Genomic DNA, 60948 nt, shown 5'->3' on the forward strand with positions numbered 1-60948 from the left:
TTATTCATAATCCTCCTCCAGCTCCAACACAGGAAAACATGTAAATTCAAAACCTACGAGAATTGAAAATTTCACAAGTGCAGCTGACCCTTCCTCACCAGCGCAGGATGTGAGAGAAATAAAGGAATTCTAATGAGGAGTCTTGCCTTTGGGTACTGGGGGCTAGAGAACATGTCTGCTAACGGAGACCTGTCTCCTGTCTTCGAGGGGAAGGGGGAAGCAGAGGAGGGGAGAAGAGGCCAAGGGGACAGAGGGGGAAGTAGTCGGGTGGAACGAGCGCTATTCTTGGGAGTCAGAAGGCCCAGGTCCTAATCTCGGCTCCACTGCTTGCCTGACTGCGTGCCTTTGGACAAGTCTCTTTACTCCTCTGTGCCTCAGTTTCCTCATCTATAAAACTGGGAGTAAATAGCTTTACTTCTCTGTGCCTCAGTTAGCTCATCTGTAAAAAGGAGATTTAGACTGTCAACCCCATTAGGGTGAGGGACTGTGTCCAACCTGATTTTCTTGTATTCACACCAGCGCTTAGTACAGAGCCTTGCACATAGTAAACACTAAATGAATACCATTATTACTACTAATATTATTATTATTATCTATTCTCCCACCAACTTAGACCGTGTCTGATCTGATTATGTTGTAACTACCCCAGTACTTAGCTTGAAACAAGTGCTTAACAAATGCCACTGATATTATTAGTGGACCACAAAAGGGAGGAAGGAAGGGGGAAGAGGGACGGGATAGGTGGAAACCAGAGAAGTTGAGAATTGAAAAGGATTTATGAGACGACCTGGACCAGACCCCCAGGTGGGCCTTAACCATTCAGACCCTTGCCTGCCTGCCCCACTGCCTCACCAGTGTTAGCCTGAGGGTGCAGATGTAGGTGCAGTTGGAACTGTGGGGGTCTGAACGAACAGAGGTAGATGGGAACCTGGCTGGAGTGAAGACAACTATTGAACAAAGTCTGCAGGAGGTTGTCAGCTGGAGAGAATTCAGAGCCACAGGGGTGGGGGTGGATGAGATGGGGGTGGAGTGGAGAGGTCTCAGGCAAGGCTGAACAAAAACTGGAACTGAGAGATCAAGGCTGAGAGGGACATGGGATGAAAGCAGAGGAGGAAAGAGTCGGTCCAGTTGCTCAGTAGTGGGAGTGGGGGAGGGCAGGGGAGTGGTCTCTCTTTGAGGTGTGGAGGACAACCAGTCCCTTGGGCTTGGGTCAGGTGGCAAGGAGACGGAAGGCCCATAAGACCCAGGGAAGCAGCATGGCTTAATGCGTAGAGCACGGGGCTGGGAGTCAGAGGGACCTGGGCTTTAATCCCAGCTCTGCCACTTGTCTGCTGTGAGACCTTGGGCAGGTCTCTTCACTTCTCTGTGCCTCAGTTCCCTCATCTGTAAAATGGGGATTAAGACTGTGAGCCCCATGTGGGACAGGGAGTGTGTCCAACCTGAATACCTGGTATCTACCCCAGCAACTAGAGCAGTTCCTGGCATATAGTAATTGCTTTAAAAATACCATTAAAAAAAGAGCTCCTGGCAATTAATCTTACATTCATGAGCTACAGGAAGGCTGATATCCCATGCACACTGGGTCAGCTTGTCTTCCCTAAGTTCATTTTTGAGGAGATGCCTCCATTTCCACCCAGATCAAAGTCAGCCCAGAGCCAGTAAGAATAAACCTGCCCACCATTTGAGGACCCTGATTATCCTGCCACCAAGCTGCTGTAGGAATCCAGATGCCAGGGCCTTTGGTTTGACTGGTAGGCTGTCTCAGACTGTCCTTCCCCAGCCCTGATTCTCAGTGCCCCACCCTTGCTGTTGCTCTGAGCAGTCCTCCTGAGAAAAATCACCAAAATAGCAATCGACTAGAGGCCGTATGGAGAGAGGACCATGGCAGAACCCCAGCCACTGGCTGTCAGTCATGCAGACTCTCAGGATCCCTCAGGAAGGGGCACCACGGACCAGCTGCCTTGTCTTCTTCACAAGCCGTCTCAAGGTGACCCAGCTCGATGGCACCAAAAAGGAGGAATCCCAGCCCATGCATGTTGGCTTGAAGATAGAGCTGGCCAAAGCAGAAGGGCTATAAGCCAAGTCTAATCTGTTTGGAAGTTTTCCCAAGCAGCAGCATGGCCTTAGATTGTGAGCCCGTGGTTGGGCAGGCATTATCTCTATCTGTTTCTGAATTGTACATTCCGAACGCTTAGTACAGTGCACTGCACATAGTAAGCGCTCAATAAATACGATTGACTGAATAATAATAATAATGTTGTCATTTGTAAAGTGCTTACTATGTGCAGGGCACTGTTCTAAGCGCTGGGGTAGATACAGGGTAATCAGATTGTCCCACGTGAGGCTCACAGTCTTAATCCCCATTTTACAGATGAGGTAACTGAGGCACAGAGAAGTGAAGTGACTTGCCCACAGTCACACAGCTGACAAGGGGCAGAGCTGGGATTCCAACCCATGACCTCTAACTATCAAGCCCGGGCTCTTTTAATCCCAGTTCCACCACTTGTCTGCTTTGTGACCTTGGGTGAGTCACTTAAATTCTCTGTGCCTCAGTTCCTTCATCTGTAAAATGGGGATGAAGATTGTGAAGCTCATGAGGGACAAGATTGGCTTGTATCTCCCCCAGAATTTAGAGCAGTTCTTGACACATAGTAAGCACTGAATGAATATCATCATTATTATTATTACTTGCTTTGCTGCTCTCCTGCTGTAGACTGACCCAACAGGAAGGTTCTCTGCCTTTCTTTCCACCCTCCCTCACCTGCCCAGGGACCAGCAACTTTGGCTGACCATGAAGGCCAGGAAGAGGCAAATGACCTGGGTGATGGACCAGGGGCTTTTGGCTGGCCCTCCAGGAGGCAGCCCAGAATTCACACCACCCCCTCCTTCTGGGGTGGCCTGGTTTGGGGGTTTAAAGAAGCAGCCCTCTTGGCTAAGAACCATCCTGTGAAGGTCAAGCAGGAGAGTACGGCCCCAGAGCAGCACTGCCAGTTGACACAGACCATGCCTCGCTCCAGGGTCCCACAGCCTCTGCCAGACCCAGCCCAGAGCGATCTTGGGGGTTGAAGGCGAAGTCCAGACTGGTCTTCCCTGCTCTGGGCTGGGTGTCCGCTGCTTCCCAGCCAACCTGAGCATACAGGGAAGGGTTGGGACCGTGGAGCGTGGACCAGTCTAGTCCTCCTCTAGACTGTAAGCTCTTGTGGGTAGGGAGCATGTCTGTTCATTATTATATTGCATTCTCCCAAGTGCCTAGTACAGTGCTCTACACACAGTAAGCACTCAATAAATATGATTGACTGACTGACTGGAAGAGGCTGCTCCATTGGCAGGGAGGGAGGAAGGGAAGCGGTGCCTTTGGCTGAGAAGTCATTGACAGAGCGAGACAGAGAAGAGGGAGACAGATTTTATTGTCCTGGGAAAGGTGCAGACCAGGAACTTGGCGAAGGGGAAGGGGGAGACCTTGGCTCCTCCCCCAGGGCCCCCGGAGCTGCAGTGCTCTCTAAACACCCACAACAAGCCACCACCGCTGACCGTTCTTGGCCACTGCTTAACTGAAGTTTGACGCCCTTTAGCTGGACCGGGGCTGGGATAGAGGAAGCAGCCAGGGGAGTGTCTTTCACAGCCACAGGGAGAGCCTGGTCCTGGTTTCCAACTTCCATAGGAAGGAAGAGCAGTGTGGGTACATAGTAATATAATATATAGAGATGGGTGGGGAGCGGGGAGGGGAGAGAGAGAGAGGTGTAGAAAACTAAAGCACAATGATTTAAGGGGTGAGTTGAGCCAGAATTATTGCAGTCGGGAAAATTGGCTTGAACCCCACCCCCCACCCTGTCCCCTGCCCGCCCCCTGTTACCCGATGCTGGTGAGACGTTGTGGACCCTCTGCTGGATGGAGGAGAGAGTCTGTCCACCACCCTGACCTCAGCCAGCCCAGTCCCCAGCTAACCTCCAGGCTGAGGGATGGGGTGCAGGGACAGGGCGCCTGATTACAGAAGAGCTGGGACCCCCACACAGACATCCCCCACCCCAACATACACACCTGCTAAATGTGCCCTTGGAAAGTTTTCCTCCCTTGGGGACATTTCTGTGCTTTGAAGACCATTTTTGCATTGTCTAAAGTCAGGAATCCGTAAAATACTCTCAAACGGGGTAGAAAAGACCCAGCAGGAACCAGGCTGGGAAGGGCCGAGTTTGGAGACAGGGGCCAGCTCTGCCCCCATCCTGCCTGCTGTGTCACCCCGGGCTGGGGCTGGGGTTGCACCGGGCCCCTCCCAGAGCCCTGGCGATGACAGAAAGAACCCACCTTGGCTCTGCTTTCATCCGGCCCTGTTTGGGAGCGGCCTCTGAGGCCTAGCGGCACAGCTGCTTCAACGGCAGAGCCCGGCTCCTGCGGAACCGGTCCGCCTTCAGGGCCCGGCTCCCGGGAGAGTGAAGGCCAAATTCGGGGCTGGTGCATAAGAAGGGGTGCCCATCCGGACCCCAGCCAGAGGGAGAGGGTGCCGGCCGAGGGAGCCCCACTATTACCCCGATGCCATTTCTGTCCAAGAGCTACGGCGAGGAAGAAGATGAGGATGTCCAGAACGTTGATGCTAATTACCCTGTTGGCCCGTTCAAGTCTTATGATGGAGTCCTGGGAGTGGAAGGCATGGCAGGCAGCTGGGCTGGGTGAAGGCGCCTTGGCCCCAGATCCCTGGGCCCACCCGGCCCTGCCCGGGAAGTGGGGGGCAGGAGCGCTGTTGCCCGTCTCCTCTTCCTCCTCCTCCCCCACTTCTCTCTTCCTTTTGGCCTGGCCCACTGCAGTGAGCTAACCTGAGGTTGGGGCTCCCTGGACCCCTGGCAGCAACCCAGGGCAGGGATCAGAGGGGGTTGGTGCTGGTGAATTTCGGAAATGCAACCCCTACTTTGACTGGCTCCTCAGCTCTGCGGTGGAGGGGGCAGCAGCAGCGGTTCTCCTCACAGTCAAACCCTGTGGGACAACACCCAGGCCCGCGCACATGCACACACACACACACACACACACACACACACACAGAGCCCCACATTCAAGCAGATGTACATGGCCAGGTCAATGGCACACATGTTCATGCATGTAAACATACATGGCAGACACCTGCTCAGACTAAGGGCCATCTTCTCCCAAGTACAAGGGCACACATGCGCGTAAATGCACACACATGCATATTCACTCACTCGAGTGCACAGGAGTGTGCATGTGCACAATTCACACTTACAGCCCCCTCTAGCACACATGCACACAATTCACACAACAGCCCCCTCTAGCACACATACGTCTGAATGCCATATGCAGGTACACGCACACGCGCGCACACACACACACATACATATACACATGGGTGGCCATAGGCTGGTCATCTGTGCAGACTGTGAGCCGTTCCTGAGGAAGCCCCAGATCCTGCGCCGCTGCACTCTCACCCCAGCCACGGGGAGGGGCTGGAGGGGGTGGCAGTGAGTGAGTGAGATGAGCCGGATCCAGGGCCACCCAGCGGTCTCCGGTGATAGCCCGGGCTTCCCCAGCAAATGCCTAGGCCAGGGCCTCACTTGGTCCATGACACCGGCCAGGATGGCTCTGAGGGCCGGCACCGCTTTGGTCCAAGGCTGGAGGACCCCCCCAGGTTGTTCCCCCTTGGGGGATGACCCTGACCCTCCCCGGCCCTGCTGTGGGCAACTGCCCCAGAGGGACCCAGGAGAGGCAGCTCTGGGGTCCGGCTCCGTTTCAGGTTCGGCCCGGTCCGGAGTAGCAGATGGGGCTTGGTGGGGGTCGGGGGCCGCTGGCTAGAGATGTCTGCGTGGGCCGTTAGTGCTGGGCAGCTGAGTTCTCAGGGTCTGGACGCTGCTCAGGATCTTCTTCTGGTGTCCCAGGAGGGTGATCCCCAGGCCACGGACATCCCTGAGGGACCGAGGAGATGTGTGAATGGCCCTGGCCCAGCCCCTCCTCCGAGCCTGTCGCCAGGCTGGGGGGATAGGCACGAGTCTCCCAGGGAGGGCCTCGGGTGATCGGGGGAGCCTCTGCCAGACAGAGCTCTCCAGAGTAGGAGATCTGGCCCACTGACTCCTTTGGTCACAATCTTTCCGGTTGGGAAATTCTTCCGAAAATCTAACAAGCATTTCTTCCCAGGGACTCTCCCTTCTGGTCCTCGGTGGAGCTGGGGAATAGCAGCCAACCCACAATGGTCCCTAAACAATTCCCAACATTCTTGAGTAATTAAATGAGCTCTGATCCCACTCTTCTCTAATCTAACTGAATCGAATTCTCGCTCCCTAAAAGAGCCCTCGTGCTTGGTCCTCCGAACGGGTAGTCTAGCACTTCGGTTAGGGATCCCAAACTGGGCACATTCCACCCTCACTGCTGCTGGGCCCATCTGGGTCCTTCTGGGACCCGGCGGATATGAACAGGTAATAGGATGGGGGCGTCTGCTGGCTGGTGATGGGTTTGACCCTCTCTTCATTCTTGGGCAGTCGTGCATAGGTGAATTTCCTCCTGGTTCCCAGCTGGGGCACATATCAGTACTGGGGTGAGGGAGGGGCAACTCCCGAGCTCGTGGTCCCAGGAATCACCCCGCTGCCCTCAGGACACGCTCCCCTTGGAGCAGCTAGGAGGCAGCCTCCCCTCTGCTCCTCTCCTGCCCTCAAATGCCCCCCTCTGCTGGGCTGTGGCCTGAGTGGGGCGGGCTGGGTGGCATGTTCTAGGTGGGGATAGGCTGGGTGGAGGCGGGCTGGGTAGTGTGGCCTGAATGGGGGTGGGCTGAGTGCTGTGGGCTGGGTGGTTCCATGGGGTGGGGGCGGGGCTGGGTGGTGCGGGCTGGGTACGAGACGCAGCATGGTCTAGTGGCAAGAGCACAGGCGTGGGTGTCAGAGGACGTGGGTTCTAATCCTGGCTCCTCCACTTGTCTGCCGTGTGCCCTTGGGGAAGTCACTTAACTTCTCTGTGCCTCAGTTACCTCATCTGTCAAATGGGGATTAAGACTGTGAGCCCCACGTGGGACAACCTGATTACCTTATATCTACCCCAGTGCTTAGAACAGTGCTTGGCACATAAGTGCTTAATAAATACCATAATTATTATTATTACTGTAGGCTGGGTGGGGGCGGGTTGAGTTGTGTGGGCTGGCTGGGGCGAGCTGGGTGGGGTGGACTCCAGAGCTCAAGCCTGTGATCAGTACTTGGTCCCCCGGACCAGGAGGATGTCGAGGGAGGGGACGGCTGGCCACTCACGCTATGTGTCCGGAAACGGGACAGCATGGGCTGAGCTGTGCAGGAGTGGGAAGGAGGTGGTGGGGGCCAGATCTGGGAGGACGAGACTCACTCGGCGGTCATCTGTAGGACCATGGCCAGGGAAGAGTATCCGGCCACCGCGAAGTGCTCTCGGTAGCGGCCCATGCGGATGGAGTCCAGCCAATCGTCCACCGTCACGCCGCTGCGCAGGTCAAAGCAGCTGCGGGCAAGGGCCGGCGGGGGGCACCTGGGAAGCAGGCGGGGCCGAGGGAAAATGGGCAGGACGCGGACGGGGTCAAAGGCAGGATATGGACAGGGCCCACAGCAGAGCGATCAGGGTCCGGGCAGGATGTAGGTAAGGCCAAGGGCGAGATACAATAAAGGCCAAAGACAGAACCCGGGTCAGCAGAAGCATAGCTGGCAAGAGCCCAAGTCCTTGTGTCCCCACAGCTCTTCCACCTCCTTCCCGCCCCCTCCAACATCCGTTGGCCCAGGCATGGTCCTGGGGCAGGGGGCATCTCGGGGAAGTCGGGACAAGTGTTAGGCCGCTTCCCTGGGGGCAGGAGCCAGGGCATCCCTGACAGAGCCCTCTGGCTGCCCCGGCCTGGCCTTCAGACCCCTGAACCCCACCCCCCAGACCCAGAGGAAGGGTCTCTTCCAGACTGGAAGGAAGCCTGGGATGCCAGCTCAATCTGGGATGCCAGAGGGAACCCGGGGCTGGAGTGGGACAGGGGTGAGAGTTGGGGTTGGGCGGGTGCAGAAGCCAGGGAGTGGGAGGAATTGGAGGCTCGGGCAGAGGGAGGACTGGGATGGAGCTGGAGCCGAGGAGGAACCGTGGGCTCGGGGCTCGGGGCGGGGTGGGGGTGGAGGGAGGTACCGGTTGACCGTGGCGGTGACCCTGAGGTTCTCGGGGCTGCGGATGAGTTGGTCGAGGACACCGATGATGTGCTGGAAGCGGGGGCGCTGGCTCCGGTCCTTGTGCCAGCAGTCCAGCATCAGCTGGTGCAGTGCCTTGGGGCAGCCCATGGGGGCTGGCAGCCGGTACCCCTCCTCCACCGAGTTGATGACCTGGGAGACGGGGTTGTGAGGGGCGCGGGGAGAGACCTATCTTCCCACCTCCTTCCACAGCTTCCCTGATTGCTCCCCTGGTCTGTCTCCCCCTCCTCTCCCAGCCTCCTCACCCGTTGGCCTGGTCCTTCCTCTTCCGGCTCCCTGATCGCTCCCCTGGTCCCTCCACTCCCCGGCCCCCAGATCACCTAACCCTTCGTCTCCCATCCTCCCCACTCATTCCCCTGGTCCCTCGCCGCAGGCCATGGAGCGGAGAAGACGCTGCCCCGTGGGAAGGGGGCTCCGCTTACATCCCTGTTGTTCATGTTCCAATAGGGCCGCTCGCCGTAGGCCAGCACCTCCCACATGACCACGCCGAAGCTCCAGACGTCGCTGGCCGAGGAGAATTTGCGGAAGGCGATGGCCTCGGGGGCCGTCCAGCGGATGGGGATCTTCCCGCCCTGGCACGGGATAAGCAGACACAAGCACGGCCTCCTGTGAGATGAACCAGCCCCGCTGCGCCCACATCCCTAGAAGGCACCCTGTGGGGGTGTGTCCACCAGGAGTGGCAGTGGGGGCTTGCCCACCGTGGGGTTTTTTTTTGGTTTTGTTTTTAGTAGCATTTGTTAAGCACTTACTATGTGCCAGGCACTGTACTGAGCACTGGGGTAGACATAAGCTGATCAGAATGGACAGTCCACTTCCACATGGGGCTCACGGCCTTAATCCCCATTTTCCAGATGAGGTTACTGAGGCAGAGAGGTGAAGTGAGAGAAGCGGCATGGCATAGTGGATAGAGCGTGGGCCTGGGCATCAGGAGGTCGTGGGTTCTAATCCTGACTCTGCCACTTGTGTGCTGCGTGGCCTTGGGCATGTCACTTCACTTCTCTGGGCCTCATTTCCTCATCTGTAAAGTGGTGATTGAGACTGTGAGCCCCAGCGGGACAGGGACTGTGTCCAACCCGATTTGCTCGTATCCACTCTGGGTCTTAGTATAATGCCTGGCACACATTTATTTGCCCAAGGTCACACAGCAGATAATGGCAGCAGGAGCGTGGCTACTGTGCACGGAAGCAGCGTGGCTCAGTGGAAAGAGCACGGGCTTTGGAGTCAGGGCTCATGAGTTCGAATCCCAGCTCTGCCACTTGTCAGCTGTGTGACTGTGGGTGAGTCACTTAACTTCTCTGTGCCTCAGTTCCCTCATCTGTAAAATGGGGATTAAGACTGTGAGCCCCACGTGGGACAACCTGACTCCCCTGTGTCCACCCCAGCGCTTAGAACGGTGCTCTGCACATAGTAAGCGCTTAACAAATACCAACATTATTATTATTACTGTGTGTCACAAGGAGGAGTGGCAGCAGAGGCCACGGTGTGTAGCAGAGGGAGTGTGGCATCGGGGGTGTCGGCGAGAGGTATGGCAAAGCAGGCATGGCCCTGGAAAGAGGCGTGGCATGACATGGCGCTGAAGGGTTTGACAGCACAGGTGTGTCAGCCAAGAGCGTGGCAGCAGCGAGCTTGTTAAATGCAGGGAATGTGTCTGTTATTCTATCGTACTCCCTCAAGTGCTTAGTACAGTGCTCTGCACAGTAAGCGCTCAATAAACACGATTGAACGAATGACTAAACCTGGCCCGAGAGTTGGCGGGGCAAAGATGTCCTCAAAATCAGAGTCACCTAAGCCCAAGGCAGAACTGAGGATAAGACCTGGGAGTCCAGTCTCCTCCTTGCCGGTCACTTCGGCCTAACCACTTATCCTCTGTGCACCCCAGCGGCCCCTGGAGAAGTGAGGGGGCGGCGGAGAGCGACGTACCGAGGTGGTGTAGGCGGCGTCGGGGTCGTCCTCCAGGACCCGCGCGAGGCCGAAGTCGGACACTTTGCAGACCAGGTTGCCATTGACCAGGACGTTGCGGGCGGCCAGATCCCGGTGCACGTAGCCCAGGTCGGAGAGGTAGCGCATGCCGGCAGCCACGCCCCTCAGCATGCACGCCAGCTGCACCACGGTGAACTGTCCATCACGGGTCTGTGGGATGAAGCGACCCAGCCTGAGCGGGCTCCCCGGAACCTCGGGAGCCAGCAGTCTGGGAACCCCGGGGGGCAGAGGGGGTGGGAATGGGCCTAGACCCCAGGCCCGGGAGCCAGGGATTCTGGAATCCCGGCAGGACAACGGGCTCCCGGGAAAAGAAAGGGGGGGCTCCCCCCGCCCTCACCAGCCCCGGAAGATGCTCCGCTCCGGCCCAGCCCCCACGTCTGGACTGCTGACCAGGCAGCGGACCGAGCTGCCCATTGGCCAACCCCACCGATGGGGGGCATTCAATGACTTCTGAGCTTCAGCAGGCAGCCAGTCCAGTGCCAGGGCCAGGAGATGGGGTGGCACAACCATCTACCTTGTCAACATGTAAAATGTGCAGAGGGCAGGGGCTGGGCCCAGTTGGCCAGTTGGCAGAGGGAGTGGGTCCCCTGGGGGTTGGGTCTCTTGGTGGGAGAGGTTTATCCTGTCACCTGAGCCACCCCCCTAACCCTTGTTTGTGCTGGGACCACTCACGCGCAGGAAGGCATCCAAGGAGCCATTTTCCATGTACTCGGTCACAATCATGGCCAGGCGGCCTGGAGAGCCAGAGATAGACGCCTTGCTGGGGAGGCCACAGGAGAAATCCCCCAAAACTTCCCACCCTAGGGAACAAAATCTTTCCTCCCTTCCCCTCACACAAGCCAGTCTCCTTGCAGACAGAGTCCCATGCAACCATCAGCCCCCGTGCAACTTTCAGCCCCCTGGGTACCTGGAAGCACCCATTCAACCAGGTGCCCCTATGCGGCTGACCAAGATGGGCTTCCACCCACCACAGCCATTACTGGGACTAGCGGAAGCTGGCCCGACGATTTTGGAATTCTGGGGATGCCCAAAGAGGCGTAGGTGAAATTGGGGCAGAAGAAGCTCTGAAAGTCAGAGAGGGTCACTACCAGGCATGTTGGGAGGCTGAAAATATGAGAAGCACTGTGGTCTAGTGGATAGAGCAAGGGCCTGGGAGTCAGGAGAATCCAGTTCCAATCCCTTGTTCCAGCATTTTTCTTTTATGTGACTTCGGGCAAGTCACTTAACTTCTCTGTGGCTCAATTACCTCATTTGTAAAAGGGGAATTAAGACTGTGAGCCACACGTGGGACGTGAACTGCGTCCGATCTGACTCTCTTGTATTTACCCCACACCCAGGCAGTGTTCCAGCTCTGAGAGCAAATGGTTTCCCCTCCCCACCCCGCTGTCCCTCTCCCAAGAGCATGCAGGCCCCCGCTCAGCCCGGCCACCTACTGCGGGTGACAACGCCCTCCAGCCGTATGATGTTGGGGTGGTCGAAGCGGCCCATGATGGAGGCTTCGCTCAGGAAGTCTCGGCGCTGCCGTTCAGAGTAGCCGGCCTTCAGGGCCTTGATGGCCACGGGCACCTCCCGCCTGCCGGGCAGCTGGAGCCAGCCGTAGCAGACCTCTCCAGACTCTCCTGCAGGGGAGATCAGGCTCGACCCACCCCAGACCACCTCCCGCTGTACCCCTTTGGACTGGTCTGCCCAAGCCCACCTGGCTTTCCCTGCCCAAGGACCTGACAGATACTTTCATGCATCTGAAATGACTCCCTTTCAAAGGAAAGATTTGTTATTAAAATCCTGAATATCTTTGGCTGGCAGCTCCACTGTCATGGTCCCCCTGGGCCCGCCTCTGCCTCCTTCTCCTTCTCCTCCTCCTTCCACTCCCATCAACTCCTCTGCCCATTGAGCCCTGCGGCCTCCTGCCTCTGCTTCAAATGCTCACCGGGCTTTGAGGCTTTCTGCCCCAACCACCCACCAGGGCTTGCAGCTTCCCTCCCCCCACCCCCACCACCCACTAGACCCTGCAGCCTCTAGCGTCCCACCCCCATCTCCCACCAAGACCTGAGGCTTCCCACCCCCCTACCCCACCACACCTACCGCATCACCCACCAGGCTCTAAGGCTTCCCTCCTCCCACCTCCCCACCCTCTTGCCCTCTTGCCCACCTCCAACCACCCACCGGACCCTGCAACCTCCCGTACCACCTGCCCCTAACACCCACTGGATCCCTCAGCCTCCCAGCCCCTACACGCTCCACTGCCCACCGGGTCCCGCAGGCCCCCGGCCCCCACCCCCACCATGCTCCCTGGGGCCTGGGGCCTTCGGCTTACGCACCCACCCCACCATTCCGTGGGGCCTCCCGTAGCCCCGCTCTCCACAGACCAGTCCTGGTGCCGCTCACCGGAGCCAATGATTCTCTCGATCCGGATCATGGAGGCCTCGATCTCCCGGGTGACACCACAGCGAGTTCGGCTTGGGTCCTCGTAGGTGTGGGGGTCCGTGTAGAACTGGGGCTCCGAGCACTTCCCTGGGGGGGCGTGCAGAGGGAGGAGGGCCGGGGGAGGGCCTGGGGGTGGACATGGGCCATCACTAGGGCTCAGGGTGGGGGCGCCTACCAGAAACCCCCACTCTGAAGTCCAACAGGGTAGAATTGGGTGACCGTGTGGGTGTGTGTTGGGGGGAAGAGATGGGGCTCCCTCAGGGCTCTCTGGGAGCTGAGGGGACACCCGTCTCGCTGGGCTCAGCTGCCTCTCCCCTACAGTGTGCTTCACTGGCCTGCTTTTGCCCCCTCCCCTCGGGGTACATCCCGGAACCCGTCCCTTCCTCCTCCCTCCTTCCCCCCCTCTCTCTTCTCCCTGAGTTTTCCACTCACCCTGGCCGTTCTGCTGATAGTGCATCTTCTCCTCATCAGGGTCCTGGAAGGCTTTGCTGTAGCCACAGTGCCTACAGGGTAATGAATGAAGCAATCAATCAATCAATGAGTCAATCAGTGGTATTTATTGGGAGACATGGGGCATGGCACGGGGCTGGTAGCTCTCACTCTGTCAGTCAGGCCCATCCAGGGGCTTCAGGAGGACTGACTATCCTCCCTCCCTCCATTCCCCCTCCCTTCCTTCTCCCTCCACATCAGCCCCCAGAAACTCAAACCCAGTTCCAGGGACTCCAATCCATGAACATTCCCACTGCCTCCTGGCTTCTCCTGTGGACACTCTGGCCTTTTCCCGGGCAGGAATCCACACCAGCAAGAGAGAAGGAATATGAAGGAGGGGCCCCCACCACCCTGACCTTCAAGGTGGATGTCAAATGCACTGGCATCTGGGGACCCAGGTTTGTTTTTTTAAAAAATAATATTTGTTAATCACTTACTATGTGTCTAGCACTGTTCTAAGCACTGGGTTAGACAGATTGGACTTAGTCCTGTCCCACCTAAGGCTCATAGTCTAAGTTGGAAGCAGCATTGCCTAGTGGACAAAGCCCAGGCCTGGGATCAGAAGGACCTAGGCTTAATCCCAGATCTGCCATTTGTCTGCTGTGTGACCTTGGGCAAGTCATTTAACCTCTCTGTGCTTCAGTTACCTCATCTGTAAAATGGGAATTAAGACTGTGAGCCCCATGTGGGACAGGGACTGTGTCCAACCTGACAACCTAGTATCTACCCCAGTGTTCAGTACAATGCCTGGCGCTTAGTAAGCACTTAACCGCTACCATTTAAAAAAAGTCAGAGGGAGAAGGATTTAATCCTCATTTTGCATCTGAGGAAACTGAGGCACAGAGGGCTTAAGTGAGCTGCCCAAGATCACATAGGAAGAAATTGTCAGAGCTGGGATCAGAACCCAGTTCTTCTGACTCCCAAGCCTGTGGTCTTTCTACTAGGCCGTGCTGCTTCGCCTAGCCACTTCTAGAAGGATGGGGGAGAGGCAGTAGGGTCTTGTCTGATCTATGCCCTTTCTGCTACAGTGCAACCGACGGGCCTCAAAATATGCATTTTGGCCCATTAACATGATGACCTGAGTCAAATTCATAGAGTCCTAGAGCTGGAAGGATGTTGAAGCTCGTCTTATCCATCCCTCTTCCTCCCAGCAAGACAACACCAAACCCAGCCCAGGCAAGAGAGAAGGAGCTCTGTGGCAATTCCACATGTGCCTGGTTCAATCTACAAGATGATGGGCTTTAAATCCAGGTGACAGGGTCAGAGAAGATGTGTGTGTGTTTGGGGGGTGGGGGGTTGTCAGAAAAAGGAGGGGCAGGGAAGGTGGGGAGATTGTGAATAGTAGAGGGGCCAGGAAAGGCGGGAGCAGCTGGGAAAGGTTAGGGGAGCCAAGGAAATCTGGGAGAGTAGGAAAAGGCATGGAGAGCCAGGAAAGGCAGGGGATAGGGTGGAAAAAGTGGGGGATGGAGGCCATGGGAGAAGGCCCAGAGGAGAAGCTACCCTGGGGACAAGGTGCTCAGGAGGAGGCTCCTTTTTTTTGAATTTAAGTGCTATGTGTCAAGCACTATGCGCACTCAGATCTAAGCCCGTCAGTGGGCAGGGACTGTCTCTATCTGTTGCCGATTTGTACATTCCAAGCACTTAGTACAGTGCTCTGCACATAGTAAGTGCTCAATAAATACTATTGAATGAATCTAGGTTAGCACAGCCCGGTGGCTAAAGCAGAGGCCTGGGAGTCAGAAGGACCTGGGTTCTAATCCCAGTCTGCCACCTGTCTGCTGTGTGACCTTGGGCAAATCACTTGACTTCTCTGTGTTTCAGTTATGTCATCCGTAAAATGGGGATTAAGACTGTGAACCACATGTGGGACAGGGACCGCGTCCAACCGATTTGCTTCTATCTACCCCATCACTTAGTACGTTGCTTAAAAATGCCATAATTTATCATTATTATTATTATTATTATCTGGGGTCCTAGGTTTTTAATAATAGTATTTGTTAAGGTTTACTATGTGTCTAGCACTGTGCTGGGATAGATACAAGTTTTTCAGGTTAGATCCTGTTCCCGCCCCACATGGGGCTTAGGGTATAAATCAGAGGGAGGAGGATTTAATCCACATTTTACTGTTGAGGTAACTGAGGCACAGAGAAGTGAAGTGAGATGTCCAAGGTCAAACAGCAAGGAACTGGCAGAGCCAGTATTAGAACCCAGGTCCTCTGACTCCCCAGGCTTGTGCTCTTTCCACTAGGCCACACTGCTTCTCCCAGGGGACACAGTGGCCAGGAGAGAAAGCGGTCAGGAGGAGGCTCCTGTTGGGGGAAGGGGAGGTGGCGACAGGGCAGTGGGAGGGGGATGGCTCTTGCAAGGCCCCTGAATCGTTTCTTCAGGCCCCAGTCTCCCCCTCCCCGCTTCCGCTGGCTCACCCCCAGTGGCCCACCTGGAGAAGCAGAGGGTGGGGGATGGGGTGGGCGGACAGCGGGGCCCGGGGACCCCCCGGCAACTGCCGGGCCAGGAGCGCCCAAGCCTCCTCCTACCTCTTCTTACAGATGAGCAGCAGCAGCAGGAGGACGAGGCCGGTGATGAGGGTCAGGCAGATCCAGACGATGGTGCGGGTGTCGTAGCGCAGTCCCGCTGCGGGAGAAGAGGGGCCTAAGCCTGAGCCCCCTCTTCACCCGGCCATCTGGCCCGGGAGCCACGCCATTGACTGTCCTGGTCACTGATGCAACCTGGAGTGATGTGCCCCCACTGACTGGGCTGGGCAATTTCCTGCATTTCCCCTCTGCTAGGCCTGGGGAGCTAGGGGAACTCCCCAAAGTTGAAACGCCTGCTCCCTACCTCTCTGGCTCCTTCTCTGGGGTCCAGGCTGTGAACAGCAGGCACAAAGGCACATAACAGACTGGCTAGGCTGTCAGCTCCTTAAGGGAAGGGGGCATGTCTTCTACCTCTACCGTGCTCTCCCACGAGCTTCAAAGAGTGATCTGCACACACACTCAGTAAATACCATGGATTGATTAATTCAAATTCCCTTTCTCCTCCAGTTCCTGTTTTCCCTCCTAGCACCTGCTTACCCTAATCAATCAATCAATTAATCACTCATATTTACTGAGTGCTTACTGTGAGCAGAACAGCATACTAAGGACTTGGGAGAGTACAATGCAACAGAGGTGGTAGATACAGAACATTCTACCTATAGCAAGTAAGAGAGTATGTGTGTCTCTGTGTGTATGTGATGGTTGCACCTTGACCCCCTTGACCCCACTCCCACAGGAGAAATCTGGATATGGGAGAGAAGCTCAGGGTGCCATATAGTGGTAGCCCAGGCCAATGGGTGGGGCATCGGGGGCTGCAGAGCGATGTGACTAGACTTCCCAGAATTCGGTGTTTCGTCCTCCTGTCCAAGATGGCTAAGGAACCACTAGGGTCTCCTTTAGGCTGGGGTGGTGAGGGGGGGAAGTCTCAATTATGGCTATGATGAGATGTGGTGGGAGGGGGGAAAAGAGAAGGAGGTGAGGGAGGAGAAGGAGGAGGAGAAGGCAGAAAAGGGAAGGGGAAGGAGGAGGAGGAGTCATCCAGTTTAGGGCTGGACCCATATGGCCATCAATGCAGTTTGAATGGTGGAGGTAGAGAGGGCAGGGCCTTTCTCTCCTGACTCCCTGTCCTTTCTCCTCCATCTCCTCCCCCAACTCCTCTCCGACTTCCTCTCTTCTTCTCACCGTCTAGATTGTAAGCTGACCGTGGGCAGGGAATGTGCCTGTTTATTGTTGTATTGTACTCTCCCAAGTGCTTAGTACAGTGCTCTGCTCTGCACACAATCGACTCTCAATAAATGTGAGTGACTGACGGACTGACTGCTGTTCTCCAACCCACCTGCTGTGGGCCATCACCAGGCCCCTCTCGGGCACCCCCACCTTCAGGCCTGGTTTCTCTCTGTACCGCCCCACCCTCCCAGGGCCCCTTCTGCACCACTCACTGGGCTTCCCGGTCTGCACCTCCACCGTCTGGCTGAACCGCCCACAGCCGGCAGACGTGCGGGCCCGCACCTGAAACACGTAGTGCGTGGCCGGCTTCAGGCCGGCGACCGTGGCGCTGGTGGTCTTGGCCTTGAGGGTGGAGTAGCTCTGCATCTCCTTGTCCTGGTGGGCCGGCAGGGACCGTCTCACCGAGAGGACACCAGAGCCCCCCCGGGCCACAGCGACCTCCCTGCTGCCCGGCCAGACCCCCGGAGGGGCAGACCCATCCATCCCCCTTCCCGCCCCTTGCCTGCACCAGGCCAGGCCAGCCAGTGCAAGCCCTCCCCACCTCTTCCCTGTCTGCCCCATTCCGGCCCTCCCTGTCCACTCCTGCCTGCCCCTCTGCCCGTCTCTGTCCACCCCCTGCCCTCCCCCACCTTCTCGTAGTACTTGATCTCATACTCCAGGATGATGCCGTTGGGCCTCTCGGGCTCTTGCCACAGCAGGGTCACGCTGTTCTGGCCGGTCCTCTCCTGGCGGAGCACCACCACCTGGGACGGGGCTGTGGGCACCAGCCGGAGGGTCAGAGATAGTCCTGCTCCCTGCCACCCTCACCAAGCGCTCCCCCTGACCCTCCCCTCAGATACACGCTCAACCGCTGGCACTGCCCACAGCTGGGCAGTAGCATTGAGCGGGGAGCTGCGGGGAAGGTAGTGGGGAGGGCTCCTACCCCACCCCACATCCCACATGGGCTGTGCCAGGGACAGGCCGAGAGGGCAGCGTCTGGGCAGAACTCCAGAGCCCAGCAGGCCGCCCAGGCCCGAGATCACGGCTTAAAACATTGTCCTTGATCAGGGCACACTCTAGATCACAGGCGCTCAGAGATGTGGAAGTGAAAATTATAGGAAAAAATACTATCTGAGCGGGGAGGCATCTTGGGGGCATCTTAGGGGGAATTGGCACCTCTCCACAAAGTCAATCTGTTGTCACTTGCTACTGTCCCCCGGGAAAGCCTCCCCACCCTCCTTTCCCCCAGCCAGCCCCACTGTGCAGGACTTACTTCACTTTACCGCCCCCTTCCCCAACCTCATGACCTCTCCGTGAGTTGTCGCTTTTGCTCGGTATCACCTCTGCGGCCATCACCGTCCCCTCTGGGACCCTCAAAGTTCCAGGGACCAGGATGGATGGGGCAGATAGGTGGATGGGAGTGGTCCACCACCACTGCCTTCCCCACATCCCATCTCAGCCCATGCTGGATCCCGTGGTTTGAGCAGTTTGAGAAGCAAGGGTTGATGCTTCTGGTCCCAGTTTGTGCTTTCCCAGTCTGCTTTGCACTCTCTCAACCCATCTGGAGCCTAATCATTCATTCCAAGCCCTCCTGCCTTGTCCCCTCAGTCCTATCCAGGTCCCTCCCATCTGCATCCTCACCCTCAGCCCACCCATTCGGTCTCAGTAGAGAGGGTGGCAGAGAGGGTAGCCACGATGTGTCTGTTTTGTGACAGAAATATGGAGTGTCAGTAACTGGGCCTTGGGCAGAGAGACTCTAAGATGGCCTAGGTTGCCCCCAACCCGGGACCCTGGGCCCCACCTTCCCTCCAGCGGAGAAGCTTCCAGGGACCGTGATCTTTCAAGGCTTCACAGACCCTGGACAGGGCCCCTTCCACTGCCCAGAAGAGGCCCTGACACTCCCTGCCCATCTGCTCGTCCTACCCGCCTGGTTCGTGGTGACGTTGACCGAGGTGGCGTGGCGCGGCTCCAGGCTCAGGTCAGACACCCCGTTGATGGCCTCGACCCGGAAGGAATAGTTCATGTGGGCCAGCAGGTTGGTCACGGTCAGAGAGGCCTGTACCAGGCTGGTCTGTTGGGGCAGGAAGCGGGTGTTGCCCCCGCAGGCCTCACATGGGGCCAGGGCCCAGGCGCACCGCCGGCAGATCACGTTGTACATGACGTCGCTGCGGCCCCCCCGGTCCAGAGGAGGGCTCCACTCTAGGGTCACCGAGGTCCCATTCACACTGGAGATGAGGTTAACGGGGGCAGAGGGAGGCCCTGGAAGCAGACAGAATGGGTCCTCACAGTATCAAGGAGCCACTGGCTGGGTACTGGGACTCTGGCCCTGGCAGTATACAGAATGGGCCCACATCACATCTCAGAGCCACTGCCTGGGCACCTGGGCTCCAGCCCTGGGCCCCTGGGCCCTGCCTTCCTATTATATGAGTTCCTCAGGGGCAGAACCCGGCCTTTTCCTCCTTTTGCCCCAGTCACTACTCCCCGTGTGAGACTCCGGGTGCCGTGGGCACTCAGGGCTGGTGGGTAGCTTGGGGACCGACAGCAAGTTGGAGGGTGGATGGCCCTCAAGGGGAAGGCCCAGGCAGGGTGAGCCTGGGGATGGGTCAGGGTCAGGAAGCCGGATAGGGGAAAGGATAAACACTGGGATCTGCTTCCTAACAGCGAAGAGCCTATTCCTGGTTTGGGAAAGTTCTGAAGGGAAGCAAATGGTTTCCAGGTTGGAATGGGCAGCAGGGGTGGCCAGGAATGTGCCTGGGGGCTGTGCCTGGTGGTATGTGCCCAGAGAGGTCATTAGACTGGGGGAGGAGGAGGTGGAGGGAAACCTTGGGTCTGAACGGGAGGGACAGTTTCACCCCTTAGGTCTGATGTGGCCCAAGCTGTGAGCTCAGGCTCTGACCAGCCTGCAGGGAGATCCACTCTGGGAGAGTTACTCTGGGTGAACTGCTCAGGGAGAGCCACTCCAGGAGACCCACTTTTAGAGAGTTGCTCCAGAAAATCTACTTCGAGAGAGCTTCCCCAGAAAATCCATTCTGGGAGAGCCACTCTGGGAGACCTTCTCCAGGAAAGCGACTCTAGGAGGATTGCTCCAGGAGAATTGCTCAGAGGGAGCTGCTCCAGGAGAGCCATTCTTAAAGCGCCGCTCTCGAAGAGCTGCTCCAGAACAGTGGTGTGGGCCGAGGTTTCTGTCCCTGTCAAGCAGGGATAGGCCAAAGAAATGAGGCTGGGGCTCCAGCCTCCAGCTCAGCCCCCCAAAATATCACAGTTTGTTCTGTGCCCAGGACTATGTGTGCCTTCATGAGTGCCCAGGTAAGAAACACAATACCGGATGGCCTTTTTTGGGTGCCTGTTGTGGCCAGGATAGTGAATCTCACACTGACTTTTTCAGCCAAACCCAGAGTCACTGGTGAACTTCTGTGCCAGTGGTCCGCCATCCCTCTGAACATGAGGTCCACCGGAGTGGCCACTGAGGTGAGGTAAACCCCGGGATAATCTCCCACCCATCCCTGCATCTGCTGTGCTGACCCAGCAGAACCCGGAGGCCCGGCCCCTCCACCCTGATATTTCAGTGGTCCTGTCTAAATAGAGAGAGGTTGGCCTGTGCCTGGAGGCCCGGGCACCCGGGAGCTTGGGAGCGGGTGGCGGGCGGCGGCCCGGGGGCACTCACTCACGCGTGCAGTCTGAGGATGGGGGGTCCCGGGCGGCTCGGAAATAACCGGAGTCACAGGGGCAGGCTCGGGCCGCTAGCGCTGGCGAGTGGCTATGTAGGGGGCATCTGGCACACAGCTGGTCCCCAGGAGCAGACTTGTAGAATCCCTGCTCACAGGCTGCAGAGGAGGAGAGAAGCAGTCAGTCAGGGGTATGCCTGGGGAAGGGGGGCGCCCAGCCCAGGGCCACCTCACCCCCGGTGAAGCCATTCTGAGCCTGCGATCACTGCAGCTCAGGAGACCTGACCCCTGCCCCATCCCCACACCTGCCCTCCACCACGTTGGGAAGCTGGGGCGGGGGGAGCTCTCCTTCTACAGCCACTCTTCACGAACCTTTCCCTGGGGAAGAACCACCCCTGGTCTCAACCCCAGGCATTCGGCGCTTTTGATCAGCACCATCTACCAACTCTACTCTTGAAGCACTTATTGATTTGCCAATCCTTCTTCCCTATCTCCTTTGCTCCTATCTGTAAATCATCCAGTCTCCTATCCTGGATTGTGAACTCTTTGAGAGGAGGGATTGCATCTTTTATCTCTAATGTAGTGGTGGTAATAATAATACTTCACATCAGGCCTTCTCTAATATTAATAATTGTGGTATTTGTTAAGCGCTTACTATGTGCCAAGCACTGTACAAAGTGCTGGAGTGGATAAAAGCAAATCTGTCTGGACACAGTCCCTGTCCCATGTGGGGCTCCCAATCTCAATCCCCATTTTACAAATGAGGTAACTGAGGCTCAGAGAAGTGAAGCGACTTGCCCAAGGTCACACACTAGACAAGTGGCAGAGTCAGAATTAGAACCCATGACATTCTGACTCCCAGGCCCATTCTCTATCCACTATGCCATGCACTTGGGCACATATACACACACAAACACACACACCCCTCCTCCACTGACTTCTATACATATCTATCTACTCTATTGCTTCCTCTTTTCTAATTTACTTTCTTGTCCGTCTCCCCTGGTAGACTGTCAGCTCCCTAAGGGCAGAGATATTGTTTACTATTTCTATTGTACTCTCCTAAGCGCTTAGTACAGTGCCCTGCAGCAATGTCTAATTGCTAATTGTCTAGAGAAGCAGCGTGGTTCAGTGGAAAGAGCATGGGCTTTGGAGTCATAGGTCATGAGTTCGGATCCCAGCTCTGCCACTTGTCAGCTGTGTGACTGTGGGCAAGTCACTTAACTTCTCTGGGCCTCAGTTACCTCATCTGTAAAATGGGGATTAAGACTGTGAGCCCCACGTGGGACAACCTGATTCCCCTATGTCTACCCCAGCGCTTAGAACAGTGCTCTGCACATAGTAAGCGCTTAACAAATACCAACATTATTATTATTATTATTATTAATTCACACGTGTATTTTCCCAGTGCTTAGGGCAGGGCCTCGCACACAGTAATAATAATAATGATGGTGAATGTATTTAAGCGCTTACTATGTGCTGAGCACTGTTCTAAGTGCTGTGTTAGATACAAGGTAATCAGGTTGTCCTACATGGGCTCACAGTCTTAATCCCCATTTTACAGATGAGGTAGCTGAAGCACAGAGAAGTTAAGTGACTTGCCCAAAGTCACACAGCTGACAACTGGCAAAGCTGGGATTAGAACCTGCGACCTCTGACTCCCAAGCCCAGGCTCTTGCCACTCAGCCATGCTGCTTCTCCAAGCACTTAAGCACTTAATAAATACTATTACCAATGTTAAGACTGCTTGCAGCAGTTGCTCTATAAAGGCAATCGAATGATTGATTGAATTCCTTGAACATGCTGTCTCCACTCTTTTTTAAAAATATTGTACTTGCTAAGCGCTTACTAAATGCCAAGTGCTGTACTAAATGCTGGGGTGGATACAAGGCAATCAGGTTAGACACAGTCTCTGTCCCAGACAGGGCACTTCAAGAGGAAGGGAGTAGGAATTAATCCCCATTTCATGGGTAAGGTAACTGAGTAACAGAGAAGCAGCACGGCCTAGTGGATAAAGCAGGGGCTTGGGAGTCAGAAGGTCATAGGTTCTAATCCCGGCTCTGCCACCTGTCTGCTGTGTGACCTTGGGCAAGACACTTCACTTCTCTGGGCCTCAGTTCCCTCATCTGTAAAATGGGGATTGAGACTGTGAGCCCCACGTGGGACAGTGACTGTGTCCAACCTATCCACCCCAGCGCTTAAAATACTACCCGGCCATAGTAAGCGCTTAACAAATACCATAATTACTATTTTCATCATTACTCCTATTAACAGAGACATTAAGTGACTTGCCCAAGGTCTAATTCCACACAGCAGACAAGTGGAATTAGAGCCTGAATCCTCTGACCCCCAGGACCATATTCTTCCACGAGGCAATACTACTTCCCTAGTTCCTTTCTACCACCTCTCTTCTCTACCTCCCCGACGCTGAAATTTGGTTTTCACTTTCCTGTCCTCCACTGACAATGGCTCCTGGCAAGTTCTCCCACCCTCCCCATTTTCTGATCTCATCTTCCTCAGCCTCTCTCCTTGAAAGTGGCTCCAGCCATTGATTCAAGGAGCTGCTTCTCTCTGATGGCTCCTGCTCCATCTCCTTTGTCTTCTCCTTGCCCTTAAATGGTGAGAGTATCCCAGGGCCCCCTTCTCTTTGGTTTACACTAACTCCCACCGAGGGCTCATGATTCCATGGTTGTGAAACTTCTAAATAGGCTTCTCACAAATCTATGCCTCCGGTCACAGCTCTCCCCTGCCTCTCATGTCAAATATCTTCTTTTTTCTGGGACAGTTTTCCTGCCTCTCTGATGTTGATTTTCCTTTTTTTTCTGGTATACTTCATTCAATAGTGGATACTTTTCATTAGAAAGTCCTGCCCCATCACCTGAATAATTATGGTATTTGTTTAGCACTTACTATATGCCAGTCACTGTTCTAAGCTCTAGGATAGATACAAGGTAATTAGGTTGGACACAGTCCCTGCCCACATGGGGCTCACAGTCTTAATCCCCATTTTACACATGAGGGAATGGAGGCACAAAGACGTGCAGTGACTTGCCCAAGGTCACACAGCAGACAAGTGACAGAGCTGGGATCAGAACCCATGACCTTCTGACTCCCAGGGCCGTGCTTTATCCAGTAGGTCATACTGCTTCTCTAACTCGGCTTGTTGCAAGCAAGGAACATATCTACCAACTCTGCTGAATTGCACTCTTCCAAGTGCTTAGTACAATGCTCTGCACATGGTAAGGTCTTTGCTGTGTGGCCCTGGGCAAGTCAATTCCCTGTGCTTCAGTTACCTCCTTGGTAAAATGGGGATTAAGCCTTCTCTCTGATCTCCCTTCCTCCTGTCTCTCCCCGCTCCAGTCTATTCTTCACTCCGCTGCCCGGCTCATCTTCCTGCAGAAACACTCTGGGCATGTCACTCCCCTTCTTAAAAACCTCCAGTGGTTGCCTATCAACCTCTCCACGAAACAAAAACTTCTCACTCTAGGCTTCAAGGCTCTCCATTACCTTGCCCACTCCTACCTCTCCTCCCTTCTCTCTTTCTACTCCCCACCCCGCAGGCTCCGCTCCTCTGCCGCCCACCTCCTCACTGTCCCCCGTTCTCGCCTATCCCGCCGTCGACCCCCGGGTCGCCTATCCCGCCGTCGACCCCCGGGCCACGTCCTCCCGTGGTCCTGGAACGCCCTCCCTCCTCACCTGCGCCAAACTCATTCTCTTCCCCTCTTCAAAACCCTACTCAAAGCTCACCTCCTCCAAGAGACCTTTCCAGACTGAGCTCCCCCTTTTCCCTCTGCTCCCTCTGCTCCCCCTCTACCCCCCCCCTTCACCTCTCCTCAGCTAAGCCCCCTTTTCCCCCCTTTCCCTCTGCTCCTCCCCCTCTCCCTTCCCCTCCCCTCAACACTGTACTCGTCCGCTCAACTGTATATATTTTCAGTACCCTATTTATTTTGTTAATGAGATGTACATCCCCTTGATTCTATTTATTGCTATTGTTTTTGTCTGTCTGTCTCCCCTGATTAAACTGTAAGCCCATCAAAGGGCAGGGACTGTCTCTATCTATTACCGATTTGTAGATTCCAAGCACTTAGTACCGTGTTCTGCACATAGTAAGCGCTCAATAAATACTATTAAATGAATGAATGAATGACTGTGAGCCCCATGTGGGACATGGACTGTGTCCAAGCTGATTAGCTTGTATCTACCCCAGTGGTTAGTACACTGTCTGGCACATAATAAGGACTTATCCAATTCCAAAAAAAAATTTTAAATACAATTGATTGATTAATTGATCACCCATCCATGCCTCTCCCATCTACTGAGGAGTAAAAAAGGTGGAAGGGAGGTGGAGCACTCAGGAGGGAAGGAGGGAGTGGGAGAAGGGATAGCAGAACAAAGGCCAGGCTGTAGGGAAGCAGAGAGGTAATAACAATAATAACTGTGGTATTTCTTTAGTGCTTACTATGTGTCAGACACTGTACTAAGCCCTGGGGCGGTTACAGGCAAAATGAGTTGACACAGTCCCTGTCCCATATGGAGCTCACAGTCTCGATTCCCATTTTACAGATGATGTAACTGAAGCACAGAGAAGAGAAGTGACTTGTCCAGGTTCACCTGGCAGACTAGTGGGGGAGCTGGGATTAGAACCCACGACCTTCTGACTCCCAGGCCCTGGCTCTATCACTACATCATGCTGATCCCCATTGGATACCAACCACTGGGAGTATGAAGGGGCCAGGGGAGGATGCGGAAGCCTTCTCCTCCCTGCCCCATGCACACGCATCGCGGGTCCTTCGTGAATACCGGTGGAAAATATAGGCGATGCTGACCACTGGGGAAAGCGAGAATTGAGGGGCTCCCCTCCTAGAGCCCTGGCAAGAGCAGTGGCACCTCTCCCAGCCCTGCCTGGACCTGAATTCTCTCCTGGAGGGTGCCTAGTGGAACACCGTGAGAAGGTCACAAGAGTCAGAAAGGAGAAACTCCCATAATACCCACCTGACAATGATCGATACTGAATCCCAGAGACTGCAATAATCTCCATTCTTCAATGAGCCAGAGAGAGAGATGCCACCTCTGGGGACTGGTGAGCTGGGGGGCCCTGCCATGCCTGCCCCCCACCACCCCCAAAAAAACCGAGAGTCACCTGTCTCAGGAAGGCTCCCAAGGGGTTTTCTGTGCCCTGTTCTGCCATGCCAGGGGCTACTTGGAGGCTTGGCACATTGGCCAGCTGTTCTCCAGCCTTCGATTTGATGAATCAGTTCCCTGTCTGCCCGTGGCCTCCGGAAATGAATTCTCAGTCAGATCTGTAGTGCCTTGAGGAAGACAGAGGATCTTGTCTTGTCTTACGTTTCTTCCTCTCAGAAATAAGTTTCTCTGATGTTTAGAGGAATGATTAGGGTCACGGCTGGGTGGGATACTGGGCCTCAGTCGACTGAAATGCCTAGATTTCCCCTACCAGGGCCAAGGTGGGCATTGGCCTGTGGGATGGTGGGACTCCGTGTCCAGAAAGGCAGGGGGGTCTCGAGCTATGCGGATGGGCCTTTCTTCCCAAGTGGGTAGGAAGTCAGGGTTTGCTCTGGAGCTGTGGGGAGGCTCTGGCTCCTCCTGTGGCTGCCTCTGGGTCTCAGAGGCAAGAAGCCCAAAACTCTGCTTCTCTGGCCAGGGTGTCCTATTGCTTTGCTAATCTGATTTTCAGATTCACCCCTCTACTTGTCTTTCATGTAGTTTATGTGTTGTTATTGCTTGATCTTTCATTCATTCAATAGTATTTATTGAGCGCTTACTATGTGCAGAGCACTGTACTAAGCGCTTGGGATGAACAAGTCGGCAACAGATAGAGACAGTCCCTGCCGTTTGACGGGCTTACAGTCTAATCGGGGGAGACGGACAGACGAGAACGATGGCAATAAACAGCGTCGAGGGGAAGAACATCTCGTAAAAACCGATGGCAACTAAATAGAATCGAGGCGATGTACAATTCATTAACAAAATTAATAGGGTAACGAAAATATATACAGTTGAGCGGACGAGTACAGTGCTGTGGGGATGGGAAGGGAGAGGTGGAGGAGCAGAGGGAAAAGGGGAAAATGAGGCTTTAGCTGCGGAGAGGTAAAGGGGGGATGGCAGAGGGAGTAGAGGGGGAAGAGGAGCTCAGTCTGGGAACGCCTCTTGGAGGAGGTGATTTTTAAGTAGGGTTTTGAAGAGGGAAAGAGAATCGGTTTGGCGGAGGTGAGGAGGGAGGGCGTTCCAGGACCGCGGGAGGACGTGACCCAGGGGTCGACGGCGGGATAGGCGAGACCGAGGGACGGTGAGGAGGTGGGTGGCAGAGAAGCGGAGCGTGCGGGGTGGGCGGTAGAAAGAGAGAAGGGAGGAGAGGTAGGAAGGGGCAAGGTGATGGAGAGCCTTGAAGCCTAGAGTGAGGAGTTTTTGTTTGGAGCGGAGGTTGATAGGCAACCCCTGGAGGTGTTTAAGAAGGGGAGTGACAGGCCCAGATCGTCTCTGCAGGAAGATGAGCCGGGCAGCGGAGTGAAGAATAGACTGGAGCGGGGCGAGAGAGGAGGAAGGGAGGTCAGAGAGAAGGCTGACACAGTAGTCTAGCCGGGATATAACGAGAGCCTGTAGCGGTAAGGTAGCCGTTCGGGTGGAGAGGAAAGGGCGGATCTTGGCGATATTGTAAAGGTGAGACCGGCAGGTCTCGGTAACGGATAGGATGTGTGGGGTGAACGAGAGAGACGAGTCAAGGATGACACCGAGATCGCGGGCCCGAGAGACGGGAAGGATGGTCGTGCCATCCATGGTGATAGGGAAGTCTGGGAGAGGACCGGGCTCAAGAGGGAAGATGAGGAGCTCAGTCTTGCTCATGTTGAGTTTTAGGTGGCGGGCCGACATCCAGGTGGAGACATCCTGGAGGCGGGAGGAGGTGCAAGCCTGAAGGGAGGGGGAGAGGACAGGGCGGAGATGTAGATCTGCGTGTCATCCGCGTAGAGATGGTAGTCAAAGCCGTGAGAGCGAATGAGTTCACCAAGGGAGTGAGTGTAAATGGAGAACAGAAGAGGGCCAAGAACTGACCCTTGAGGAACTCCAACAGTTAGAGGATGGGAGGGGGAGGAGGATCCCGCAAAGGAGACGGAGAATGACCGGCCAGAGAGATAAGAGGAGAACCGGGAGAGGATGGAGTCCGTGAAGCCGAGGTGAGATAAGGTATGGAGGAGGAGGGGATGGTCGACAGTGTCAAAGGCAGCAGAGAGGTCAAGGAGGATCAGAATGGAGTAGGAGCCATTGGATTTGGCAAGAAGGAGGTCATGGGTGACCTTAGAGAGAGCAGTCTCGGTAGAGTGGAGGGGACGGAAGCCAGATCGGAGGGGGTCTAGGAGAGAATGGGAGTTAAGGAATTCTAGGCATTGATTGTAGACAACTCGTTCTAGGATTGTTTTGTGTCAGGCACCAGTCCCCCCCTCCCTCTTTCGTGTGTCTCTTATGTTGTTATGTTGTACTCTCCCAAGTTCTTAGTAAAGTGTTCTGCACACAGTAAGCGCTCAATAATTACAATTGACTACCTGACTCTTTCATTCTTAGATTGTGAGCCCCTGGAGGACCAAGTACTGAGTCTAATTCCCACTCGTATTTTCTTTACCAGTGTATATTATTAGTATTAATTATTATTAAGTGCCTAACAAATATCATTATCATTATCATATGCCAAGCACCATACTAAGCACTGGGAAAGAGAAGAGATAATCAGGTCAGACATGGTTCCTGTCCCATATGGGGCTCACAGTCTAAACTGGAGGAAGATCAGGTATTGAAGCCCCATTTTACAAATAAGGAAACTGAGGTCCAAAGAAGTTTAGTGACTTTTCCAGTGTCACATACCAGGCAAGAGTTGGAGTCAGCATTAGAACATAGGTCTTCTAACTCCCAGACCTGTGCCCTACATGCAATACAAGCTTAATAAGTGCTTTTTTACACCTACTGCTGTTACTTGGACTATTAGGGTTCAATTGGACTTCTTTTTAACAATTTTGGAGGGTTTCCTCTCTCTCTCTCTCTCCAGCCTGGATGCACCAATGGATGTTCCTGCCAGAACACTCATCATTCCGTTCACCTCAAATACTCTCCTAGATTTGATAAGTCCCTTCAAGAGAAAAACAGACAGCTGCAGAGGCGTCTCCACATGAGTGTCATTACGGGAAATGAAAGCTCCAGTGAGGCAGGGAAGGAGGCTGGCCCCATGGACCCCAGCTGGTGAAATGTACTCTCTCAAGCACTTAGTACAGTGTTCTGCACCCAGGAACTGCTCAATAAATATCATTGATCACAAGTTCTCTGTGGGCAGGGAACGTGCCTTCCCTCCCAAACCCTGTCCTCTCCCTGACTTTCCCGTCACTGTGGACAGCACTACCATCTTTCCTGTCTTACAAGCTCGCAACCTTGGTGTCATCCTTGACTCCACTCTCTCATTCATCCCACACATCCAATCCGTCACCAAAACCTGCCCGTCTCACCTCTACAATATCATGAAGATCCTCACTTTCCTCTCCATCCAAAACGCTACCATGTTAATACAGTCACTCATCATAACCCAACTGGATTACTGCATCAGCATCCTTTCCGATTTCCCAACTTCCTGTCTCTCCCAGCTTTAGTCTGTACTTCACTCTGCCTCCCAGATTATCTTTCTACAGAAGCGTCCTGGGCATGTCACCCCTCTCTTCAAAAATTTCCAGTGGCTGCCTATCAAACTCGGTATCAAGCAAAAACTCCTCACTATTGGCTTCAAAGTTCTCCATCACCTTGTCCCTTCTTACCTCACCTCCCTTTTCTCCTACAGCCCAGCCCACACTCTCCGCTCCTCTGGTGCTAACCTCCTCACTGTGCTTTGTTCTTGCCTGTCCCGCCGTCGACCCCTGGCTCACCTTCTATCTCTAGCCTGGAATGCCCTCCCTCCTTAAATCTGCCGAACTAGCACACTTCCCCCCTTCAAAGCCCTACTGAAAGCTCACCTCCTCCAGGAGGCCTTCTCGGACTAAATTCCCCTTTTCTTCTGTCCCCCCCTTGCCTTGACTCACTCCCCTTACCCTACTTCCCTCCCCGCCCCACAGCACTTGTGTATATATGTACATATTTATAATTATAATTCTATTTATTTTTATTAATGATGTGTATGTATCTATAATTCTATTTATATTGATGCTACTGATGCCTGTTTACTTGTCTTGATGTCTGTCTCCCCCACTTCTAGTCTGTGAGCCCGTTGTGGGCAGGGATTGCCTCTATTTGTTGCTGAATTGTACTTCCCAAGTGCTTAATACAGTACTCTGCACATAGTGAGCACTCAATAAATACCATTGATTGATAGATTGATCAAAGGGCTGAAGTCACAAGGGGGGGTCTTGGCTTGTGGAGCTGAGGAGTGAGATTCCTGTGATGAGTATCATCTGACTTGGCTCATGGCATGAAGCAGAAGTGCAGAGAGGAACAGCAGAGGCTGAACCAAATAACTTGTCTGGAGCTCTGAGTTGTAACAACTCACATTTGGTCAGGATTTGGTCCAGAGAAGGGAGGGATTGCATTTTTTTGACTGGATTTTATTTCCTGCTTTCTGGCTTCATGGATTAGCATTTAGGAGACTTGTTTGAATACTGAATCTGTTGCATGCCATGATCTTTCTTAATTTCTCTAAACTACTTTCTCATAAAATGCCTTTCTACCTTTTAAATAAGAAATGTCTGTGGGCCTGTGTTACCTCCATATTTCCAAGAGAGGGGACAGTAAGCTGTAAGCAAGCTGGCTTTGTTCCAGCTTTGGAGATGGCTCCCTCTAGACTGTAAGCTTGTTGTGGGCAGGAAATACGTCTGTTTGTAGTTATATCGTACTCGCCCAAGCACTTAGTACAGTGCTCTGCACACAGATCATTCAAGAAAGTCCCAGTGTTCTGCACACAGTAAATGCTCAATAAATACGATTGAACGAATGAATGAATGGTTGATGGACTGATTAGACTGTGTCCAGGGCTGGATTGCGAGGAATTCTCCGAGTTGCTGGATAGCCAAGGTAGTTGGAAGTTGCAGTAGGAATTGCAATGCCGCACCACCTGAAGGAGGGAAGATGACAGGGACGAAGCAAACCAACCTCAGGTGCCATAATCAAGAGAGGCACGGGTTTTGGGAAAGAAGACTCAATCAATCAGTGATATTTATGGAGTGCTTACTGTGTGCAGAGCACTGTAATAAGCACTTGGGAGAATCCAAGAGCGTTGGAAGTACATTAATATAAATAAATTATAGATATGGACATAAGTGCAGTATACAAAAGCACTGAAAGCATTTAGACAAGAAATACCGCTCCCCCAGGGAGGAAGAAGTGACCAGAAATGTGGGGAAGGATGGCTGAAAGAGATGGAAGAGTGTGTGTAGAGTGGGGTGGGATCATCTGGGTAGGCTGTCCGGAGGAGATGAGATTTTTAGAAGCTCTTTGAAGGGAAAGAAGAATGGGGTCCAATAGACTGTAAGCTTGATGTGGGCAGGTAACATGTTTACCAATTTTGTTTTATCGTACTCTCCAAATTGCTCAGTATAGTGCTCTGCACTCAGTAGGCACTCAAAAAATATGATTGATTGATGGGATCTTGGGAAGTGGGGAGAGAAGGGCATTCCAGGTTGAGGGAATGGTCTGAGCTCAGGTGCAGAAGTGAGTGATCCGGGTTGTTTAGAGCACAAGCCGGGTAATGATAGTAATTAATAATTAATAATTGTGGCATTTGTTAAGCGCTTACTATGTACCCGGCACTGTGCTAAGCGCTGGAGTGGATACTAGCAAATTGGGTTGGACACAGTTCCTGTCCCATGTGGGGCTCACAGTCCCAATCCCCATTATACAGATGAGGTAACTGAGATCCAGAGCAGTGAAGTGACTTGCCCAAGGTCACACAGCAGTCAAGTGGCAGAGCCAGGATTAGAACCCATGGCCTTCTGACTCCCAGGCCCATGTTCTATCCACTAAAATTGTAGTGAGAGAAAAGACCGGTCAGGTTTGGACCCCTGGAAGCACAGACACACAGCTCCCTTTTCTACCACCCTGAAGCAGTGTGGTCTAGGGGGTAGAGCAACAGGCCTGGGAGTCAGAAGACCTGGGTTCTAGACCCTGTTCTGCCACTTGTCTGCTGTGTGACCTTGGGCAAGTCACTTCACTTCTCTTTACTTCACTTATCTCATCTGAAAAATGGGGATTAAGACTGTGAGCCCATGTGGGACAGGGATATGTGTCCAGCCTGATTAGCTTTTATTTACCCCAGTGCTTAGAACAGTGCCTGTCATACAGCAGTTAATACCATTAAAAAAAAGATTTCTCCATGACCAAGGAAGGGCAGAGGGTGGGAACTTTGGCCACTCGGAGGGGGCCAGGGCAGCCTGGACCAATACAGGCCCTACGCACCCCTCCTGGCAGCCATCAATCAATCAATCAATTGTGCAGCATGGCATAGTAGAGAAGCACTATGGAGTAGTGGATAGAGCATGGGTCTGGGAGTCAGAAGGACATGGGTTCTAATCCCACTTCCACCATTTCTCTCCTCTATGACCTTGGGCAAGTCACTTCACTTCTCTGGGCCTCAGGTACCACATCTGTAAAATGGGAGTTGAGGTTGTGAGGCCCAAGTGGGACAGGAACTATGTCCAACCTAATTTACTTATAGCCACCCTAGCGCTTAGTACAGTGCTTGGCACATAGTAAGCACTTAACAAATACCATAATTATTATTATTTATTATTATTATTATTCCTTTATGGAGGACTTACCATGTGCAGAGCACTGTTCTAAGCACTTGGGAGAGTATATTATAACAAAGTCATTCATTCAGTAGACAAGTTCCTTGTACACAGCGAATTTACAGTCTAGAGGCAGATGACAAGAGGGGCAGTGCCCCCCGCTCACTCAGAAGAAGAGAGGTGCCAATCTTAGCCCTCAGCCCCCACGTCCAGATCCCCCGGTGGTATGGTCAGGACCCCCGCTCCGGCTCCTACTCCCGGTGAAAACCAGGGGGCATGCAGGGCTGCAGGGTATGACTTCTGAGTGCGAGCATGGGCTGAGTCCTGGACGTCAACCGAGAATCCTGGATCTGTCATCAAAGAACCCGCCTGGCACTGCTAAACCAACCACCCCCCAAGGAACAGAGAGTGGAAATGCCAGGGAAGGCTGGGAAGGCCCAGCCCCTGCCTACGGAAGGCACCCGGCTCCCTGGAGGAAGCAGAGGATCTGCCCACCCTTGGCCTCCAACCATTCTGTACGAAACTGCCGCTCCCTGCTTGAGACTTCAATCTCATTGAACATAAAGCAGTGTGGCTTAGCGGATAGAACATGGGTTTGAAAGTCAAAAGGACCTAGGTTCTAATCCCGGCTCTGCCACTTTTCTGCTGTGTGACCTCAGGCAACTCACTTAACTTCTCTGGGCCTCAGTTATCTTATCTGTAAAATGAGGATTAATAACAATAATAATTGGGGTATTTGCTAAGAGCTTACTACATGCCAGGCACTGTACTAAGTGCTGGAGTGGTTACAGGCAAATTGTCTTAGGCATAGTCCCTGTCCCATGTGAGGCTCACAGTCTCAATCCCCCTTTTACAGATGAGGTAACTGAGGTCCATAGATGTGAAGTGACTTGCTCAAGGTCACACAGCAAAAAAGTGGCAGAGCCAAGATTAGAACCCACTGTCGACCCCTGGCCCACGTCCTCCCGCTGTCCTGGAATGCCCTCCCTCCTCACCTCTGCCAAATTAACTCTCTTCCCCTCTTCAAAGCCCTACTGAGAGCTCACCTCCTCCAAGAGGCCTTCCCACACTGAGCTTCCCCTTCCCCCCCCCTTCACCTCCCCTCAGCTAAGCTCCCTTTCCCCCCTTTCCCTCTGCTCCTCCCTCTCTCCCTCCCCCCCAGCACTGTGCTCATTTGTATATATTTTTATTACCCTATCTATTTTGTTAATGAGGTGTACATCCCCTTGATTCTATTTATTGCTATAAAGTTATCTTGTTTTTGTCTGTCTCCCCCGACTAGACTGTAAGCCCGTCAATTGGCGGGATTGTCCCTATCTGTTGCCAAATTGTACATTCCAAGGGCTTAGTACAGTGCTCTGCACATAGTAAGCGCTCAATAAATACTACTGAATGAATGAATGAACGAACCCATGACCTTCTGGCTTCCCGGCCCACGCTCTATCCACTACACCACACTGCTTCCTCCCTAAGAGTGTGAGCCCCATCTGGGACAGGCACTGTGTCCAGCCTGGTTAACGTGTATCTACACCAGTTCTTGGAACAGTGCTTAGCACAGAGTAAGCACTTAACAAGTACCATGATTGTTATTAGTAGTAGTAGTAGTAGTGTGAATTTGAGAAGCAGCATGACCTAGTGGACAGTGCAAGAGGCCTGAGAGTCAAAAGGACCTGGGTTCTTATCCCGGCTCTGCTACATATCTGCTGTGTGACCTCGGGCAAGTCACTTCACTTCTCTGAGCCTCAGTTACCTCATCTGTAAAATGGGGATTAAGACTGTGAGCCCCAAGTGGGACAACCTGATTCCCCTGTGTCTACCCCAGCGCTTAGAACAGTGCTCGGCACATAGTAAGCGCTTAACAAGTACCGACATTATTATTATTATTATTAATTACCTCCTCTGTAAAATGGAGATTAAGACTGTGACCACCACATAATAATAATAATAATAGTAATGTTGGTATTTGTTAAGCGCTTACTGTGTGCAGAGCACTGTTCTAAGCACTGCGGTAGATACAGGGTAATCAGATTGCCCCACGTGAGGCTCACAGTCTTAATCCCCATTTTACAGATGAGGGAACTGAGGCACAGAGAAGTGAAGTGACTTGCCCACAGTCACACAGCTGACGTGGCAGTGCCGGGATTTGAACCCATGACCTCTGACTCTCAAGCCCTGGCTCTTGCCACTGGGTCACGTTGCTTCTCTATGGGACTTGGACTGTGTCCAACCTTATTCCCTCATATCTACCCTAGTGCTTAGAACAATACCTGGCAAAGAGTAAGCGTTTAATAAATACCATTTTAAAAAAAGTATAAAACAAAGACCCCAGAGAACCCAGAGAACTCATGTTATGGCTGCTTTTCCTCTTCACTGTTCCCTTCCTTCTGCTTTTTTTCCGTCTTTCCCCTCCCCCATCCCACCAGCGTGGCTCAGTGGAAAGAGCACGGGCTTTGGAGTCAGGGCTCATGAGTTCGAATCCCAGCTCTGCCACTTGTCGGCTGTGTGACTGTGGGCGAGTCACTTAACTTCTCTGTGCCTCAGTTCCCTCATCTGTAAAATGGGGATTAAGACTGTGAGCCCCACGTGGGACAACCTGATTCCCCTATGTCTACCCCAGTGCTTAGAACAGTGCTCGGCACATAGTAAGTGCTTAACAAATACCAACATTATTATTATTATTATTCTTTTCTCCTTACTGTGATCATAATAATCTAGGGAATTTCTTCAGCTCTTTCTATTTTCCCAAGGTCTAGTTCCTATTTTCCCACTGCACTTCCCTAGCAGTGATTTTATTTCCTGATCCCAGGGCCAGGGAGGGATGGGGATTATTAGCCCCATTTTCTCATGAGGAAATGGAGACTCAGAAAGGTAAAGTGACTGGCCCAAGGCCACACAGCAGCCAAGGGGACAGACCTGGGACCAGATAGAATCTCTGTTCCTCTGAATCTCTGATAGAAATTCAGTTCCCGCTCTATCACCAAAACCCCATCCTCCAGTTAAAAATGTTTCACGGTAAAGATCTGAAGTTCCTCTGTCCAGCGTGGCACATTGAAGGCATATGGGCTCAGTAAAAAGAAATAATAATGATGTTGGTATTTGCTAAGCGCTACTATGTGCAGAGCACTGTTCTAAGCGCTGGGGTAGACACCGGGGAATCAGGTTGTCCCACGCGGGGCTCACAGTCTTAATCTCCATTTTACAGATGAGGGAACTGAGTCACAGAGAAGTTAAGTGACTTGCCCACAGTCACGCAGCTGACAAGTGGCAGAGTTAGGATTCGAACCCATGACCTCTGACTCCAAAGCCCGTGCTCTTTCCACTGAGCCACGCTGCTCATCAACCACCAAGCACTACTGTTCCACAGACCCCCGCTCTTTCTCTACACAGCCTTGTGCTTCTCAATCAGTATAGAGAACTGTACTAAGCACTTGGGGAAGTACAACACAACGGTCGGTAGTCAGGTTCCTTGTCCATAACCTGCTTACAGTCTGCTCCTCCGGCATCAGCCTCAGCCCAGAGGAGATTCAGAGTTCTGAGCAGATCGGCAAGGCAATCAATCAGTCGATCAATCGGTCATCTCCACCACTGAGCGGTGTCTGCCTGCCCATCACCCGGCCCTGTCAGAGGAGATCCATCCCACCGCTCTGCCCAATCCACTCTCAAAGAGGCTCAGAGCCAATAGAGCTGAGAAAGGGGGGAAACCCTGGGGTAGGGGTTGAGGCTAGTGGGAGGAACCAGCCATTTCCTGACAGATTCTGGCAGATTCAGCCCAAAAGCCTTATCTCCGTTTGCTCAGTGGTGGTCCCTGGACTACTGCTCAGCAGCGATTGGCCGACTGCGGCTCCGGGCCGCCCGGCTCCGGCACGGGGCTTCTGGGCTTGTGACACTTCAGTCTCCGGGGGGGCATCTGAGCGGAAGAAGACCCTGAGAGAGTGGGTGCATGACCTGCCTCTGGTCACTGTGGAGGGGAGCCAGGCAGACTCCATCTTTTCCTCACCTTGGCTAGGATTTCTTGGACCACTGGTACCTTCAGGTTCTGAAGGTGGTCCAGGAAGGCCCTGCCCGAGACCCCCCGCCTTCAGAATATGCCAGAAGGGCAGGGAACTGCGGTGTCTCAGGTAGGCTCAGAGTTGCGCTGTGTCCCCCTGCTTCTCGGACCCAGTCCTTTGGTCACTGCTCGTGGACGCTGGCTCGGGCTTCAGACATTTCATCGTCCTGAGGCAGGGAAGAATTTGTCTCCCTCGAGCCACCCCTCACATGATGGTTCATCTTGAACCAGTGACCCCACTCCTGGTCTGGCTGAAATGACCCTGGGGAGGAGGCTGGTTCCCTGCAGGGCCCCGGGACACTCTGACAGTCCCCGAGACCCCACAACTAATGGCCTTGCCCCTAGAGGCCCGAGCGATGGTGGGGCACTGTACACCTGTAGGGTTTATCGTGGGGGCAGATGCCAGGGGCTGGGCACCTCCTGGGGGTATTTAGAAACCCCCTGCAGATGCTCAGCCTGAAGGAACCATGCAGCCTAGAAGTCATGGGTTGTCACCCATCTGGGGTCATTGGGGTGGAGACTGAGAGATGAATTCCAGTTCAGAGAGGCCAGGCCTGGTTCCCCAAGGGCTGGCTCATACCCCTACTTCCTCCTCCCATTCATTCATTCATTCGATAGGATTTACTGAGCGCTTACTATGTGCACAGCGCTGTACTAAGCGCTTGGAGTGTACAATTCAGCAACAGATAGAGACAATCCCTGCCCAATGACGGGCTTACGGTCTACTCCTCCTTGCTCCTCCCAAGCTTTGGTGGTCTGCTAACTCTGGGAAGGGGCTGGGTCGTGGTCCTGGAGGTGGCTGGCCCAGAGCAAGAAGACACCAGGACAACCGCCCTACCACCTTGGCCAGGCCCCTGACCCACGGCCCCCAGCCCGGTGTCTGGACTCTGTCTGAGGAGGGGGAACAGAGCGATGGACGCCTACCATCATCATTAGACAAGCTCCATCCCGATCTCCAACCCTCCCTCCTGGTCTGCTCTCTTCCCTGGTTATCCGGGAAGTGTCCAAGCCGTTCAGGAAACTCATGATCAATCTAGACACTCCTGGGGGCTAGTGCCCAGGCCTTGAACATACCCCACCTCGGTCCTGTGGCCAGAAGTCATGGGGCCATGGGCCCCAGGCAGAGCCAGGGAAGTGGACTAGAAGCACATCTTCAAGAAACCTTCCCTGACTAAGCCCTCGTCTCTTCTCTCATTCCCTTCTGTGCCGCTCTTACCTGCTCCTTCATCATCCCCACTCCCAGCCCCTCAGAACATATGGATAAATCTGCAATTTACTTATTTCTATTAATGTCTGTCTCCCCCTCCAGACTGTGAGCTCATTGTGGGCAGATGTGTGTTTGTTGTATATTGTACTCTCCCAAGTGCTTAGTACAGTGCTTTGCAGAGAAGCAGTATGGCTCAATGGAAAGAGCCCGGGCTTGAGAGTCAGAGGTCATGGTTCGAATCCCGGCTCTGCCACTTGCCAGCTGTGTGACTGTGGGCAAGTCACTTCACTTCTCTGTGCTTCAGTTCCCTCATCTGCAAAATGGTGTTGAAGACTGTGAGCCTCATGTGGTACAACCTGATGACCCTGTATCTACCCCATCGCTTAGAACAGTGCTCGGCACATAGTAGGCGCTTAACAAATACCAACGCTATTATTATTATTATTATTTGCACAGAGTAAGTGCTCAATAAATATTATTGAATTGAATTAAATTGAAATAGAGCTCCACCCTGGGTTGAGCCCAAGTTGGTGGGTCCGACTCTGGGCCCTATCCCGACTTCACTCCACCTGATTCCTCCTTACCTAATCCCCGCCTCACCCGGCTCACCCCACTCACCCTCTTCTGTCTCCCCCTAACCCAGCTCCCTCTCACCCAGCTCCCTTTCGCTTGGCTTTCTATCACCTGACTCCCCTTCATCCAACTCCCCCTCATCTAGCTGCCCGTCACCCGGCAATGCTTCGCTCACCAACACAGGCATCCCGGTGCTCCTGGTATCCGGCCCCGCAGACGCACTTGCCGATGGGCACCAACCACTCGCCCTCGGCACTGCAGTACATCTTCGGCGTGTCCCTCTCTTCCGAGTGCCGGACACACTCGCCCCGCACCTCCACAAGGGAGGACGAGTCGGCGCCCGTCACCGCCTCCGAGAAGGCCGCCAGGTTGCGCACCGTGGCGGGGCACTTCTTGTAGTAAACGCGGAGGGACAGGATGGCGAGGCAGGCCCCGATGTCTTGGAAGGCCAAGTAGAAGCCCCGCTTGCTCAGAGGCCCTACCCCCCGCACCTCCGTGTTCAGCTTGAGGCGCCGGGTGCCCAGGTCGGCGCCCGTGAAGCTCTCGTCGGCCGCGATGGTGTCGATCTTGACGAACTGGCGCTCCTGGGTGCTGGCGCCCAGGTCCCTGTCGGACTCCAGGTAGTAGAGGTTGAAGGTCTCCTTGCAGGTGCCCAGGACTCCTGGCATGCTGTTGCAGTCTCTCAGAGTGAACTTGACCTCCGCATACACCCTCCTGGCCCCATCCCGGGGCACCCAGTTGGTCCGCAACCAGTTGTTCTGGTTGGGGCTCATGACGTTGCAGACCTGGTAGGTGTGGATGGGGCTGAAGAATTCGTCCATCTCATTGATGGAGTCCCACTGGGGAGAGAGAGGCCGAGAGGGCTGTGGTTAGAGACTGAGGTCCCGGGCCCCTGGGGCCCCGGCCGGGACCGGGGAAAGGCAGGGAGGCTGTCTGCTGGGCAGGTCTCTTCCCCGCTTTGGACTCTGGGCTTGGAAGGAGGAAACTTGGGCAGTTCCAGCTCCAGCAGGTGTTTGGTCTACCCAGGTGGCGAAGCTGAGAACAGCGATGACAGGCTGGACTGCCCTCCCTCCTCAAATAAGGCAGATAATCGCGCTCCCCTACTTCAAAGCCTTATTCAAGGTGCATCTCCTCCAGGAAGCCTTCCCTGACTGAGCCCTCCCCTCCTCTTCTCCCACTCCCTTCTGCGCTGCTCATATTCATTCATTCATTCAATAGTATTTATTGAGCGCTTTCTATGTGCAGAGCACTGTACTAAGTGCTTGGAATCTACGATTGGGCAACAAATAGACCATCCCTGCCCAATAACGGGCTCACAGCCTACTTGCTCCTTCATTCATACTTTCTCCCTTCCCCACGGTACATATGTATATATCTTTAACATTTATGTATTTATCTATTTATTTCATAGTGGATAAAGCGCGGGCCTGGGAGTCAGAAGGTCATGGGTTATCATCCCAGCTCCACCACTTGTCTACTGTGTGAACTTGGGCAAGTAGCTTCACTTCTCTGGGCTTCAGTTATCTCATCTGTAAAATGGGGATTGAGATTTTGAGCCCCACGTGCGACAGGGACTGTGTTCAATCCGATTTGCTTGTATCTACCCCAGCACTTAGTGCCTGGTACCTAGTAAGTGCTTAAAGTCTGTCTCCCCCTATAGACTGTGAGCCTGTGGTGGGAAGGGAATGTGTTTGATGTTATTTTGTACTCTCCCAAGTGCTTAGCACAGTGCTTTGCACACAGTAAGAACTCAATAAATATGATTAATAATAATAAAAATAAAGAGGCAGGGGGCAGGAGGACAGTTGGGTGGGGCAGCGGGCCACCTACCCCACACCAGCAAGGTCCTCCCCGGCCCTACTTGCAACCCCAACACCCCTTCTTCCTGTCAGAAGCAGGCAGCTGGGAGACTGGGGGAGTTCTGATGAGCTGGTCTGTGACCCTGAAGCCCTGAGGCCCTACAGCCCTGCAGGCCAGGGATGGATGAACTCGAGACTCCAAAGCAGGCTGGGGGAAGAGAGTTGAGAGTCAGTCAGTCAGTCAGTCAGTCGTATTTATTGAGCACTTACTGTGTGCAGAGCACTGTACTAAGCATTTGAGAGAGTACGCTATAACAGGCACATTCTTGCCCAAAAAGAGCTTACAGTCTAAGAGGGGGAGATGGACATTAATAAAAATAAATAAAATTACAGATATGTACATAAGCGTTGTGGGGATGGAAACAGGAGCTGAATAAAGGGAGCAAGCAGAAGGCAGTGGGAGAAGAGGAAAGGAGGGCTTAGTCAAGGAAGGCCTCTTGGAAGACATGTGGCTTCAGTGAGGTTTTGAGCGGGACAGCGGTGGAGTAACTGTTTGTCGGCCATGAGAAGGGAGGGCATTCCAGGAAAGAGGCAGGATGTGATTGAGGTACAGTGAGAAGGTTAGCATTAGAGAAGTGAAGTGGAAGAGCTGGACTGTAGCAGGAGAGTAGCTAGGTGAGGTAGGAGGGGGCAAGGTGATTGAAAGCTGAGAGGGTGGGTGAGGTTTGAAAGTGGAAATTCCTGAATTTGCCGCTCTCCTGCCTGGTTCCAGGGCAGAGCCAGGCTGCAGGCCAGTGAGGATGGTGCGAGGCGGAGACAGCGGCAGGGGCAGCAGGGTGGACTCAGTGAGGAGCTGCTGGCCCTCACACAACCTCCACGCCCTACATCGCTGCAACAGGGCAACTGCCCCTGAGGCCCAGGGGATGTGAGGATGTCGCCCGTGGCCCCTGGGTTACTATGGCCTTAAATCCTGGCTCAGCCTCAATGGGGACCACTGGGCTCTAGGTCAGAGAGTCCTAGACAGCTGATCTGGGCGCTCCCTAGTTGGGGCAACAGGCAAGAGGAGGGGACAGCAGGGCCACGGTGTCCCTTCTCTTCCTCACTATCCTGGAGCATTAGAGCGCTTCTCTCTGGGGCTTGCCAGAGACAGTCCCCTCTTAGGGCATTCCTCTAGGCACGAACACAAACTCACACTGTAGAGGTGTGCCACTCCCAGAGAAAACACACACACACACACACACACACACACACACACCACGAACAGAGGCCCGGGTACCCAGAAAACCCCATGGTGCATCTACAGTACGGGGCTTACACAGACACCCAGTCACATCCCCAGGATTGAGCTCAGGTGCACCCAGGGAGAAACCTGGTGTCACCCATGTAGATACCTAGAGATCCTCACATGGGCAGAAAGCTCCATCTCCACAGAACACATGGGCACAGAGCTCAAACACACTCAATCACTCCCTTACTGGTCCTGTTGCTGTGGAACTGGCTCCAGAGAGGTAGAGATGGCTGGAAGGAAATGGAAGTTGTGGGTCCAGCCCTTCAGGCCTCCCAGTTTATGGTCTGAGTGTCATCACTGGAGGCAGATCCTGGGAAATAGGGACACTCTCTCTAAGACAACTCACTCCAGGTGCTCTCTAGAATTTGATTCAGCTGTAGCCCCCGACAGGGCAGGCAAAAGAAATCTGCTCCCCAGCTATGAGGCATGGGGTGGTGGGAAGAGAGGAAAGAGTGGAGAGCCACTTCATGAGCCATTTAGGGCCTCCCAAGATTTGGACACCCCAGAGCCATGCCTCCTCATGGCTAGGAGACTCCCTGTGGCTCTCCACCTGTTTGAGTCTCTTCCTGCTCCTGCCTGGCTGGCTCTCACCCTCATCCCCTGATTTCTTCCTCTATGGGCAGCCCATCTCTCTGACCAGTCTTTCCCCAGGCACGTCTCCATCTGCACCCATCATTCTGCCTGATGGCGGAGCCGCCCAGCCCAGCCCCGTCACCAGCACGCTTATCAGTCCCACCACCAGCCATCAGCAACTGCACTACCAGCCTCATCACCAGCCCAGCCACTAGCCCCAACTCCAGTCTCATTACCGGCCCTGCCAGCAGCCCTATCACCAGGCCTGTCACCACTCCACCACCTGTCTGCCATCAGTCCCCACCACTAGCCCCGTCACCAGCCCCACCACCAGTCCCGCCAGCTCCTTGAGATGGTTTTCCCAGGCCTCTGTAGCTGCTTCTCTGCCCATAGGGGAACCTGGGTGCTGGGTGCCTTCAAGATCCCCTGCCCCACTACCCCAGCCCCTCTAGCTTCCCCAGTTGTCTCCCACACAACTGGCCAAGAAGCTGATGGCAGCCCACTGGCACGCGCAGAGTTAAAGTCACGGTCACAATTAATCGAGCACAGAATAACCCAACAGCTGTTTTTTGTCAGTTTTCTGCCAGAGAAACAAAACAACTCTGTCAGCACAGAAAGGTGTCCACAGCGGAGCGCCCCTCCAAAGCCATACCATGCCAGCTGTGGCGATGCCCAGAAACATTCCCCCTGCCAGCTGCAGAGTCAGAAGGCAGAGCAGGTGCTTCTGGTCTCAAAGGGGGACACCAGAGTTCAGAGCTCCTCCAAAAAGGCAGTGGAATTGTAAGTGAGGAGAGAGCCAGCCCTTTTCACCCATCCCCACACGACCTGGTTCAGACCACTGGCAGCTGCACTCTGCCTCTCTGCCAACTGCTTGGTTCCCTACTGCATCTGCTTCAAGTCACTCCCCCAAATTAACCCCACCTTTAACCCCGCTTCCAATCCTCACCTCAACTCTAATTCTAACCTCTAAAGGCTCACCTGTAGCCTGAACCCTGGACTATGCTCACCTCATACAGAAACCCTCAACCAAAACCCAAGTCTCCCTCCAAACCCAATCCCATCAGCACCTTCTGCCATCACAGCCTTAGCCAGGCTCTGTGCCAAAGAGAGTCCTGTCCCACCCCTTAGCCAATGAATGAAAGACAAAGTGCGGCCCATGGGGAGACAATTTCCTTGGCCTCCGGCAACATCCGAGGCTGCCAGTCCTCAGAGTCTGATGCCCATGGTGTGTATGTGTTTGTGTGTGCCATTGACCCTCTCCATCCACCTGCAGAAGACAGGGAGGGCTGGGGGCCTTTGAGTCAAGAAAAAATTTTCATTTGATTTTCCATTTTTGATCATTTCCACACTACACCTCTGCAAGCCCAGTTGTTTTTTCTATGCAGTATTCCAACGCCACAGGAAGCCTAGTTCCTTATCTTCCCAACAGCTTTAGGAGCCGTGACAACAGCCCAGAGATTCCCTCCTCCCACATATGGCACCGGGTCTGTGCCACAGAGCTTTGCCCGGGGGAGTGGAGACCAGAGTCTAATCCTCACCCAGGTTCGATGGGCCGCAACTCCTGAGGACAAGGCAAGGGGTGAGGGAGAGAGCCATACAGGAGCAGGAAGAGACAGCAGGTGAACGAGGCCCACAAGGGATCTTGTAGGCTCCTAGTAGGCAGGGAATGTGTCTACCAACTCATTTTACTGTTCTCCCAAGCGCTTAATACAGTGCTCTACAATCAATCAATCAATCAATACCCAGTGGTATTTATTGAGGGATTATTCTATCCAACGCTCTGCACTAAATGCTTGGTAGAGTATAGTGCAACAGAGTTGGTAGGCACATTCCCTGCTCAGAAGGAACTTACAGTCTAGACATTAAAATAAATTATGAAGAAGTGCATAAGTGCTGTGGGGCTGAGGGTGGGGTGAATAAAGGAAACGGATCTAAGTTCATAAAAAAAAGCAAAAGGGAGAGGGAGTAGGGGAGATAAGCGCTTAGTCAGGGAAGGTCTCTTGGAGAAGTGATTTTAATGAGGCTTTGAAAGTGGGGAGGGAGGTGATCTGCCATGTATGAAGGGAGAGGGAGTTCTGGGCCAGAAGGAAGATGTGGGCAAGGGGTCAGTGATGAGATAGACCAGATGGAAGTACATTGAGTAGGTTGGCACTGGAGGTGTGAAGGGGTATGGGGGAGGTGGTAGTAGGAAACTGGCAAGGTGAAATAGGAGAGGCCAAGCTGATTGAATACTTTCAAGTCATTGGGAAGGAGTTTTTGCTTGATGCAGAGGTGGTATAGCAACCCCCAGAAGTTCTGGAGTTGTGGGGAGATGTGGATTGGACATTGTTTTAGAAAAGTGATCCAGGAAGCAGATGAAGTAAGGACTGGATTGGGGAGAGACAGGAGGCAGGGAGGTCAGCGAGGAGGTTGATGCAGTAATCAAGGCAGGATTAGAAAAGTGCTTGGATTAACATGGTAGCAGTACTTCCCAAGCGCTTCGTACAGTGAGCTACACACAGTAAGCGCTCAATAAATATGATTGAATGAATGAATGAATGAATGGAGACAAAAGGGTGGATTTTAGCGATGTTGTGAAGGTAGAACTGACAAGATTTAGTGGCAGATTATGTGGGATGAATAAGAGAGACAGAGAGGGTAGTGATGTTGTCTACAATGTTGGGAAAGACAGGGAGGGGACAGGGTACGGGTGGAAAGATGAGGAGTTCTGCTTAGGACATGTTAGATTTTAGGTATCGGTGAGACATCCAGATGGTGATGTCCCGAAGGCAGGAGGAAATATGAGACTGCAGAGAGGGAGAGAGGTGAGGGCTGGAGGTGGAGATTTGGGAACCATCTGCATAGAGATAGAAGCTCAAGCCATCAGAAAGAATACCTTGCATCTACCTCAGTTCTTAGAACAGTGTGTGGCCCATAGTAAGCACTTAACAAATACCATAATTGTTATTATTATTATTATTATTAATGAATATGTTCTCCTAGGGAGTGGGTGTAGATGGAGAATAGAAGGGGACCCAGAACTGAGCCTTGAGGCACTTGCACAGTTATGGGGTGGGAGGCAGAGGAGGAACCTGCGAAAGAGACTGAGAAGGAGTGGCCAGAGAGATGGAGGAGAACCAGGAGAAGACAGTGTTAGATGATGTTTCAAGGACCAGTTGATTGATTGTTTAACTGAGGAGGCAAAAACAGCTTTCCTGGGGGTGGTCAAATCTTGGCACCCCCTGTATGGAGAAGCAAGCCTGAGCAGGGGCTGGGGAGGGCAGAGGGGACACTTTTTGAGACAAACTCCAGCCTGAGGAAGGTCTCTGCCCACACGTGACTGCCTGCCCTTGCAGCCTGTGTGCCCTCAATGGCAGGGGACTGGATACCTCTCAGGGCTAGTGAGCCTCTTGGAGCAGAGTGAGGCCCCGGGTAATCACAGCCTCTAAGACCCACAGCTTCCCGGCGGGAAGACCTGCCTTCTGGGAGCTGTCCGGAGATGTCAATTCGGTAGCCCAGCAGCCGCTCATGGGACCCGTGTGCCCTGGTTGGCCATAGGCCAGGCTGCTAGTCTGATTGGCATTTGTGAAAGGAGGCTCAACCCTGCTGTGTGATAAGGAACCCCAGTGAGCCCAAAATGAGGGCACTGATTGCCAAGGGATGCAGGTGGGCATGAATAGGAGATTGCTCTGCTAATGGCTTCTGAAGTAAAGATGGAATAGGGAAGGAAGGAGAAAGGAGTGTGTGTGTGTGTGTGTGTGTGTGTGTGTGTGTGTGTGTGTGTGTGTGAGATGGGATAGATATGTCTGTGGAGCTGGTAGGTGTGAGAGAAAGAGGGTGTATGGAGGAGTGGGTCAGTGGAAGGGATTGTAGGAATGTGCATGTGTGCCTATTTTTGTGTGTGTGGGTGTGTGTAGATGTGTGGAGCTGTGTGTTGGGTGGGGGGAGGGTGTGATGTGTTGGTACATTAGTCTAGGTTATATGGCAAGTGAAAATGATTGTCTGTACCTGACTGGGCACCGGCATGCCCTCTGTGGAAGAATCCAAGGCAGGGATGGGCAGAGGAAGAATCGCCTTTCAGTGCCTGCCCGGCCAAGTGGCAGGTGGTGGGGACTGGAAAGTATTGGGCTCAGAGACAACCTGCGTGGGCAGCAGGAGGGAGGGGAAGTGGAGGCATTAGGAGGTCCAAGCTGCCCAGGAGCAACCTGGCTTCTGCAGAAGTTGCCCACCAGATTTGGAGGTGGTGCCAGGTGACATCCCCGGCCTCTCTAGGAAGCGATTGGAGGGAGAAGGCATGTGGCCTCATCAGAGATTGGTATGTTGGGAGGGATAGGGTGATGGGGAGGGATGACTGAGCCTGGCCGGATTAACACCCGGGTTGGCACAGACACACACCAGACTGCGGAACCTGTCCCGCCTGGCCTGGTCGGGCCCCCCAGACAGTCTGGAGAAGCTCAGATCCCTCTGAGCCAAAACTGAGTTACTCAGGCCTATCTGTGCCAGATCCTCCTTTCCCCCACTCCCCTCACCCCCAGTCCCCAGACCCACATTCCCTGCCGTTGTTTAAATGGTGCTGTTGCTGGGTGTGTGCAAGCTGACAGGAAGGTGACTGGCATCGGTGCCAACCTGTCACTGGGAGTGTAGGGGCGTAAAGTGGGCGGGATGAAACCTGGGAGGGAATCAGCTTCAGCGACAACAGTCCAGAATAGCTACCACTGGGGGTCTTCTCAGCCCTGTTTGGAAACAATCAGGTCTCGTCAGAGACCTGGGATAAGCTCAAACAGCTATGGGAGCCACGACATCACCTTGTAAGGTGGGTACCCATGGTGACCTGGATATTTCACTCCACACAGGTACTTACTCTCTGGCTTTTGGCCAGCTGCCGGCTGGGTGTCAGCAGAGATCGGCTGAGAGCAGTGCCGAGGCAGGGCCGATTGGTTGGAAGCAGTGCTAGATCAGGGCTGATCGGTTGGGAGCCATACCGAGTCTTGGCCGATTAGGTGGAAGCAATGCTAAGTAATGGTTGATTGGACAGGAGTAATGCTGAGCCATGGCCCCCCATCAGTCCCATCTCCCAGTAGGAGATGCAGGAGGTTCCCAGGACCGCATCCCCCAGCAGGTTGGTGTCTGTGGACAGAAGCAGGCATTTTTCCCCTCCTCCAAGTGGTTAAGGATATGAAGCCTGCCCTGCAGCTACGTGGTCTGAGGGAGCACAGAAGGAGCAAGAGTTTCACACCCAAGCTCAGCCCTCCGGCACCACCCCCCAGGGAAAGTCGGTCACTTCCAGACCACTGGGAGTCCCTTCCCTCACCCCTCGCCCCAATTATGTGATGTCTCTTCTGCCTTTCCAGAGAGGGCAGTTGAGGTGACCCGTTGGTTCTTGAGAGAGCCCAGGTAGTCTGGCTCAGGCTGGTTTTGGAGCCAGGACCTGCCAGTCCTCAGAGCGCTTAAGACCCCGCTGAGGAAGGGTCTCCCCCTCCACACTCCGTCTGCAGAAACTCGGACCCCACTGCTGCGGCACTGAGTCACCCGGAAAGGCCCCTCTGCTCTCACTCACCCCGTGGGCAGGATACGTGAGCCAGCCCCAGTCTCCAGGGATAGTGGCCGTGTCCAACAGGTTCACTGAAAGAGAAGACAAGATCACATCAAGGCCTGCCTTTCACCACTGCTTCCCACACCCCAGGGTACCCAGTCCCCAGCCCCCAGCCCAAGCCCGAGTCCCAGAACCGCTGCTGCAGATCATCTCCGAGATCCTTACAATTGTTGTTATTTGTTAAGTCCTTACTATGTTCCAGGCACTGAACTAAGGATTGGGGTGGATACAAGCAAATCGGGTTGGTTACAGTCCCTGTCCCATGTGGGCCTCACAGTCTCAACCCCCATTTTACAGATGAGGTAACTGAGGCCCAGAGAGGTGAAGTGACTTGCCCAAGGTCACACAGCAGACAAGTGGCAGAATCGGGATTAGAACCCATGACCTTCTAGCTCCCAGGCCCATGCTCTATCCACTATGCCATTCTGCTTCTCACAGCATGCTATGCCATGCTGCTTTCCCTTTTGGGGATCTCTGCAGCCTAGAAGAGAGTAAAGAAAGCTCATCTCTAGACCTTAAGCTCGTTTGGGGGAGGGAACGTGCCTGTTTATTATTATATTGTATTCTTCCAAGTGCCCAGTACAGGGCTTTGCACACAGTAAGCGCTCAATAAATAGGACTGACTGAAGAAGGAAAGAACTGGAGATGAGTCTGGGCTCCTGCGTTCCTGCCGGGAAGCTTACTGCCCCAGTTTCCCCATTGCCCAGAAGACTGGTGAGGGTTGTCAGTCCCTCCGCCCCCGTGGTGGTCATGACATTTAGCTAGCTGTCTCAGTGCCCCAGCCCAGGCTGTAGATGAGAAGCAAAAGGGCAGGCCCCAAGGGAACCCACTAGTTCTCTAACCAGATGACAAACGTGATGTAGAGATGCTGAGGCAAGGGGCTGCAGAGGAGACGCTTGGGCTCCCATGAGCCCACGCTCCTCTCCAGTCATTTCGAATTGGAGTTTGGGGGTCTACATTTGGTCCTGGCATTTGCCAAAGGATGAGGAGAAATGGGAGAGGGAATAAATGGCTCTTAAATCCTGCTGGTTCTTCCTACACAGCACAGTCCCAAATCTGCCCCTCCGTCTCCGCTCAAACTGCACCATCCTGGTCCACATTCTCCTCATATCATGGTTGGACTATCGTATCAGCCTTATGCGCCGGTCACCCTGTTTCCAGCCTCTCCTTCCTCCGGTCTACACCAGGTAATCCTGCCTGGATCATCTTCCTGAAGCATCGCTCAGCACACACCAATCCACTCCTTAAAAAGCAACATGGCCGGGCTGAAAGAGCATGGGCCTGGGAGTCAGAGGATCTGGGTTCTAATCCCCGCTCTGCCACTTGTGTGACCTTGGGCAAGTCACTTCACTTCCCTGTGCCTCAGTTTCCTCACTTGTAAAATGAGGATTAAATCCCGCTTCCTCCTACTTAGTGCGCTCCATGAGGGACAGGGACTCCGTCCAACTCTGATTATCTTGTTTCTACTCCAGCACTTAGTATAGTGCTTGGCACATGGTAAACCCTTAACAAGTACCACCAAATACATTTTTCAAAAACTTTCCATTGGCTTCCCATTGCATTCTGCATCAAGCCAAAACTCCTTACGTTGGGTTTTCACCAACTAGCCCCACCTTACCCCTCTGCCTTCTTTACCCCTTACTCCTTAGCTTACATTTTGTCTCCTCCCAAACTGTACCTCGTTCTCAACTCTCTCACCCCCATCTCCTCATTCATGCTGTTCCCCTAGCCTGGAACCCCCCTCTCTCCCCAAGCCCCACAGACACCAGCTCTCCCCATCTTCAAAGTCCTCCTAAAATCCCGCCTCTTTCAGGAAGCTTTCTCCTATTACTTCAAACACCTTAGTCATGTCAACCTAACAGCCTCCCTTAACATATATGTATTTTATTTTATTCCCGTCCTCAGCACTTATGTATATATGTAAATTTTTATTTGGATTTTCATTTGTATATTCAATTACTTATTCTGTTATTTCATCCTGCTATACTTGAACTAATTCTTAGTACATCCTCCTACGCACACGATTTGTAAATAATTTATGTCTGGCTCCCTCATTTGATTGTAAACCCCTTAAGGGGAGGGAACATGTAGGTGGCTTCTGTTATAACACTCCCAAGTGCTTAGTACAATGCTTCTCACTCAGCAGGTGTTCAAAAAATGCCAATTCAAGGGAGAGAAAATAGACCCTGTAAGGAGGTTTGGGAGAACTGTGGCTTTTATGCCTAGAGAAAAGCGTAAAGGGGATAAGAAAAGGCCAAAGGCTAAGGCTAAGAGTAGGAATGGGAAGACTTAATATTTGTCTTCAAGGGTGGGATGGTCCTTTTTATGGTATTTATTAAGCACTTACTATTAGTTAAGCACTGTTCTAAGCTCTGGGGTAGATACCAGTTGATCAGGTCGGGTACAGTCCCTGTCCCACATGGGGCTCAAAAGGCTATAAGTAGGGGGGAGAACAGGTATTGAATCCCTATTTTACCACTGGGGAATCTGAGGCACAGAGAAGTGAAGTGACTTGCCCAAGGTCACGCAGCAGACTAGTAACGGAGCTGGGATTAGAACCCAGGCCCCCTGACTCCCAGGCCTGAACTCTTTCCACTAGACCACACTGCTTCCCACAGTGTATCTCTCCTCAGCCACAGAGGCCACTGGGAAGAGATTTTGGCGTGTCTATAGTCTGAGATTTATTACATAACTATCTCTGATGGAAAACTGAGTTATTTATCCCATGGAGGCAGGGGGTTGGACCAGATGACCTTTTGGGTAACCTTCCAGGATTAAGTTACTACGATTCTAGGGTCTAAGGGGCATGGGCTACCGACAGAGAAAGAGAAGAAGCCAGGAGGAGTTCAGAGGCAGAAAAAAATCTGTGCTTGGAAGGAGTAGGTGGCCTAGTTGTTGAGGTCGAACCAGGTGCCGGGGAGAGACGGAATGGTTCTATTCCACCAGTTTAATCCCGGGCAGGCGGGTCTGTCTCCAATTCTGCTCAGATACGGGCCCGGATGTCTGTCGCTTTTAATTTTCTATTTAGTCTGTAAGCTCCGAGTGGATAGGGAATGTCTACTCACTCTGTCATATTGTACTCTCCCCAGTGCTTAGTACAGTGCTCTACCCACAGTAAGTGCTCAGTAAGTACCATGGATTGATTGATTCTGTGGTGAGCCTCCCTCCACCTTAGCTCAGATTACCAAATTCCACGCTTGGACTCGGTGTCTGGTTAATGGGAAAATGAGAAGAGACCACAAGGTCTCTGAAGCAAGAGGGTGGTCGGGCATCTTCCAGGGAAATGCTCTAGGGCCTGGGATTTCTACAAAAGATTCCAACTGGCATCCTTAAGTGATGCCGCGTAGCCCGTGTAGCCCACTTAATGTAGTATGATGAATGGGGTTTGTTTCCAAGGGGGGGGGTACGGTTTTCCAAGTGCTGTCATCGGTGGCCATCTGTGTATAGGGGTAGCTGCCATTCTGGGAGAAGTGTGAACCCCCTCTCTAGACTGTGAGCTCACTGTGGTCAGGGATTGTCACTCTTTATTGTTCTTTATTATTTATTCTTTCCCAATCGTTAGTACAGTGCTCTGCACACAGTAAGTGCTTAATAAATACAACTGAATGAATGAATGAACCCCAGGTTGCCCTGGTTCCTCTTGGGCAAGGCAAAGAAATAGGACTTGGTGTCCCCAGAGGGCAGGGCCCTTTGGGTGGGTCTGTTTGGGTGTGAGTTTGTGCGCTCTCTCCTCCCACTCCAACCTGGGCTGAGATTTTGGCAGAGAAGCAGCATGGCCTACTGGACAGAGCATGGGCGTGGGAGTCAGAAGGACCTGGGTTCTAATCCTGACTCTGGCACGTGTCTGTTGGGTGACTTTGGGCAAGTCACTTCATTCTCTGTGCCTCAGTTCCCTCATCTGTAAAATGGGGATTAACACTGGGAACACCATGTGGGACAGGGACAGTGACCAACCTAATTAGCTTGCATTTACCCAAATGCTCATAACAGTGCTTGACCCAGAAGAAGAGCTTAACAAATACCATTATTATTAAGGAAAACAATGTCCAGTGCTCCCCCCACATCTGTACCCATCTTGAGTCACCTACCCGGCCCCAACGCCCTGCCTACCCTCCACTTCAAACCCTCCTTGGCTCCCCCTGGCCTCCTTGCCTCAAGGTCTGTGCTGGATCTTTTCTCATGGCGTAGTGGATAGCGCATGGGCTTGGGAGTTGGAAGGTCATGGGTTCTAATCCCGGCTCCGATATGTGTCTGCTGTGTGACCTTGGGCAAGTCACTTCACTTCTCTGTGCCTCTGTTACCTCTTCTGTACAGTGGGGATTCAAACCATGAGCTTCACATGGGACAGGGACTGTGTCCAACTCAATTTGCTTCTATCCACCCTAGTGCTTAGTACAGTGCTTGGCATACAGTAAGGGCTTAACAAGCACCACAATTATTAATATTATTATATTATCCCTCCCTGCTTCCCTCTGGTCATCCTGCCAGGCTGCCTGTCTACCACCCTCTCTCCCTGATCCTGGAAGCCTCCTCCTCCTCCCCTTTCAAGTCTTTTCATTGAACTCTCCTGGTCCCAGCTCCAGCCTGGCACCCCGTTGCCCCTTCCCAGCTGAAGCCTGCCCCCCCCCACCCCACTCCCACCCCCGACCTTTCTCTCTGGGGTTGCCTGAACCCTGCTAGCGCCACGATTTTCAAGGGGCCCTTACCCACCTGGGGCAGAAAAGTTTGAATTTGCATTTGGTTTGCATTTACTGAGCATATGCGTCTTTAGACCACGCCACCGAGTCTCAAATAATTTGAGAGTTAACATTTTTTTTTTTTATCGCTGCCTGCAAGATTGTCTTTTCTTGATTTCGCCTTTCACCCACCCACTCTCCCTGGCCCAGAATCCTAAAAATTTGAGCAGCAGATAGAGAGGGAAAGAGTGAGGGGGAGGACAGGGGCTGTGAGGCACACTCAGCCAGGTCCCCGAGGTCTCGGTTTCCAGACTCCCTCCAACTCCCGCCCCTTCCCCAGAGGACTGACACCCCAGATCCCGACCAGGGGTGCAGAGCCCTGGACATTGTATTCAGCAGCCCCTGGATGCCCAGAGCCAGACTGGTATTGGGAGGTGCTGGAAAGACGGAGAGAGAGAGGAAGGAAGAGAAAGAGAGGGTGAAAGAGAGAAAAAGATTCCTCCTGCTCCTCCTTCTCCTTCCCCTCCTCCTCCTCCTTCTCCCTCTCCTCTCGTGGTATGGGAGAAAGTGGGTCAGACAGTAGGTTAGCTACCATCTCTGGCTGGCCTTGCACCTAGGGGAGGAGTAGCGGGCACCCTGTACCTTCCCCCCGGGGCAGTCCAGATTTGTGAGAGGGAAGAGGATGATGGGGGGAAGCAAAGGGGCCCCACGGGAGGGGAGGTCTTGGATATTTCTGCACCTCTGCCCTGAGGGGTCTTCCTCCCCTTCATCCTGGGGACTTCGAAGACTGAACCAGACAGCGTTGGGTGGTGAGGGAAACTGAGGCCCAGGAGGTTCCTGAGCCTTGTCTTTGGCAGGGCTGGGCAGAACTCAGGAGGCAATGGTCCCCTGCCTAGTCGATTAACCCCTCTGCAGGATTTTAGAAAGCCTCCCACACTTAGGCTAGGGCCCCTGGGCCCGCTACCCACAAGCTCCTGGGTTTAGGGACAGGCTCCTGCTAGGCACCCCAGGGAGGGGCGCGGGGCAAGGGGCATGGGGGGGCGACTAAGTGACTGGGGATGGGGATGGGGGGGTGTGGGGGTGGAAGAACCATCCGGCCCGCTGCTCCCGATCCCGCCCGCTGCACCAGCCACACTCCCTGCTGCGCCGGCCGCTGTCGAGGCTCCCAGCTGCACACTCCTGCCCGAGCCCGGGTGAGAAGGTAGAAGAGGCACGGGGCAGGTTCCAAAGCAGCTTGGCCGCCCATTCCTGCTCCCTCCGGGACCCCCTAGCCTCCCCACCCCCACCCCCACCCCCGGCTGGCCCAGGGGCAAATGTGTTGCTCCTGCCCCCTTTCTCTTGCACCTGGGCATCCTCCTCTCCCATCGCTCCTTCCCCTCCTCCAGAGGTTTCAGAGTCTTCTTGAAACCCCGCCGTTTCCCTCCCCTGCCTTCCTTACAAGTCAGTGAGAGAAACCTGCTGGAACTCCGCCCTCCCCCGCGAAGCCCCCTCCCCACAAGCACGCCAATGCAGGAGACCTCACCGTGCGGAATCCAACCCACGCCCTCTCCTCTCCCCCAGCGTGGCTTTTTTCATTTGGGTAGGGAATGGCTGCTCCCCCGTCCCACCCCCGCCCCCCTCAACCTCCTCGGGGGACCCTCCCACCGTCATGGGGGAAACCCCCTGCAACTGTCCCTACCTCCCCTCCCCTCCCCGCTCTTACCTCTCTCTCGGCACCTGAGGCTAAAAATAGCCGGGCCTGTGTTGGGGAGGGGAGAGGGGGAGAGGAGGGGCGGGCACACGTGGAGCGGAGAGGGGGGTATAAAATCCGGAGAGCTGCCAAGGCTCCTCTCTAGCTTGGCCTCCCTCTTTTCGTGCTGGAGGGACCTTGGCCGGACCCAGAGCCGTCCAGCCGGAGGTCCAGCCCGGATCGATGCGTCTCCGGCAACGGAAGGCCCCGGTCCTTTGAGGGCCCCCCCCCATCCCCATCCCCCAGCTCCGAGCCTCTCGCCCGCACCCCATCACTCCACGATCACTGAGGAGGGGCAGGAGGAGAAGTGGGGACTGTAGGAGCAGCGGCAGAGGCTGGGGGGCGGGGGGGGGGAAGGGGCAGGGGAGGAGGGAAGGGGCTGGAGCGGCCCCCTCCCCCGGGCACCAGGACGACCCTCCGGCCCCAGCAAGTCTGGACCCCGACCTTCTTCAGCTCCCCAAATTCCCACTTCTGCAGCTCCTGGGCTCGAGGCTCTCGCCAAGCTTAGCTTCCCCGTGCCCTCCTCTGCCCTCTGCCGATGCCATTATCCGGGGGCGCGCGGGGGGAAAGGGATGGAAGGAGGGCCCTCACTAGCCTGGCGCGGGAGAGTCGGGACCCTCCGCGGAGCGCTCTGCCCTGGCTAGCTCCCCGGGAGTCCATCTCCCCACTGCTCCTGGTGACGGGAGGTTGACCCCCTGCGGGGAAGAGCCTGAGGGACCTCCTCGGGGAAGGGATGCCTGGATGGACCCCCAGCCTCTAGTCCCTCTCTACCTCCTCCCCAGGACTGGTCGATGACCCCGATCCGACAAGGCCATGACCCTGACCGCTCCGGCCCCTCCCTCCCTGCCTGCCCCGTCCCCACATCCTGGGCCACTCTCCGACTTGGGAAAGGCAGGAGTTGGGGGAATGGTCAACCCCCTCCCCCACCGCGACCCTCCCCCAACACGGACTGCGTCCCTTAAAACAGACCCCACCGGCCCCCATGGCCCGAGAATACGGTCCCAGGAGATGCCTCGCCTCCCCCCGCCCCTCTCCCCCGCAGCCCTCCCCGCAACTCCTCCTCGCCCCTGGCAGCTCGTTCTCGTGCTCTCCATGCGTGCCAGCCCCCTTCCCATTCCTCGGGAACCTGCTCTTCTCTTCGACTCTGCTGTCTCTGTTTCCCAAGAGAGCTCCAGGCCCTGGTCCTGGCTGGGCGCTGGGGCATCAGCTCCCTGCCCCAGGGACCAAGGGCTACTGAGGGTGTTTGGGGAGGGCTGGGGACCGTCCCTCCCGGTCCCTCGGACTGTCCGGAGTTCCAGCTGTTTGGCGGAGACCCTGCTCTCTTCTGTTCCCTGGTCATTCCCGGCCCGCCGCACCTGCCCGACCTCACTGGGAGGCAGCACGGCGTAGTGACCACAGCGCGGGCCTGGGAGGCGGAGGTCGTGGGTTCTAATCCCGCCTCGGTCACTTGTCTGCTGTGGGAGCTTGGGCAGGTCCCTTCATTTCCCCGGGCCTCGGTTCCCTCATCTGGAAGAGGGGGATGGAGAATGTGAGCCCCACGTGGGACAGGGGCCGTGTCCGACCCAATTGGCTTGGAGCCACCCCAGCGCTTAGTCCAGGGCCTGGCACGTAGTAAGCGCTCAACAGACACCACAGTTAACTGGAGATTAGGGAGGAGAGGGGTGGGGGGAGGGACGGGCAGTTGTTTGGAGGCCCGACGGGGGCAGGGGGTACCTAAGCAGAAGGGCGGCACGGGGTCCCGAGGGAAATCGAGGGCATCGGAGGGCGCCCAGTGCCGAGCGGCGCTCGCCGCTCCCCAGAGGGGTAGAGAGCTGGACACCCCAGCCCGGCCAGGCTACTCGGGCAGTGCCACCCGCACGGAGGGGAGAGGGGCAGCCCGCTCCCAGGGGCTTCTGGCTCCCTGGGCTCCCGCTCCGATCCAAATGCCCATCTCGGATGCTCTGCCCGGCTGCCCTGCCCTCGCCACTCTGCCCTGTTGCCCTCCTGTCGCTGTTCTGCCCTGCCCTGTCCCGACCCCCTGCCGGGACCCCCGGCCCGGACCCTCTGCCCGGCTGCCCTCCTCCCGCAGCCCTGCCCCGGCTGTCCCCGCCCCCCGGCTGCCCTCGCAAAGTGTCAGCGGTCCCTCGCCCCCCGCTTCACCCTCCCCGCTACCCCCTGGCGTCCCCTTTTCGCTGGGGCTCCCCCCGTCCGGCCGGCCGGCCCAGCCCCGCACCCCCGACCGCTCCCACCCGCATCCACCTCCCCTTGGGACTTGGGATGGCTGTCCTCCTCCTCCTCCCGGTTCTCCTTCTCGGTGTCCATCCTCCCCGCCGCCCACCTGCCCTTCTCCCGTTCCAGCCCCGTCCCCCGCAACCCTAAAGCCCGCAACCGCCCGCCTCCGCAACCCCAGCCCCAGCACCACCCGCCCCACCCGGAGGGGAGGACGGGACCGGGCAGGGCGGGACCGGACGGGACAGAAGCGGACCGGGCAGGACCGCACGGGACCGGACAGGACCGGACCGCACCGTCCTCGGGACCCTGGTCGGGGGGACGGGGGGAGGTGAACTTTGGCGGCGGCTGGAGCAGCCCCGGCCCCCGCCCGGTGCCTGCCCTCCCGGGGCCCGCTGCCCGGTGCCCCCGGCGGGATGTGGGCCGGCGGAGGGCCGGCGGGGGTCCCGCCCCTCTTACCTTCTCCGCGGGCGGAGGCCACGCAGGCGGCGGCCACGGCGGTGACGGCCCAGAGCGGAGAGGGCGGCGGCGCCCCCCGCGCCGGGGCCATGGCGGGCACGGGGGTGGGCGCGGGGGTGGGCGCGGGGGTGGGCGCGGGGCGCGGGGGGCGGGAGGCGGCCGCTCTCAGCCCCGCGCCGGCTCCGGCTCGGCCGCCAGCATCCAGGGCCACTTGCCCCACATTGGCACACGCACGGACACGGGCACACACAGACACACACACACACACACACACGCTCTCACACACGCAACCACTCACGCGGACACACACACACACAGAGGCTCTCACGCTGCACCGGGGAAGGAGCCAGTGCCCGTCACTGCCTACCACCCAATCAGCACTGAGGACTTTGAATGAGAGCCGACACACACACACTCACACACTCCCACCCAGACCCTCAGCATCACACCCGCACCTGATGACAGAGATGAAAGTCTCTCTTACCTCCCACCTTCCTCTCCTCCTTGCTCTCCTCTCTGCCCCCCCCCTCCCCCCCGCACCTCCTCTCTCTCTCGGGGTCTCTCTCTTCCCCTTCCCTCTGTCACCCTCACCTGTCCCTCCTTTCCATTTCTCTAGGGCATCCATCGAGGGGTCTGAGAGTTGCCTCGGTCCCCTTCCCGCCACCGGGAACGAGAATTAGAAAGTGGGTACTTTGCTGGCCTGGGTGCCCGGGGTAACGCATGGGCGCCTATTTCAGAAAGGAATCCGCCACCTCGGGGCCGCTACAGGGTCGTTCGTTCCTTAGACCCCCGGGGCTGGGCTGGAGAGAGGACCGGGGCCTCCGTCCTGACCACGGGGAGTCTTCCCGAGATGGCAGCGGCAGCGTGGTGGCTGGGCGTTTTCAGAGGCAGACCAGCCGGTGGGTCACATTTGTGCATCCAAACAGCCACCGTTCTCCTCCTCTCCAGTCCAGCATTTTTGGCTTCAACGCCCGCATCTACACAGACGATTCCCAAACCTATTTCGCCAGCCTGGACCTCTCTCCTTCCCTGCGATCGTACGTCTCCCGCTGCCTCCGGGACATCTCCGCATGGATGTCCCGTGGGTGCCACAGGCTCGACGAGTCCCAGATGGAACACTTCGCCTTCCTCCCCAACGCCCTTCCTCTTCCTAACTTCTCCTTTACTGTCGACAACACCACTGTCCTTCCTGATTCTCAAGCTCGCAAGCTTGGCACTGCCCTTGATTCCCCTCTCTCTTTCTAGCTCCATATTCGATCTGAAATCGAACTCCGCCAGTTTTTCAGGATTTACCCTTTCTTCTCCATCCGTATGGCCACTATCGGGTCCAGGCGCTTGTTATATCCCGGCTTGACTACTGTTCCAAGCCTCCTCATTGATTTCCCCGCCTCCGGTCTCTTGCCTCTCCAGTCCATACTTATCTGCCTGGTCGTGATTTTTAAACATCCTTTAGTATACATTCCCCTACTCCTCAAAAACCTCCAGTGGTTACCCATGCCTTTCCACAGCACTTGATCAGTCATCGATCAAAAGTATCTCCTGAGCACTTACTGTGAACAGACACCTTAATTTTTATAGCACTTCGATTCCTGTAGACTGTAAGCTCCTTGTGGGGAGGGATCGCATCTACCTACTCTACTGCGTTGTACTCTCCCAAGCACTTAGTACAGTGCTCTGCACACAGTAAGCACCCGATAAATACCACTGATTGAATGACTGATATTGCGTTGTACTTTCCCAAGGGCTCAATTCGGTGCTGGGCACACAGTAGGAAGCACTCAATGAATATGAATGATTGATTGACTGATTGATTCCCGGAGGGCTCTCAGATCCTCCCAACTGGCCCTTCAGCACTTTTAGGCCACCTTCACACTTGTGCTCTCCCAAGGACCCGGAGCACATCAATATATATCGACTCACATACCTTACTATTTAACCATTTACACGTCCAGCTACACGTCTTCCGTTCTCTTCGTCTTCCTATCTCGTGTGTCGTTTTGCATCTGACTCGACTGTACACTTCTTGAGCACAAGGATCGTGTCTACTAAGTCTATTACAGTCTCCGGAGTCCTTAGCACAGTGCTCTGCACATAGGTGTTCAATAAATGCTATTGATGGTGTCTGCAGCCCATGCCATTGCCATCCCTGACACATTCCAGAAACTCTAGCTTTCATAGGAGCAGTGTAACCTAGTGGATAGAGCACGGGTCTGAGAGTCAGAAGGACCTGGGTCCTAATCCCAGCTCTGCCACACGTCTGCTGCGTGACCTTGGGCAAGTCACTTAACTTCTCTGTGTCTCAGTTCCCTCATCTGTAATATGGGGATTAAAACTGTGAGCCTCATGTGGGACAGGGACTGTGTCCAACTTGATTAGCTTGTATCTCCCCCAGCACTTAGAACAGTGCTTGACCCATGGTAAGCACTTATCAAATACCATCCTCATTATTATCTCTGCTCCAGGCTTCCAAAGACAGTCTTTCTCTCCTTTCTGACCTACTGTCCTTCCTCGATTCTATATGCCAGGCCGTATATAGTCCAAGCTGCGTGGTCTTTTCACTTACTTCCCCTAGCCAGTCCAGTTCCTACCAAGTCCTTCGGATCTGATTTGGCCCAGGTTTCCCTTCCAGTGACCCCAGGCATAACTTTGGCCCCAAGAACCCTGATCTCAAAGAGGCAACACCCTTCCTCCTCTCCAACAGCTCAGGCTACCACAGCAGTCAGCCTCAGGAAGCCAGGGACAGCCATGTCCCCAGGCTCCAGCTCAGAACCCTGCAGTGGCCGTAAACCCAAGTCCTGTGCCCGCCACCGAGACCTGAGCAGGTGGGTTGTGGGGGAGAAAGAGGGATCATTCATCGACCTCCATGCATCCCGCTCAAACTTCTGCAGATCCCCATTTCTCTGGTGGATAGGGCATGGGCCTGGGAGTCAGAAGGGCCTGCGTTCTAATCCCGGCTCCGCTATATGTCTGCTGTGTGACCTTGGGCAAGTCACTTCACTTCTCTGGGCCTCAGTTGCCTCATCTGTAAAATGGGGATTAAAACTGTGAGCCCCATGTGGGTCAGGGATTTTGTCCAACCTTATTAACTTTACCCAGGACTTAGAACAGTGCCTGGCAGATAGTAAACTCTCAAGAAGTACTATTATTATTAGTAGTAGTAGTTTACTACTAATGTTATTATAAGCGCTTAGTACAGTGCTCTGCGCACAGTAAGCACTCAATAAATATGATTGAATTACTAGCTCTTCCCCGAGGCCTCCTGCCCAAAAGCAAGGGTAGAGAAAGGCTGGGAGAGGGTAATGCAGCCCTGTCCAGAGTCTGAAGGGGAGACTTGAGGTCCTGGAGCAATTCCAACAAATACAAGTGTTAAGTGCTTACTATGTGTCAAGCACTGTTCTAAATGCTGGGGTAGATACAAGCTAATCAGGTCAGACACTGTCCCTGTCCCACAGGGGGATCCCAGTCCATTTTACAGATGAGGGAATGGAGGCCCAGAGAAGTTAACTGGCTTGCCCAAGGCCAAACGGTAGACAAGTGGTGAAGTAGGGATTAGAACCCGGGTTTTTCTGGCTCCCAGGCCTATGCTCTAACCACTAGGCCATGCAGCTGCTCTAGAGCACAGGGCATCGCCTGGGCTGGTATAGACCCTTCCCAGGACCCCTCCCGGCCACCACCTACCTGTACTGAGGGCCTTTTGACGAGAGCGTCAGACCCCTGATTCAGAAGTAAAATAGCAACAGGCACATCATTTGGCTCCAGTTTGCACAATTTTGCTGATTTGTATAGATCGTGGGAAGAGCACATGGAGTTCAGGTCCCCCAGAAAGAGAGTCAGGACTTTGAGATGATACAGCAGAGATGCAGAGACTCCGAGCTGCAGGCTTGCCTGACTAATGAGGCAGGAAGAGACCCTGCAGGAAGTCCGGGATGCTCAGGCTGATGTTGGAAAATCTGGGGAAGGTGGCAGAGGGGGGAGCGGCTAAAGGATAAGGCCGTGCCCGGAAGTGGCATGGGATGATGCTTCAAAGAGAGGGGCTGGGAGCAGGGGAGGGGTGCGGGAGGGCTCTGTTTAAATAGGGGAGGAAGGGTTCTGGGGGTCCTAGGCCCAGGACCCAACTAGTACCAAGGTGGTCCCAGAGGAGCTCTGAGGGTCCAGTCCTAGAATTTAAGAATCCTTCCATCTGAGAATGCTCCTCTCCTTTCCCCATCCTCATCAGTCATCAGTGGTATTTACCGAGTGCTTACTGTGTGCGGAGCACTGTGCTATGCCCTTGGGAGAGTACATTTCCATAGACTCGGTAGACACATTCCCTGCCCACAACAAGCTTACAGTCTATACTCTAGTTCCTACCTTCTCAGCCAGTTCTTTCCACTCCTCCCACACCAGGCACCTGTGAGCCGGCTGAATTGTGACACATTAACAAAAATCTGGAAGGAGTGGGGGAATGGGGAGGAGATATGCAGCGATGTCAGAGGTTAGTAACCCATTCACGGACCGGGGGGGACAAACCCTGGGTCACACTGCATCTCTCTAAGGTCCACTCAGTCGGGCGGTCATTTTTATTGAGTGCTTATTGTGTGCAGAGCACTGT

The 60948-nt window shown here is 54.5% G+C and overlaps 1 protein-coding gene across 2 annotated transcripts; it reads right to left on the reverse strand.

Moving 5' to 3' along the window:
- Window positions 1–3387: 3387 nt before the first annotated feature.
- EPHA8 (EPH receptor A8) lies at window positions 3388–56448 on the reverse strand. 2 transcript variants are annotated; one of them, XM_029066503.1, is made up of 17 exons: window positions 56358–56448; window positions 47250–47314; window positions 38229–38892; window positions 20467–20622; window positions 18722–19057; window positions 17449–17573; window positions 17032–17194; window positions 15596–15692; window positions 13005–13075; window positions 12534–12698; window positions 11582–11767; window positions 10821–10882; window positions 10089–10298; window positions 8591–8740; window positions 8110–8300; window positions 7324–7479; window positions 3388–5907 (listed from the first exon to the last, which is right to left on the reverse strand). In XM_029066503.1, exons 1-17 carry the CDS (start codon window positions 56446–56448, stop codon window positions 5793–5795), a joined length of 3003 nt encoding a protein of 1000 aa, XP_028922336.1. In that variant the 3' UTR covers window positions 3388–5792. The 2 variants fall into 2 exon arrangements, with proteins under 2 accessions (XP_028922336.1, XP_028922337.1); XM_029066504.1 differs by lacking the exons at window positions 3388–5907; window positions 7324–7479; window positions 8110–8300; ... (5 more) ...; window positions 13005–13075; window positions 15596–15692 and having other exon boundaries at window positions 17038–17194; window positions 17474–17573.
- Window positions 56449–60948: the final 4500 nt, after the last annotated feature.

Source organism: Ornithorhynchus anatinus, chromosome 5 (genome assembly GCF_004115215.2).
Source record: "Ornithorhynchus anatinus isolate Pmale09 chromosome 5, mOrnAna1.pri.v4, whole genome shotgun sequence".
Lineage (NCBI taxonomy): Eukaryota > Metazoa > Chordata > Mammalia > Monotremata > Ornithorhynchidae > Ornithorhynchus > Ornithorhynchus anatinus.

Coding starts and splice junctions, on each gene's coding strand:
- EPHA8 (XM_029066503.1), bottom strand. CDS start 56,448: ATGGCCCCGGCGCGGGGGGCGCCGCCGCCCTCTCCGCTCTGGGCCGTC. Junction 13,076..15,595: donor CTGCTCATCTGTAAGAAGAG/GTAGGAGGAGGC, acceptor ATTACCCTGTAG/GCACTGTGGCTACAGCAAAG. Junction 5,908..7,323: donor GTCCTACAGATGACCGCCGA/GTGAGTCTCGTC, acceptor TCGGTCCCTCAG/GGATGTCCGTGGCCTGGGGA.